Source organism: Embiotoca jacksoni, unplaced genomic scaffold (genome assembly GCF_022577435.1).
Source record: "Embiotoca jacksoni isolate LCO1_2020_lvr unplaced genomic scaffold, fEmbJac1.0.p SCAF_44, whole genome shotgun sequence".
NCBI classification, from domain to species: domain Eukaryota; kingdom Metazoa; phylum Chordata; class Actinopteri; family Embiotocidae; genus Embiotoca; species Embiotoca jacksoni.
The window spans coordinates 1874961-1945914 of NW_027185397.1; the positions used below are offsets into that span (position 1 = coordinate 1874961).

General features: G+C 41.6%; 4 protein-coding genes across 8 annotated transcripts; 2 read left to right on the forward strand and 2 right to left on the reverse strand.

Moving 5' to 3' along the window:
• The first annotated feature begins 314 nt into the window (after nucleotides 1-314).
• On the forward strand, nucleotides 315-30367 carry sh2d3cb (SH2 domain containing 3Cb). Of its 2 annotated transcripts, XM_069169402.1 has the most exons (12): nucleotides 315-390; nucleotides 4977-5694; nucleotides 11150-11189; nucleotides 12437-12565; nucleotides 13860-14254; nucleotides 15681-15784; nucleotides 22551-23017; nucleotides 23910-24025; nucleotides 26208-26379; nucleotides 27211-27322; nucleotides 27428-27634; nucleotides 29251-30367. In XM_069169402.1, exons 1-12 carry the CDS (start codon nucleotides 372-374, stop codon nucleotides 29418-29420), a joined length of 2649 nt encoding a protein of 882 aa, XP_069025503.1. In that variant the 5' UTR covers nucleotides 315-371; the 3' UTR covers nucleotides 29421-30367. The 2 variants fall into 2 exon arrangements, with proteins under 2 accessions (XP_069025503.1, XP_069025505.1); XM_069169404.1 differs by lacking the exons at nucleotides 315-390; nucleotides 4977-5694 and adding an exon at nucleotides 6762-7350.
• LOC138210326 (UDP-glucuronosyltransferase 2A2-like) lies at nucleotides 16578-20914 on the reverse strand. Of its 3 annotated transcripts, none has more exons than XM_069169407.1 (2): nucleotides 20724-20914; nucleotides 16578-18584 (listed from the first exon to the last, which is right to left on the reverse strand). In XM_069169407.1, the coding sequence occupies exon 2, from the start codon at nucleotides 18568-18570 to the stop codon at nucleotides 16990-16992; it is 1581 nt and encodes a 526-aa protein (XP_069025508.1). In that variant the 5' UTR covers nucleotides 18571-18584; nucleotides 20724-20914; the 3' UTR covers nucleotides 16578-16989. The 3 variants fall into 3 exon arrangements, with proteins under 3 accessions (XP_069025508.1, XP_069025507.1, XP_069025506.1); XM_069169406.1 differs by having other exon boundaries at nucleotides 20774-20913; XM_069169405.1 differs by lacking the exon at nucleotides 20724-20914 and adding an exon at nucleotides 20368-20405.
• Nucleotides 30368-31738: 1371 nt separating the features above from the next.
• Nucleotides 31739-39366, forward strand: tor2a (torsin family 2, member A). Of its 2 annotated transcripts, XM_069169362.1 has the most exons (6): nucleotides 31739-31923; nucleotides 32627-32892; nucleotides 35123-35298; nucleotides 35587-35714; nucleotides 37393-37575; nucleotides 38987-39366. In XM_069169362.1, exons 1-6 carry the CDS (start codon nucleotides 31803-31805, stop codon nucleotides 39058-39060), a joined length of 948 nt encoding a protein of 315 aa, XP_069025463.1. In that variant the 5' UTR covers nucleotides 31739-31802; the 3' UTR covers nucleotides 39061-39366. The 2 variants fall into 2 exon arrangements, with proteins under 2 accessions (XP_069025463.1, XP_069025464.1); XM_069169363.1 differs by having other exon boundaries at nucleotides 37393-39366.
• A 25594-nt stretch (nucleotides 39367-64960) lies between these two features.
• On the reverse strand, nucleotides 64961-70461 carry ptrh1 (peptidyl-tRNA hydrolase 1 homolog). Its single transcript, XM_069169344.1, has 5 exons — nucleotides 70085-70461; nucleotides 68127-68346; nucleotides 66551-66650; nucleotides 65586-65631; nucleotides 64961-65440 (listed from the first exon to the last, which is right to left on the reverse strand). The coding sequence occupies exons 1-5, from the start codon at nucleotides 70268-70270 to the stop codon at nucleotides 65168-65170; spliced, it is 825 nt and encodes a 274-aa protein (XP_069025445.1). The 5' UTR covers nucleotides 70271-70461; the 3' UTR covers nucleotides 64961-65167.
• Between the last annotated feature and the right edge of the window lie 493 nt (nucleotides 70462-70954).

A 70954-nucleotide genomic window follows, 5' to 3' on the forward strand; every position in this document is an offset into this window, starting at 1 on the left:
TGTGGAACATTAATTAGGAGACTTTGGAATAAATATAAAAGCTAGGTGTGATATTAATTTTTACTGTTTGTATTCTGGTACTGGAATCTTTTAAAAGCAGAATGTGAATCTGTACCCAACATGCACCCATGCTGACACATTTTTGCCGTGCAGCCAGTGTGAGTGCATTACTCATCACCTGATTGCATCAACTGCTATGAAATTTACCCCCAATGCTTCCGCTGCGTTCAAAAGACAGGAAGCAGATTCACCCTGTTGAGTAAAGAGCATGCGGCTCATTATTGCACTGCAGGAACAAGTGGAAGACTGTTTTTAAGACCGTTTTAAATGTACCATATCAGGAAACAGCCAAATACTTCCCTCTGTCAACCATGAACAAACGGAAACTGAGTAAGTTGTGTTTCACTTTTTGATGTTGTCGTGCAGTATTTGGGACATTTGGAAGGTTTATTTCCAGAAAAATAAAATCAGAAGAGAAGTTGACAGCCTTGTAAAAAAAAACTGATGGTAAATGAAGTCCTTATATGACAGTCCAAAGATCGTGGACTTCTTTACTTCAAAAACACTGTGAATGATTTCCGTCTGTTTGTAGGCCGATCAAGAAAATAAAAGTAAAGACCAAAAAAAACAAAAAAACTAGTTGTGGCTGGTTAAAACATTTCAGGTGTCTCTGAGTTCCTGTCCGTTCCACCAAAGAGAGATTTACACATTTAAACTCATAATTCATGTTTTAGGTCCAAAGAGGTTCAACTCTCAAATATTACACAAAAAAAGAACATCGTTTTTTTCTTTTTACTCACCTAATAATAATCTCATAACCAAGAAGTGGAAATAAAAGTAAATAAAAGTGGAAGTAAAGCGCAAGTCAAAACTGTACTTACATTTACTTTTGAGCACCGTTTTGTGTAACGGTGTTTTTGAATGAGTGTTTTTTGTTGGGAATCTGTAAATATATAATCATGCTATGCTGGAGAGCTGGGTGTTGTCAAGCTTTCTCTATTGCGATTAATGACCACACTATCTAGCTGTTACACTGTGGTTCCTCCACTTGTACTTCCTTAACTGCTGCTGTTCACTAACAGACATAAAGAGTTGGAAACCACTGGTTTAATCTTTTTTTTTTTTTTTTTAAAGCAGTTTTTTTTTGTTAAATACAATTTCAATCTTCAAAGTAACTAGCTGTCAGACAAATTTAGATTTGTATAAGGTACAATATTTCCTTCTGAAATTTTGAGTGAAAGAACAGTAGAGCAGCAGAAGATATGGTACCTCCAAACTGTACTTGAGTACAGTATTTGAGTACGTAATTAAGTTCCCCTGCTGATAAATGAATTCTAATAGAAACGGAGATTATGGTATATGATGAGTCGGGGCCAAAAAAAGATAATGCAAGTTAAAATGTGTAATCCCATAAAAGAATGTAATCTCTTGACACTTTGTCTCATTGTGTCCACTGTCTCTTTGTCCACTGTTCCACGTACAACCAGCTTTTTGGTCCATTGTAAACGAAGCATAGAAAACTCTTTGTGTGGTTTGAAGGGACGTCGGCCCAGCTGAGCGCAAAATTTAACACAGTTGAGCTAAGAAAAGACAGTGGATGTCTGCTGAAGGGACAACGGCTCACTGTGCGTCTCTTCTTTTGCTGTTTGACTTGGTAGCTGTTCACTATTTAAAGCTGAATTTGACCCATCATGCAACTGAAGGCCATTTACCGAGTCTGGTGAGATCTGGAAACAAATCAATGGACCGTTGTTTTTCAAATTGGCTACAAGTCAGCTTGTTTCTGTGACTTTTTAATAGAAACTCGAGGTAAAGTTATTCAACGCTGATGTTTTTACTTTTGCTTTCCTTAAAAAAATCCCATGTGCTGATGTGAATTTCTGGGTGGAGGTTGGTCATACAAACTGAAATAAGATGCATTCTTGGTACTTTGTGGTATTATTTTCTGAATATTAACTGAAGAAGTTAATTATTTGTCGAATCATCTCGTTAACTTTACCAGACGTGATGATGGAGATCTGCTTTGTCTCTGTCCTGGTACCTGTTTGTCAAATGTGGCTTAACTAAAACAGGCCTACATGTACGATATGAAGTTCAAGACACATTAAAGTCCTTACAACAGAACTTTACAACATTATACAGAGAAACCCAACCATTCAACAATTCCCACATAAGCTAGGAGGGAAAAACTCCTCTTTAAGGGAGAAAAACCTCCAACAGAGGGAAGAAAAACTCCCTTTAACAGGAAGAAACCTCTGACAGAACCAGGATCAGAGGTGGGCGGAGCATCTGTTAACAGAACCAGGCTCAGAGGTGGGCGGAGCATCTGTTAACAGAACCAGGCTCAGAGGTGGGCGCAGCATCTGCCTCCACCGGTTGGAGGTGAGAGGAGAGCAGAGAGAGAAAAGGACAGATCTCTAGATCCAAGACATGAACTGTTGGTGAGGCCGATAATCACAGAGCAGAGACATGCAGCTCCATGATGGGACATCTGGAAAAGAAAGAACAGAAACTACACGAGTGAGAGAACTGAATGGGGAGACACAATTAAGTCCAGTCACAATATTGCTACACCTATTTTAGTCATACTTGTACTCGGCAGCCTCTTCATTGTGCCAAGTATGGCAGCCTCTGAGAATTGGCATCGCACTTTGTTTTTAATAAGTAATAACGCCTGTTCCCAGTGCAGAGACCTGCAGGATGGACAGGACGTAGGAGTTGTTGCTCTACTGCTTCAGATGAGTTTTAAACCAGCTTAAAAAAATAAAAAAATAAAAAAATAAAAAAAAATAAAAAAAAATTCAGCATCAAATCAAATCATCAACATTTTAATTTAGAGAACTCAGTTTGTATCATGTATGTTGGATATCTGCTGGCTTCATTGTGAAAATACAAAGATGCAACCTCTTTGCATCTTCCTCTCCACCATATCCATATCTGTCTCCTTCTCAGAATCATCGGTCCATATTTAGCTGAAGAAAGAAATACCAGTCAGTGTTTTCAGAGCCTAAAAAGTCCCCCGGGGGCAGAAACATCATCAAATGCTGCTGAGAGCTCGAGGGGCTTCAGAAGAGAAAGGAGGGCACGACCTTCCTGGGATGACTCAAAGAAAACATTTGTGTATTTTCACAAGCTGAAGTGAAAATGACATGTTTGCAGATGCTGATCCAACTGGAGACTCAAATATCCCACATTATTCTTTATCTTTAAAATACACGGCGACATGTTGTAGAGGCACTGATTTGTAACGTGAAGAAACCGTGACCGTGCTGGGATGCCGGGCCAGAGGAGATCTATAATGCAGATATAATAGTGGATGTTTAATCATTGAAAATGATGAACACATTTTTGATAATTAAGATGCTGTATACAGGCTGCCCATGTTTTTAATGGAATACAAAAGACAGCTAAACACTGAAGGTCAGAAGAGTTTGAGAAATACCATCTGATGTATTCAGTAAGAAACAGACCTGAAGTGTACAGTCACACCAAATAAATATAACAAATATATCAGAAAAAGCTTTTGTGTTTTGTTGCTGCGCTTGTGTTGTCAAATTGATGATGTTTTATTCATTTGCTGGCATTTTGTCTCTTCTGCATCATGTATTTCTTTAGATGAAATGTGTTGAGCTGTTTGACCAACATATTCGAACCCCAAACACAGACAAACTGCAGGTCTGGAGAAAAGTCAATGAAGCTCCAGAAGTCCAAAACAGGAAGAGCTCGGCAGACGGGATCAGGAGAGGGGAGGAAAGCTGGGGACATAAGCCTTACTTTATTCATCTATGTATCTAATATTTATCCAATCCTATTAATAAAGTAATAAAAAAGGATTTTCTTTAAAAAGGCAGTCAGTTGGTGGGAGTGAGGGATTTTTTTTTTTGCATGTAGTCACCATTGAGGATTTTACACTTGAAGGAGCTTCAACACTTGCTTCAGCCTCCAAATTTAATCTGGGGTAGTTTCTGTGTGGTTAGCAGCACGCTAAACAAATATAAGTGAACGCCAGAGAGCAGCCCGCTCGTTAGTTTGTGAACCGTTTGGAAGCCTGCAGGATGACATTTCGTCCATCTTTCGACCATCTCCGTTTTTTTTGGAGCCAGAAGTGACGAGCTGGGGAGGAGAAACCTGACTGCACCTCAGGAGTGTCAATCAAAACTGGCACGCCCCCAAACATACCAGTCTTTGAGGTCTAATTTCAAATAATTATTGAATTGTTTTTCAGAAGGACCAGTGAATGACACCCCTTTTTTTTTTTTTTTTTTTTTTTTTTTTTTTTTTTTTTTTTTTAGCCTGATCAGCTTTCATTGGAACTTTAAGGCATCTCAACATTGACATCACCTTTTAGCCCCAGAGACCACATCAACATTTATATACAGTCTATGGTGCAGATCGGAGGCTGACAGGAATTGTACTAGTTTTAGATTTAGCTGACCTGTCAGGGGCCCGAGATGAAATGCTAGAAGTTCTAAAAACAAAGTTAGTATGGTGTGCTCAGGGTGAATGAAAGCTAATCTGACCAGTTTTTGAGCAGTTCATGTTCTTTCTCCAAGACACATCTGCGCCTGCAGGAAGCTGTGTTATGCTGCCTCTTGTACACTTTACGGTTTTCATGTCTCTTAATGTGAATGGACTTTCAACTCCCACTGCTGCATCTTCACCTCATTTTGATACATCTTAGGCAAATTTGTGTCTGCTTACACCTCTGCATGGACAATATACAGAACTGTGCTCATTTCAAATTCAAGGCAATTTATTCCACCGCTGACTCAGCGACCAGCTAAAATAAATGCCTATAAAAAGCAAAATAATGTTTTCATAATATTTTGCATTTGTGTAAAAGTAAATCTGTTTTGCCCTCGTCTTTTAAATTAAGTCATTATGTTTTCACCTACACATTGAAATGCAAATGGTTTTTTTAACAATGAAATCCAGATGTTTCAGACAAACCTAATTAACCACCTCCTCCTCTGCAGGTTTCAAATGGTTCGGGAGCCTCACCAACCTCTCCACCCGCCGCTCGTCAGAGAAGGCCAACATCAAAGCAGCACCAGAGCATGATGGGAGCCCCTGCGGCGCCAAGTCAGCAGTAGTGGGGGACCAGTCGGCGGACGACATGGAGCCCTGCCTCCGCAGGCCCGGCTACGCCCGCTCCAGTGACATGTACACACATGTGGGCACCGTGCCCCGCAGCGAGGGGCCGAAGAAGAGCTTCAGGGGGCAGAGCAAAAAGAGGAAGAAGAAGGAGGAGGAGGAGGAGGAGGAAGGGATGAGTAGGGGGCAGAGCAAGTGGAAGCTGGGGGAACATGTCCAAGACTCCCCGCTGCTCGTCGCCCTGTCCAGCCTCAGTCTGAGCAGTATGGAGCGGCTTCAGCCAGTTTCATCCCGGCCGCTGCCCGCCACGCCAGCGCCCAGCCGAGCTTCACCTTTGACCTCTGCACCTGAAAGCCACTTCAATGATCCTTCGGAAGTTACAGACCGCGAGGCTTTAAGGAGCAGATGTGATTTAAGAGCTGCTAGCGAGACTTCAGTCACGGCAACTCATGAACCTAAAGCCGGTTCCACCCAGGATGTTTATGTGCCGATGGACCCGATAGTTGAAACAGCTCGCAACCACGTGGACCCCCAAACAGAGAGGCAGCGACAGGAAGCCGCAACCGTAAACAGATCACAGGAAGTGAAGAAAGGGAACAAGTGAGAGAGAACATGTTTTTATTACCTTTTCAGAAGATGTCTACAAATAGTCCAATGTTTGATTTCTCTGCCTGTCGTTGAGATTTCCTGAGGTTTTAAATATGTGTGTGCACTCACATATCCGGTACAAATCAACCTGTTTGAAGAATCTTCTACACTTAAACTCAATTATTGTTCCTCTGTCTTTAGTCAGCTTAGTCATGTCACTGACTGAACTAACTTTGTGTTAGAAAAGACTAACACAAGACTTTTAGTCAGATGAAATAGACAAAAATGATTTACTAGGAGGAGGATATATATGTAGTGAGTGGAAATGAAAAAGCTTCAGTTACTGAAGAGACCCAAATCAAAAAGAAAAAGATGGAATTATAACTCATGTCAGCGTGACAAGAAGGATAAACTGAATTTTGGATTGCATCAACACACTCAGCTGATTTTTGGTGAAATGAATTTCATCTTGACCTTATTTGAAATAAATATAAATAATAAAATGACATAATCTGATTTAAAACATCAATGAATGCAGTCTTGGGGAGAGAAGAATATGATAGTATTTTAAAATGAGTGATATCTCTACATGCTGAGATTTGTCTTGATTTCAAGTAATATCTAATTCGACACAAAAAGTTGTAATATGGTAAAGTTATTTTAAAAGCTGTAATTTTCACAAGTGCCCTAAAGGTCATGACACAAGAAAAATCACAATTCTATTTGAAAAAAAAGAAAAGGTCATAATATACTATATTTTTAGAAGGGTGTCTTAATTTTAGGAAAAAGTACTTTTATCATAACATAAAGTAAAGTAATAAAGTAATATTATGACCATTATAAGCACAATCCAATTCATCATAACAGTAACTTTATATTGGTTTAAAATAAGAATATTTACTGACATATACTAAATTTATCATGTTCATAGGAGTCAAATATTCTAAGTTAACTTCACACATGTACTTCCCTGTTGCTTGGTTTTTGTATTTTCCTTTGTTAGATCATGAAAAAATAACCCTAACCCTAACCCAGGTGCTGACTTTTATCAGGTGACGAAGCTTAGGCTAATTACTCCTGCAGGTTAGACCTTCTCTATGCTCCGTGCACGTCATGGGGCTGTGCACTGTTCACGCGCAGTCTCTAATTTGTTTGATCCACCCTCCTATGCTGCTCAGGTGCACCTATGAATGGTGATATTTTCCCATTGAACTTTTGCTCCATCGATTTAAAGTCAGAGAGACCAAGGAAACTACACAGAGTGGAAGGATTTTTTTATTTTTTTTTAAATCCAAAAAAGACTGGGGGCTTTTAAGAGAACACTCAGAGCTTGATACCAAAATTAAAAAGACGAAGCCTCCACAGGTCAGGGCTGTTTTGATGGCACGAGGAGGTCCTACACAACATTAGGCAGGTGGTTTTAATGGTGGTGGCTGGGTGTGTAACGCAATAAAAAAAAAAAATAATAAAAAAAAAAATATATATATATATAGGCCGTTAAAACATCGTTATTGTAGCGGACATGCGCAGTGGCCGCCCGCCTGGCGTTCAGGCAGTCGGCCGGGTTCAGGCAGCAGCAGTGCGTGTCGGACTGCGGGAGAAGATGTTGGAGGTTGGAGACTTAAACTGTCGGTCAGTCCGCTGTGAGGAAGGAGAAACGGGCAAACGGTGAGAAAACAGCCCTCTGTGGTCACCTCTTAATATAAAGTCCGATTGTGTTGAGGTTTTATCACAGCCAGAGGAAACATGCATGTCAGGGTCATCTGTCATCTGGTAAACTGCTCCACACGATCATTGTCAGCTTTGAAGCATACATTTAAATGAACTTGGATCGATTTTTGCTGCTTCTGTTTGATGCGTTTAAAGCGGACATGAAGCTGAAATGTGAGTTTGTTAACAACATTCACAACAACTTCGCAGTCACTGGGTCCTCGGGCTGCTGTGTGTGTTACTGTGGACCGGGCTGCGTGTTACGTAAGAGGAGGAATTTGATCGTGCTCTGGCTTCAGTCAGAAGAGTGATAAGGCTTTAAGGTGTTTTAAAGTCAGTCTCAACTACTTTAGTGTTTGACTTTGACAATACACAGACTGTCAGACTGTTAAAGTTAACGCATGAGTAAGTAAAGTAAAGTAAATTTGTGGGTGGCAAGAAAGTTTGACTGTTTACCTTCAGTCCTCAGATCCCATCCCAGAATACAAAACGAGGGACAGCCTTATGACATGAAAAGATGCTTCCCAACTGTGACCTTCAATTTCTGTTTTGTATTTTGTGTAATTTTGTTCTGATTAAACCAGTGCAACACGACTGAAACACAACAACCACATAAAAACGAGATGTGTAGTTCCCTCATCCTGTTCGGGGTTGCTGTGGCTGCATCACAGGTACCGGCAGCAACAACCCAGAGGACGGCACGGTGACGTGGTGCTGCAGTGGGTGTGTGATACTGTGCTACTGTAATTGCAATGGGTGTGATGGTCTTACAATTGAGCTCTGAAAAGTTGGGTGTGAGGAGACCTATTATCTGGACAACAGGTGGAGCAGTGTTGAGGTGTTAGTTCAGATTCATAATAATGTGATAAAAGTGGTGCGAGAACAACGACATTATAGTTTGGCGAAGAAAAACCTCCAGCTGAAAACAGAAACGTTGGCATTGCAACACTTGTATTAGAAAAAGTTGTAGTGGCAGTGATATGTGAATTATGTACGCTGTAAGTCACTCGCCCCTTGACCCTCCAACTCCCTCTCCATACGGCAAAACGGTGACAGAAAGTTCAAACTGAAAAACTACTGACATTGAAAAACCCTTGAGAGCGAACTCCTAAAAAGACAGACATGAAGAGTAAATTTGAAAATCGATTCAAAAGCAGATCATAATGCAAAAAAACATCAAAATATAATAAGATTGTAAGCCTATTATGTAATGTCTGTGTTTTATTTTTCAGTGAAAGTGAATATAAGTGTTTCAGTGCCGACGTTTCCTGTTTCAGTTTCAGGTTTTGGTTTCAACTTTAATGCCACTGTTGTAGCCTCATTAAAACCCCACAAAAGTCACACAATAACAACAAGCGACTGATGGAGGCGGTGCTACATCAGCAAGTCCCCGTGTTGTGCGACTCAAAATGGCCGCTTTTGCCATTGGAGTATTTTGGCTTTTAAGAGAGCTTTGATGGATATAAATGAGAGGCTTCAGCCTGTTGGGAAGGGCTGCTGCTCGACAGGCAGGGAAATCAGCAAAAATATCTGAAACCTGAGCCCATTCACAACAATACATTGGTTAACTTCTGTGTAATGTGTTTCTCATTACGTCAAGGTGCACACATGCTGACCTCTGTCTGCTGCGACACTTCAAACCATCCAAACTATCCCTTTAATACATCTATTCTCTGTTTGGGTTGCATTATTGCATCTCTCTCTGTAATGCATAATATAAAAACTCTCACATTAAACTGAAAATATGTACATTATGTGCAGCAATGTTTGACATTATCTGAGAAATAATATTATGTTGAACCCTTCTTTACATGTATTGACGTATTATAACTTGTTTTCTGTTGATCATGAAGTTATTTCAAAAACTAAATCAGATTTGTTTTCCTTAAATGTCTCATTACGTCAAGGTGCTTTTTCTTTTGCTGAAGAAACTTTATATTTCACAATCATTGGAAAACAAAGCTTGTAATGAGAAAAACAAGACATCAGCAAGCATTTCCTCTCCAACTTTACAGAAAGGAATTCAGGGCCTATCGTGAAAAAAATTTAAGATAACCGTTTGTGATCAGTAACAACACAAGCAGCTAATCAGAGTAAAAGATAAACTTCATGAGGTTTGTGAACGTAGCTTTTGAATGCCAGGGACTTTCTCAGGCTGTATGTTTTACTTACTCACATCTGTGTGTGTGTGTGTGTGTGTGTGTGTGTGTGTGTGTGTGTGTGTGTGTGTGTGCGCGCGCGCGCGCGCGCGCGTGTGTGTGTGTGTGTGTGTGTGTGTGTGTGTGTGTGTGTGTGTGTGTGTGTGTGTGTATGTGTGTGTGCTGCTGTTCTCAGAGTTTGTGTTTGGGAACAAAAGGTCACCTCCCTTGACTCATGGAAATATGCAGCAAGTTAAAGGAAGAGTTGGGTGACTGAAACGAAAAGGTTTTAAAGTGCCATCGTGCCAACTTTCAGCGATACAACACAACGCTGCCGTCAGAACGAAACCACGCAACGCTGCAGTTTTGGGTGTTTTCCTAATTTTTCGAACAACAGTTGAAGAGTCTCAGTTTGTCGTCTCGGCGCTGAGCTGAGTTTTGTGACTCCCGGAGCTGTCGGACTGGATGAGGAGCCAGCTGCTGTGTGGATGGACAACAGGGAGGAAGGATGTTTCCTCTGCTTCAGTCCTGAAAAAAAAACACAGTTATCGGTTGTGAGGTTTCACACAGCAGCAGAAATATTTCCCATCCTCCCCGGGGGAAGTTTGTTGTGTTGCAAGTTGTTGCTGGGTGGTGTCAAGCGAATTGCTGCTGCTGTCAGAGGGTTGTGCAAGAAGACAGATGGCATCGAATGTCTTGTGAGGCCCAATAACAAAAACATGGGAAGCAGTGCTGCAGCAGTTAATTCTGTTTGAACGCGGAGATGTTGGATATTTCCAGACGCCAACCAGAACTCAGCAATCAAAGAAAAATCGGTATCTCAGGTTTCAGATGGAACATTGTTTCTGATTTTCTTTACAACAGTGACCTCTGTGGCCACAAGTAGTAATTACAGGACTCCGATTAAATTGTGCTGGGCTCGAGTAGGTCAGGGTGCGTAACACGCGGTCTTAAAGGGCCAAAGCAGCAGAGTCTCTGGTTTGTTTCATGACCTTTGCTACATGTTGGTCTCCTACTCTTTTTTTCCCCTCTTTTCCCTTCGCTAATGCACTATTGAAATAAAATAAAATAAAAAATACCAAATGAAACGGAATTGTTTTTGAATTAGTAGGCCGGCCGCACCGACCATCGCTCACAGCTTCAGTTTTCTTCTCTGTGAGCACAGTCTGGGAACCCGGCTGGTATCACCGTTTGCAGCCACTCTGAAGGGCGGACCAATCAGCAACCAGTGTCGGCCGTTAACTGCGTTTGTCCCGCCCCTCCATCGCTGTGATTGGTGACAGTGACGAGTGCATTGTTATCATTTTTCTACATTTGTCTGAATAGCACCTCGTCAAGCTGCTGACATTCATGAAAACAATAAAAAAAAATATGCTGTACACCAAAAAAACCTTTGGTGGACACGGCAGGTAGTTGTAAAGTGTTGGACGGTTTCAGCGCAAGCTGATTGGTTGAAATTAACCTGAGGTCTACACCAAGTAGGATGGAACGACTGCAAACGAATCTCTATGGAGGGAGGACAGACCCACATTCACACAGTGAAACTGGGTCTGAGAACATCAGAAATTATTAGGCTGTCAGTATTTCTAATATTCAAACATGTTTCCTTTACTTTTCAGCCATCAGGATGGGAAAGACAGCAGCGAAGAATATGTCAAAGTAAGCTTCTTATTTTACATGATTTAAAAGTGTATTTTTGTCGTATTGCTGCTTTTGTCCCTTCCTCTTGTATAACTAGATCTTTTTTTTTTGTTCCCAACTGTGGAACCTTTTTTTTAGTTTCGACGAAAACCGAAACACATTTCTATCTGCTGCTGTGACACACGGCACTCTGGCTCTAATTCAATCAGGGCGTTGACAGAAAAGACTTTGCGTCCCTTTGCAGCGACATGCTTTGAAGCTGCCTCGGTTCCCCCTAGCAACCAAGTGGCTTCAGTTCACCGAGGCTCCGACGGGAAAAGATGGAAGGAAACGCAAGAGAGCGAGAGAGTTTCCAGTTCATTGACTCGTAATTGGATATTTGACAAATACATTTGTCTGAATGGGACACGCTGGAAATTAACAATAATGCTAATGAAATGAAAGCTATTCATTGAAGTCCTCGGGGTCACACACACACACACACACACACACACACACACACACACACACACACACACACACACACACACACACACTCCTCTTTGATTTTGAAGTGGTCCTGGCCCAGTGCCCGGCCCTTGATTCACAGTTCAGTGGGACAAAGCAGGAGGGGTGGGAAGTGTCAGGGAGAAGAAAACATGTCACCTATAGAGCATTAACTGTAAATAAGAGGTGTGTGTGTGTGTGTGTGTGTGTGTGTGTGTGTGTGTGTGTGTGTGTGTGTGTGTGTGTGTGTGTGTCCCAAAAAATTCCCAGCATTCCCATCCTCGTCGTAAACTCTTGACATACAGTAGCTTCTTGTCTTTTTTTTGCTTTTTTTTGCTTTGTTTGTATAAAGCCACGACAGACAAAGCGCACTGATTGATGACCCCCATCCAGCAGTGGTGTTGCCAGGGCGACGAGGCCAAGGCTCCAGCATGAGTGTGGGTTTTTGGGCCCCTGGTGCCGTCAGTGTGGATGCCAGTGGGGGGGTGCCAGAGCTGTCCTATGTCTTCTGTTAACACACACTCACATGAAAACAGAGCTGAGGAGCCGACAGTTCGACTCAATTTACCCATGATGCTTATTTTTTTGTGATTTCGACCACTTTTTTTTTTTAAGAAAAGAGGCGAGTCTGAGCTCGAGTTTTGTGGAGACAGAAGCAGCAGAAAGGCAGCAGTTGGGCAACTCTACGGGGATATGACCCAAAGTCTAAACTCGTTGTTATTGTTCTGTGCTTGTACGTCGGGGTTGTGTTTGATCGTGCTCCCGTGATGCCCTTTAAGTTCTCCAAGGAGAAGTTCTGGTTGGAGCCGCCGTCGGAGAAACTGAGGAAGCAGCTGGAGGAGGAACTGAAGCTGAGCAGCACAAATCTGAAGAGCCATGCCTGGTACCACGGATGCATCCCCTGGGAGGTCTGGCACACGCACACACACACACACACACACACACACACACACACACACACACACACACACACACACACACTCAGAGCTTAATTTAAACACTAGTTTTAGGTGAAAATGCTGGGAGGGGATTTGTGTTCAGGCTCCTGTTCTCTACTTGAAACACACCTCCGGTCTTTACCAGATGTGGATGAACGTCTGTTGAGGAGAGGATCATTTCCTCTTAATTACAAGCCATTCACAGATTCGAGATCAAATTTACACATGAGCTTGGTAACCCTCAGAACCCAATGGACGCAAATTGCATCCAAATTCAGTTCTCTTCTTCTCGGTTGAATAGCGCAGCGACTATTCATCACACACATTACAGAGATGTAAGGCATATCTTATGAAACTACACAACTTGAGTTTTCCTAAAATGTTGGTGCCTCGTCCGTGTGATGAAGCGTTGCAGAGATAATCGCAATTGTAAGTGTGTCGTTGTTACACTCTCCAAGCTTAAAAGTGAAGGTAGTGAAATCCCCCTGAAAACAGCCTCTAGGGTTCGAAGAGTTAAGAAATGGAGGAACCTTTGTCACATGATTTGTCAGCATCCAGCAGGTCTTCTACATCATCTGTTTTTTCAAGTTTTTAAAACCGGCAACTTCACTATGACGCAAATTTGACAAGAGATTTATGAACCTGAGTTTGCTGAAACCACCTGTTTTGTCACCTTGGGACCGGATCCATTGCTCAAACAATAAACTCATGAGCCAGAATCTTGTTCAGTGAATCTCTGAGGTGTTCGAAAAGAAAAAACCTCATCATCTGTTATTTTATTTAGACCGCATTGTCCAAAATCTAATTTCATCTCAAAAAGTTTTACAGTTTGTTCAACGTGACTTCCTCTTTCCTTCGACCTAAAGTTGGAAACAGACAAACTGAAAAGATGAAGTGTGATATTTCTCTGGGTGTCTCCGGATGAAAAAAGGCTCGTAACCAAAAAAAAAATCGCTCGTTTGTTTACCTGCCAACAATTTCTGGGTTGTTTGCAGAGCCCACGCGGAGATTTGAAACTTTCTTTGCTCTGAAAAATTCATGACCTCCTTTGTGTTGAAGTGTTTAGACCAGCACATTTAAAACCTTCCTGAATTTTGTCAGTAGAAACAGCTGAATTCAGATTTGTGTGACTAATGTTTTTGGGTAGATTGTAAGGACATACAAAGTAAAGCCATCGCGTAAAGCACTATGAGTTTTCTGTGATATTATGCAAAACAGTCACGAAATAACTGACTTTTTAAAAAAAACTGAAATGTGTCCTCAGGAGTCGGAGAGCCTGGTGGTGAACCACGGCGGCTTCCTCATCAGGGACTCTCAATCCAGTCCGGGGGACTTCGTCCTGACGAGTCACTGGGAGCAGAAAACGCTCCATTTCCTCATCAGGACGATGACGGTTCAGTCCAGCGAGACACCCCCCCGGGTCCAGTACAGCCTAGAGGGGGAGGTCTTTGACTCCTTACCGGCCCTGGTTCACTTCTACGTGGGCTGCCAGGCGCCTCTGACGCCGTGGAGCGCCGCTCAGATTCACCGGCCGGTCAAACGGACGCTGCCGCTCAGCTACCTGAATACGGCCTTCTGCACCGCCGTCAGTGCACCGGCCTGCCACCAGGGGCTGACAAACAGCGGCCTGGGAGGAGAGGAGAGCGGCGGTCTGAGAAGGTGAGGTCACCACAACGTGGGGAATTTTTTTTAAATACATTTTTCTTTTGGATTGTCCGTTTTTGTGAAAAGCTGCAGGGACTTTTACCCACTGTTGTGACATAAAGACTGCTCTTACCATCAAGCGTTATTTATCCTAGACCACCAGACCAACTGGTTTTATTGAAGAAAATTAATATTTCTAAGGATGGTATTCATCATTATTTTCATTATCGATTCAGCTCTCCAATATTTTCTGATTTGGCATCTTCAAACTGCCTTTTTTGTTCAATACCCGAGAGTCCAAAACCCTGTCATTTAATTAATTAATCAACTACCAAAATTCTTTACTCTCTTAGAAAACTGAGTGCAAAATAAAAGCCGTGATGAAAATAACATGACAGCTTAAAATTGGGTCGGACATGGTTTAGGCTGTAACCGGGTTGCTATTCATTTCGGTCACATCACATAAAAGCAAATTTAACACCCCATCCGGAAGCCAAATACAACTAAACTACTTTCAATAGTTCAGTATTACAGGTAAATTAAACTGTCGGCAAAAAGGCCAACAGGTTTATCGTGTGGCTCCAATTGACAATAAAACCTAAAATCCTAGAAATAACAGTTATGTTTCCATTGTTGCATTCAATCCCTCATAGTCCGACAATGATGATGGCCGTTCTCCTCAGAGGATCGTTTACAGTTGTTGCCTTCTTATGGGCGTCGAGCTCGAGTTAATTTTGAAACCATATGTGCCAAAATTCTACCGCAACTACATTTAGAAATAAATATTTGACTTCAGTGTTATCACAATGCACTGGTTGCTGATTGGTCCACCCTCCATAGTGGCTGTGCAAACATAAACGGGAAGAGGAAACCTAGAATCAAGCTGACAACACTGACATTACTTATACCCTGACGCATCGTTTTTTTTCCTAATTAAGGACACGATGGCTTTTTTTTTTCTTACTGTAGAAAGGAAGCAGATAAAAATACCCAGAATTTTCACTTACATATTTTTAAGTGAAAATAAGCATGAAAACAGGTTGATGGAAATCTCTAATATAACTACAAACAAGCATCCTGCATTCATCTAAACAAACTCACCAGTGATAGAGTTGTGTTGTGGATAGACTAGACTGAAAATCAAAAAGAAAATTAAAATGCACAATAAAGTGATACCTGAAGATTGCAATGTTGAATTTGAAAATTGTAACTCTTCTTTGCTTCTCTGTTGTGGCCATTTTTTTAAAACATTTTTTTTTTGTCTAAAAGGTTTTATTTCTTTCAAGTATAACTTTTCTGTGAGAACAGTGCATTTTGCAAGCAATGATACACAAAGTAAACTTCCTCTTAAAGTCTTATTCTGAGAAAGAAAACAAATTCAAAAACATGCACTGTTTCCTGTCGTCTGTAAATCTGCCATGTGTTACATGTCTCCATGCAGTCCTTCCTCTCTCCACCACAAGGGGGCAGATGTTCACAGGGAGCAGGATGGACAGACGCTGCTGACTGCGGGAGAATCCGCTCTCTGTGTGCCGCTCAGCAACAGTGAGTTAAACACAAAACTACACTTCTTTTCCTCTTGGGTCTGCACTTGAAGATACTCCTTTTGATAATACAAAAAAATACGTATCAAGAAGTGCTTTTAAAAAACAAGTCAAAGAAAGAACAGATACAACTGGAACTGAAATATTAAATTAGGTTAAAAGTAATGTAGTAACTAAAGAGAGTCAAGAGAACACAGCTCTGTGTATTTTAAGAGAGACTTATATGAGAAACAAAAATGGCCTGCAGGTTGTTTCAGACTCGAGGGGCCCCACAGGTCTGGTCTTCCCTGGTCTTGGACAGGAAGTACCGACAGACCCAGAGGATCTCAGGCTGCTCTCAGGCCTCCAGGTGCTCCGCAGGACAGTTTTTATAGCCAGCAGCCAAACTGAAGTGCAAATGTACAATCTTAAAAAATATTCTAAAAATGGACAAGTTAAAAAATGTCACGAGGGGAAGACTTGGGTTCTCGTAAATCTTTTCTTGTGAAAAGTTTGAAGATTGGACAGGTGGGACTGTAATTTAGTCAACAAAGCATGAATAACAGTTTCTCAGTATTCCACAGATAAAGTTTGGCAAAAGTTTACTGTGCAAGACAAACCTGAGCTGGTTGTCAAAGCTTTCTACAACAGGGTTAATTGCTTGTTTTAGGTACCAATCCCTGTTTTTAGTTGTTTATTGTTTACTGCTTGCTTATTAAACCAATTAGTTGGACATCAGAAAGTTGCAGAAAGACAACATCGTCTGTTAATTATCACGAGGTTTAATTAATATACAATTCTAGGAGACATGTAAGTTCTTATAAAATCTATTTTATTTCATTTTAGTGCAGTACTTTAAGACAATAAGAAATGTGCAAAATCAACAGAGCTACAAAATCCTTCAAAAATACAACAATCTGGAAATGAAATAAAAACTTGTTTTGCTTGACTGAAGATTAAACTTTTCGCCGAATTGCATCAGGAATTACTTACAAATTTGGAGATCCTGTCAACTAACAAACAAACCCAACAAACAGAACACATGTATGACCTCTTTGACTGAAGTCGTCAAGAAATATGAGGTTTTTGGGTGTATTTAGCGACACAATCAGGCACATTAGGATGCCAATGCAAGACTGTTTGAATCCTGTTTGTGACCCTAAATACAGAATTGAACAGTTGACAAATGCTGTGAAATCAACAGGTGAATATCTTGCAGCGCATTCATCATTCGTTTTTGACTTTGCTTCTGTAAAATACTTTTCGCCAGAGAAACTTTACTGCAAAAATAAAAACAGTAAATATGAGCAACATAAGTGTCAGCAGAAACGCCACCACATCGATGGAGTGGTACTGGATCATGGACATCTTGTAAGACTCTGTCCTTAGATGTGCTGCTCCCTTGTGCCTCATGACAAACTCAATCCAGAACACGGCATGGTCGAGCGGCTTCACGGGTTTGTCTCTGTGCAGGCTGGACAGCACCTTCATCTTCTCCATGTAGGACGGTTCGTAGAGCACTTCCTTCACCGCTTCCAGGAAGTTGTCTTTGGTCACAGTCGCAATGTCCAGGACTTTGGCCACGCCTCTTGCTTTCATTCGGAAGAAGTTGTCAGGCTGGTCAAACATAAGGGGCAGGCCAACCAGGGGGACGCCGTGGTAAATGGCCTCCTGCAGCCCATTGGTGCCTCCATGGGCCACAAACAAGCGGGTCTTGGCGTGACCTAAGAGGTCATTCTGAGGCAACCAGTCCAACATTAAGGTATTGTTTCCAAGAGTGGACGGCCTTTTGCCTTTATGCTTCCAGATCACCTTCTGAGGAAGTTGGGCAAAAGCAGAGGCGATGTCCTCGGTGATGTCCTCAGGAAGGTTTTCCACCAGGGTCCCCAGCGTCATCACAATGACCCCGTGTTCCCCAGAGCTCTGTACGAAATCCTCCAGTTCTTTGGGCAGCGGCTTGGAAGGTTTGCACTGAAATCCCGCCATGTAGACGATGTTGGGCATCGTGGGTCGGGGGAACTCAAATGTGAAATCGTTTCTCATCAACCAGATGTCTGCTGCCTGAAACAGCTCCATGTAATGTACGTCGCTGCCGAAGTAGCGGTGGACAAATGGTTTGTAGTTTGGTTCTGTGACATACCAGATTTGAAAACGCGTGAAGAGAAAGTACAGGATGTTCTTAACCCGCTCCGTGAAGTTCATCCGATCGGTCAGCTCCGACACCGGTATAGGGACGTAGGAGAGCGGGGTAGGCGCAATTGCATGATGCCCCTCACCCTGAATAGTCCATCTCACATTCAAGACAATTGGAAGACCCAGACGGTGAGCCAGAAGCACCCCTCCACCGACTGCAGGGTCCGTCAGAACCAGATCATATTTGGCATCGCGGAGGCTTTGCATCAGTTTGGCGTCATCAAACATCTGCCCCATCATCTTCAGCACCTGCTTGTGCATTTGGTAGAACTGCTCCACCAGTTCATACTCCAGAGTTATACGAGTCCAAACTGAAGCACCCTGCCGTCGCGTCTGCAGCGTTCTCGATATGTATAACCCAAAGAGTTCTCGATCAAAACCGGCAGGAGAATTTATGGTGATAGCCTTGTAGTGAGGGGACCCCGGCTTGATGTACCAGGCATCCAATGGCCGCAACACTGTGACCTCATGACCCCTGGCGTAAAGCTCCTCAATGATGACGTTCATGTTGACCCAGTGACTTCCATCCACAGGGAACACTAAGACTTTCCCTCCATCTACCGAAGGCGCAGAGCAGAGCAAGACTGCAAGCGTTACCAAGGTCGTTGGGTTCATATCTGAAAGAGATTCTGACAAGAGATGTAAGGATGTTAGATCGGTCCCTCTCAACAAAGTTCAAGAGTTCAATGAATGTGCGTCAACTTGACAAACACAAATGCTGGAGTTGTTTAATGGAAAAATAATGAAGCTGGCCAATGGAAGCTGGACTGCTTTTGCAAAACCTTGAACTTGTGAAGATACTCTAAGGTGCCCGAATCTACAGAACCTGTTGTTCACTATCTGTGACCAACTGAGCCGGCCATTCTGTAGGTGAACTCAATTACTAAATCCTGGTTAGTGATAACGGCTTTCTGTTTGCAGAGATGAAAAAGAACCAAAACTGTACGTTTGAATAATGTAGATATGTAGACTTACATCGAGTTAGATTAGATTAGATAAAACAGGCAGTTGCAGAGCTGTACTACTGTAACACCTGTTGCTCAACATCTGGTTCATGGTTAGGTAAAGATTTAGAATATTTGCTTTAGGTTAATGACCTTTGAGAGACAGCAAGTCACGTCATCACAAAAACTACCAACCAGAGTTGTTGTAGTCTGTCTTCCAGGATGACTTTCACACCCAAGAGGACCGTCACAGTCCAAACAAACATGACAAGAAGTAGGGGTGTATTATTAGTATAGTCAGATGTAAAATTATTGTTACCTCAGATTCATGCCAAAACAACAGTTTAGAGGAAACTGGAGACAGTTCAAAAAAAATATTTTGTTTTATAAGTGTAAAAGTACAAAGGTTTATTATACTCTCAATGGACGGTACACATGCTAGTGGCTGTGTTTACACAACTCTGGGTATCTGCATACATGTACAAGTCCACATGTGTACAGATAGCGTGTACAGGATTTCTTTAGGTTGTATTTTAGACTTCTACAAAGTCCACATAGAACTCCAAGGCAGATGAGGAAATTCACATCCTGTGGATCCTTGCAGGCAACATGGATCTGAAAGTTCCTAAGAAAGAGCTCATGTTGTGTTATTCACCTGAACAGCCTGTTTGAAATGACTTCTCAGTCATTATTTCGTAGTTCTTCCAGATACAATCCCAGTGCACATGGTTATTGAAATGGGTTTCGCATACATGCCTCTTAATCATGTTGGATGGTACCGACTGTAAAAAGAAAAGTTTCAGTAAAATCGTGCAAAACCAACCTAATGTGCAGCACCTCAAATCTCTCCACAAAGGATTTCCTTTTTCTTTTTTTTGTACCCCGCTCCAACAATTGCATAACTGCCAGATTCTCTGCAGCTCAGTAACAGTTTCCTGATTACACAACGACAGTGTGGGAATTCCTGCCACTAAATCCCAGGAGGTTTACCAGAGCTGTTTGCATTAGGTCAACGTTCCCTCTCAAGTTACACTGCTTTGTGTTCATGTGCAGTAATGATGCTGGTGAACCATGAAGAGGCTCTTAAAGCTGCTCTTTGGTATTTATATGGTCAAAACTTAAAGGATCTTTTACACATTGTGTATGATCAAGAATTAGAATTGCTTTGCAAAGTGCTTTTGATATTTTACTAAATAATTACCAATAATAGAAATAATGTTATTTTTATGGCATATTTGGACTTAGAAATGCTTTAAAAGTTTTACAAAAAGATTATAAGTTCTTATAAATTAAATGTATTTCCCATTTAAATAATATATCAACAAGTAACAACAAAGAACGGTAAACGTTATAAAACGAATGAACCCGGAACTTAGCTCCAGTAAACAAAACCTTTTTTGGGCAATTAGAAATAATTTTTTTTTGCATTGAATAATTAATTCCTGTCGAAGGAAAGAAAATGTCTTACCTTGTTCTGACTCTTGCCTCATTCCTAATAAACAGGAAATGTAAGGCATTTTCTTGCCTGATTAAATCTGATCAGAACAAAATGTGATCTTTTTGTTTTGCAATTGCTGAACTGTGAATGAGCAGAGTTTATAGTGAGGTTGCTCAATGCATTCATAAAATTCCGCCTTGTTGTTGCCAGTAGGAAACATCTGGAAATTGATATCTGGCTCTGTGAGACCGGAGCATCCATCTGCAACTACTCAGAGTTTAGCTGCACAAAAACATGGTAGTAACACTCAGGTCATCCCACATGAACACAAAAACAACTGCGCGAAAACATCCGTAAAAAAGATTCTGTTAATATTGATATACTACCGGCCTTGTTGCTCTTTCACTGGTATCGATTCTTCGATCTAATCACCTACCGAGAGCGTCCCAGACAACAGATCTCACGTTTCACCCCGAGCTCGATGTTGGTGCGTCCAGTCTCCCTCCTGGCAGACGCTGAAGTGACTGGCTGCCGTCCGGCTCTGACAGTCAGAGCAGTTCGGAGGGCGTTGGCATTAAGGTAACAGGACTAAAGTTCAGAGTGTGTGTAGTACGCAGCAGCAGCAGCAGCAGCAGGTTGGTTGCACAAGAGGAAGCTAAATCCCAGATATGCTCACGCAGCAAACTCTGAGGCTGAACTTTATATTGCCCTGAGTTAAGATTGATCTGTTGTTGCAGGTTAATGTAGAACAAAGGCAAAAGAAGCTGTAAAGAAATCTCAAGCGCTTCCTTTTGCTTATTTTATTCCGTTTTTTTTAATCCCATTTCCGTTCTGTGAACTCCTTAAAATTGACTTTAAATAACTGTTATTATTAGTTTTACTCAGAGAATGCCTGAATGCAACCTTATTTATTTCATTATTGAATCTCATCTCCATAACTTACAACATGCCTTTATTTTGGTCAGCAGTTCAGGAGAAAGAGAGATTGGGTGTCCAAAGAGCTAACAAATGTGGATATGGATTTAAGTAAAAATCTCACAATAAAATGAAGTAAACTGACAGTTAAAGTCAGAACACACAAGCAAAATGTAAATATGACTATAAAGCAGGTCGATTTATGACAATCAAAAGTAAAATCTAAAATAATACTGCTTTTACAAAGATAAAGTCAAGATTGCTAAATCATTGTAATTTCAGTGTGATTGTAAATCGAAGGTCATCACAGTGTTTAACCAGCCTGTTTGTTCCTCATGTACATGAACTATACGACCTCGTTCCAAGGACCAACGTTATCCTCAGGTTACCCACAAAGGGAACAATCGGACAGGAACAAATGTTTCTATAAGTTATTTATGATGTTTTAGGCAATTTGTTTCTGTAATGTAGCCACCATTTCTGTTTTAGTTTATATTTTCTATGTCTAGATTATAAATGTGTGGTGGATGACCACAGTCGTCGAGTCAGTGGGAAGAACAGACCGTATTTCCAAAAATATAAATGGAACTTATTTAGAATAAAAACAAAGAAAAACAAAGCACACCAGAGGATGCACTCCTCCACCTTTCCACAGAAAGTACTCGACTCCACTTGATCAAATAATGTGCACTTTCATCTTTGCATGCACATCAACATAGAGTGAAGTAAATTACATATTCAGAATGGAGGAAGTACACTATGACAAAGTGTATGAATGAACTGTAAACAAAAAAAGGAGGGAAAAACTATAAAAATTGAATTAGTAGATAGAATAAATGACAATACGAACAAAGTGTACAATACAACCTATCACCCCCCCTTTTCCCCCCAAACCCTTTATTTTTCTGATTATCTGTATATTCCATGAACCAGAACCAACAATGAATTCATACCATCGAGTATTGTGTGTGTATCAAGGCCATGTTATACAGGATCTTATTCTTCTGTGCCATAGAGATCCTTTGTTGTCCAAAAAACTATTGAAACCATGTAGATCATCCATATGCACTAGCTGACATCTTCTTTCATTACCATGAATGGTGTTAATACATAGATTGATGTCAGTGAAACTGTAGTCCCCGAAAATGCACCACTTCCTTCTTTTTTAGGAACGTTTGTTTAAAAGTGACCGAATTGTTTTTAAATCTGAAAAGTGACTAATACCTAATCAGCTAGTCTTGAAAAACGTTAATCGAATCATAAATAGTCTCTTTTGCCCTTCTTCTCTTCACCTCCAGCCCCACAGTCCAGAAGCCCTTGCAGTAGCCGGTCAGCCAGTGTGACTCAATCCCCGTCCCTCTGCAGGTGCTCGGACGCCGCCCGACCCCTGCCCTGTCCCAACAGCGCCCTGCACAGTCAGCCCCTTGACGGACCCCGACCTCCCTGGAACCAGGACTCCCTGACCTCTGACCCCACCGACGCAGACGGAAGCTGCTACACGGAGCTGTATCCCGGCCCTCAGAGCTACGTGGAGAGGCTGCGTGTGGAGGAGGGCTCCGACCCACTGAGGGCCGAGGACGGGAATGTCTACTTCTCTCCGATGGTGCAGACGGTCTCTTGTTTCAAACCCAGCAAGTACCAGTCACCGCTGATGCCCAAGGAGAACAAGCCCCTGGAGGTGGGCATCCTGCGGAGGGTGAAGGAGCTGCTGTCCGAGGTCGAGCCGAGGATGGCAGCCAAACACATCACCAAAGCTGACTGCTTGGTACTCATTTTATATTTCTATATTCACAGGCTGAAAAAACGAGGGTCACTTTTTACAAACTATTTTCACCTGAAACTGCAGCTCAACGGAGGGTTTCGGTTTCTTCAGCCTCTTTACCTTTATGGCTGGCTTTGATTTAGTCTCACTGCTTTTATCATTGATGCAACAGTCCACTGCAGCCTACCTGCTCATCACCAAACTAAATCTGGCTGGTGAAAATGTGGAACAGCTAAAGAGACAGATATTATCTGTCAGAAGTTAGCAGAGGAAAAAGTAGAAGTAGACTTAAAATAAATGTAAGCACTACCTGATAAACATGAATATGTAATTGATTCCTGTGATAATAATCATGCTACACATCACAGAAATCTTTTAGTTTTCTTTTCTTTTTATTTATTGAACTCATAAAAAGGTCCTAAAAGCTGCGTATGTTTCCAGAACAGACCGTCTGTGACTGGAATATAGAAACAAGGACTACATCAGCTGTCAAAATAAGAGCTTTAGATGCTGTTTAATTCATGTTCATTCAACACATAGACCTGCTGGATGAAACAAACAAAGAGACGTCTCTGACAACTGGACGTGTGGAGAAAACTCATTTAACATCCAGTAATATGGAATCACTTCCTTTGATCACAAACATTTAATCACACCATTTTAAGACCATATTTCCCACAAACCCCGTCACTTCCTGTTTCTCCACTTGTTCCGGTTTCGCCAGTGAACAGAGATTTATTTGGTGATGAAAACAGAAGGAGAGACTTTCTGGTTGGAAATGAGGAGTTATTTTTGTTCGTAAATATGCTGTTGCCATTCTGTGTAACAGATACCCAATTTACCATAAAAATACACATTAGGAGTTGTCCAATAATCATAACTCTGTGGTTCCTAGGTGGCCAGAATTCTGGAGGTGACGCCAGAGGTGCAAAGGATGATGGGAGTTAGTTCTGGGATGGAGCTGCTCACATTGCCACATGGCCAACAGTTGAGACTGGACCTGCTGGAGAGGTGAGTACTGTCCAAGCAGTGCAAGTGTTCAGTGGTACGACAGAGTTAGTGTTTCTTTCAAATCCCAAACAATCAGTAGCTGACTACAAAAGCAGCTTGAGAGCAGAATGCTGCCAGGTTTCCTTTTGGACCTTGTTAAGTTACTTACTCGTGGAATTAAGGTCAACTCTGTGGCGTTGTTTCCAACAGCCCGCGTGGATAGAGAAAAAAGTAGAATACACAACTGACAGCGCAAAACGTGGCTAGTTCACGTTTTGCTGTGATATCGGGTTGGTCGGTCCTCATGCAGCTAAATTTGGTATTATATATAAATCTAACAACCATTCCTGGACTGAAGCTTGTTTTCTTCTGTCTCTTGTCACTTTAACAAAGAAAAACCACCTCAAGGTTCACAGGAATCAAATCAAAGAAGCAAATGAACAAACTGTTGCTGCGTGTCACTGAGCTTGTATTTTGGGGATTTAGAGTACAAAGTACAAATCTGACACGTGAAGAGCCTGAATTTAGACCGCAGAGTTGAAGGCTTTCCTTCCGGGCTTAAACCTCTTTCTCCACATTCAACTCTCTAAAGTCTTTTTCACCCTGGAGGTCCCTGAGTGGGACCAGGCTGTATCTGTTACTAGAAGACAACCTGCCAACATTTCAACTAGATTTCCGACCCATACTACTTAATACTACTAAGATGGATGCAAGATTGCTTTACTTCTGTTTAAAAAAACAACAGATTTGGTAGAGCGTGCAGTTGAGAAATTGAACAGGTTCGGTTGCATCATCGTTTACTGACTCATTGCTGTAACTCTGTTATTTGCCTCTCCGAAAAGTCCAAAAATGGCAACAATACAGAGCATAACTGTTTTTGATGGACTTAAAGTAACCTCGTCTCTGGTGCCCTCTTCAGGACAAACTTTTCTTTTTGTTTTGGACCAATTTTGGTGACTACAGTACAATGTATTCGCTAAAGTCATTCACTGTATTCACACCTTTTAATCACTGCTCTGGCGCTCCTTCTGAAAATAGTTCTGTGATAATTAGATATTACGCCTCAAAGCGTGGTGCATTTGAGGATGTGACTGGTTTGACTGATGTGTCTGCTGCAGAGGCGGCCTTAGCTACGTTTCATCTGTTCCAAGTGAAACGGGCCCCCGGGCCACCATGTGGCCACGCGAGACTTGATAACTCAGCCGACTTTTGACCATGACAGCGGCGGTTACCTGCACGGTGGTGCAGTGGTTAGCATTGTCACCTCACAGCAAAAAGGTTCCGGGTTCGAATCCGGTCCTGGGTCTTTCTGTGCGGAGTTTGCATGTTCTCCCTGTGCTTGCGTGGGTTCTCTCTGGGTTCTCCGGCTTCCTTCCATCATCCAAAAACATGCACCTCAGGTCAGGTTACCTGGCGCCGCACTAGTAGCAGCCTGCTGCAGCAGCTCCCCCCTGAGAGCCCCCCTGCTATAGCGAAGAAATTTCCCCTCCGGGATTAATAAAGTACTATAAAAAAAAATAATAATAATTTAAAGATGACACGCTTATCGCGTCACTCGCGCGCGACGTCGCAGCCTGTTGAGTCGAGTTTTATCAAGGTCGGTTTAACTCTGAGCCACGTCAGCTCGGCTACATTACTGGAACCACGTTATAATCGATGACAGTCAAGTTTGCTGAAAAACCTATGCAACCAGCAGGGTCTCGTGAGTTAGAAATGTTAACAGACAGATAAGGCTATATATTCACCGTCCCACCTTGTGGGTTTGAGTCTCAACATATTCTGTATAGGCTATCTAAATTAGTCTTTGTTGAACTAGTCCAACACGCCATGTTTTATCAAAACATGAAGATCATTTCTACAGATGCTCAAGGCCGGTTCTGCTTGACTGGAGTCGGGTTGGGGGCACCTCTCACTCATCCCAACCTCGTCTGAATACGGTCACCTCTGGCTTAAAAAAAAACAAGGTAGTGACAACCGAAATGTCAGACTTAAAGCTTTGAAACGGCAGATCGCAAACCGCTGGGTGACGTCACAGTCGGTGGAACAACGATTACCTCCTCAAGCTATATAGGATATTTGTGTTGCTCTCTCCACTGGCGATTAAATATTAATAAAATTTTAAAGTTGTCAGCCCTCCTCCTTGTCCCGTCCCCCCCGCCCCCCCACACACACCACCACCACCACCACCACCACGTTCCTGCAGGTTTCAAACCATGGCGATCATGTTGGCCGTGGATGTGTTGGGCTGCACCGGGTCGAACGAGGAGCGAGCCACTCTCCTTCATAAAATCATCCAAATCGCCGCTGAGCTCAAGAGCACCACGGGGAACATGTTTGGCTTCGCTGCTGTCATGAAAGCGTTGGAGCTGCCACAGGTAAACATGCACCACGCAGACTGAACTTATAGTGATGTGTTTTTTGAGTATCTTTATTGATGGAGATAGCGGAGGGAGACAGGAAACAGGAGAGGGCCAGCCGGCATCGAGGGTCCCGAGGCTGAAATCAGACCAGGTTACAGTTGATGGATTAAGATACCAAGCGGATAATTTTCATTACTACATTGGTCAGTGGTCTGAAGTAAAACCTGCAGCATAAGCCCTGACTCACCGTGTATAAAAAATGATGAGCACTGTTCTGCAGTGACTTGTCGGACTTACTGGATGTTGAATGTTGGTAATATCCTTCCACTGGCCGACTACTTTAGTTCACAAACTTTCTCTCCTTCCACTGTCCGTGTGTTACTATTTTCAAAATCCTCATCGTAAGGGGAAACAGGAAACAACAACCTCTGTCAAAACTTGCCAGTTTCAGTGTGAAGGTCAGAGGTCAAAGATTTGAATAATACAATAAGGTAATCCTGCCTGATTCTTTTAAATCTTTTGCAGGGATTTAACCATTTTTATGCCACGGCTCGCTTCCAAATGTTCCACCAAAACAAGTCCCCCCCATGTGACATTGTGGATTTGTGTGTCTTTGTGGTTTTAGTTGTGGTTGTTATTTCTCTGTTTGTGGTCTCTTTCTGTCCCTTTGTGCTCTCCTATAGAGTGTTTGTGTTCGTTTTTGTGTCGTTCTTTAATTGACTTTCCATCAATAAATGTTAACAGTCACCTCATAGTGAGGCTCTTGTAGCTATCATCTTCTGACTATGGCCCCTGCATCTGAAAACAAGTACCACCAGATTTTATAAGGGATGTTATTCTTCTTAGGTGTCCCGTCTGGAGCAGACATGGATGGCGTTACGGCAGCGACACACAGAGGGCGCTATTCTCTATGAGAAAACTCTCCGGCCATTTATGAAGAGCCTGAATGAAGGAAGAGGTAGAGGTCCTGCTGGATTGTAGTACATTGAAAAACACTCCAAACACAGTTATTACAGTGGATTAAACCTGTATCACAGACTCTGTCCGTGTGTCTGTCCTCCAGAAAACTGTTCGCTGTCCAACACCACTTTCCCCCACATCCTACCCCTCCTCACTCTACTGGAAAAGAGCATGGCGGTGGATGAAGGGACTGAACCCTGGGATACGGTGGAAGCTGGGGTGGATGTGGTCATGTTCCACCTGGGGGTGGCAAGGACCATCGCTCAGCTGGGGGGCATCTACCGCTCCAACGCTGAAAACAAACTACAAGGTCAGAGACCTCAGAGGGACACCGATTTTTCATCGCTATCTGTTATGTGGGAAATATAACCACATTATAATGTTTAAATTTACTTCTAAGTGTACCACCTCACCCCTAAAATGAAGTCAGCAAAAATGATTGAACACGTATTAGAATGTAAACAAAGATAGAAATGATATGAAGGCATACACTAGTCAGACAACATTTGAAACGTTTGCCACCAACTCTGGTAATATCCAAAGACACTGTTACAAACTGGAGTGGTCTGAATTCAGCACACAGACTGAACCAGTTTTCACCAGGACTTGTCTAATCTTTCTATAAACCATATTTTATGTCACTAGTAAAAGATAAAATAATATCTTTTGCCATGAAACTCAAGTAACATAATCCAGAAGTTGAAGTTTAAATTGTTAAATCTATCATCCTGAGTGTGATATCTGGTGAGACATTATCGCGCTGGTTGGATGAGTGCATACTGTGCAAAGCTCTACAGGCAGAGCCAGTTAACCTCTTGTTTAACCCTTTGCTAACTTGAATGGAGGAATAATAATTCAATCGTATACCTGCTCTAGACTTTCCAAATGTCATCAAACCAAATTTAGTAAGTTGGCCTGTTTAAATCAGAATAAAACAGTTCTTTAGTCTTTTCATTTTCACTAAGATAGCATTACATGCCTCAGTCAGGTGATTTACCACCATAGAACCATTATACATATCAGAGTTCTGTCATTTTACGCCTTTTTGAGTCAGCGACAGAAATTACACTGCCTTTATTTTGCTATTTTGCACATAAACATGAGCAGGAACAGGAGGATAGGAGTTATTAGACATCTCTGCTTACTGGAGCCTCATTTTAATGCTCTGTCTATTCAAAATCTATGTCCTAAATGTTTAAACACAGTTCAGTGGGTTGGTAATTCACAACCTGAACTGTCAGGACCCAATTGGCTCGACTGGGATCATTTAATCATTAAAGCAGGTTTGAGTTGCTTAAAAGTAGCTCAGCGATTTATATTTTAGTTATATTTATCTTATTACTCACATGCCAGGCATCCTCTTGTGGACCATTGCAAAATTCATAAGGATCTGTATTTGAATAGGCCTGCCATAGGCTATTCTTTGACAATTCTTTCTTCAAAATCATCATCTCCAAATTTAGTCACTAACAAAAGTGACTAAAAATGGGGAACCTTTGGCTCTTTGGCTAAGAGACATGGAGCAATTTTAAATCACAGCAAGTCTTCTTGTTCCCATCACCAAGCCAAAATGGGATTTGCAAAACTTAAAAAACTAAAGTTTTAACTTTGATTTCTGTCTTATTAAAACTCTAAATTATCGAGTAAACCTTATGACAATGAGTCAGTGACATTAAAAATGACTGAACTGGGTTTAAAAAATTAAGAATGAAACACAAAACAATGCTGCATCCATTTCAGTTATAGTAGTACTGTGCAGCTTCATTGAGTGTGCAGCTATCAGCAATGTCAAAGTTGTGGCAGGTGGTCTTTTAACAGATGCAGACTGGTCCTGGTTCAAGCACCTCCAGGGTGGTAAGGGTGGCTTTCTGTTTTCTCTCTCTGCCCCTCTGCTGCTTCTACTGATAAGATGATGTGATGTCGCAGGTTTCCAGGAGCAGTCCGACGTCCTGGAGCTCTTCCTGACAGACTTTCAGATGAGGCTGCTGTGGGGGAGCCGGGGAGCCGAGGAGAACCAGGTTCTGCGATACGCCAAGTTCGACGAGGTGTTGACGGCTTTGTCCAACAAGCTGGAGCCACCCGTCAGACGTGTCTAACCCCAGACATATCCTTAATAACTGTTTATCTGGCATGAAGTGATTCCTACATGAACTCTAGTCTTCTGTCGGATGCTGGGCTCTTCCTAGCAATTGCTGGTTCTGATGCTTTGCTCAAAGGCCACTGGAGGCTCATCGAAGGGTAGAGCATGGTGATGTGTCAGACAGGGATGCTCCAGTCACATGTAGACATCTACATCAGACTCAAACAGTATGCCAGTCTGCCCAACTGTAACAGGATACTTGAAGTGTGAAACTGGCTTTTGCTAAATGGTTCTTTTCTCCTACCAGAGTTTTTTCAGTATGTTTGAAGCCAGGCCGACTGAACTGTCACAAACGGGCAGTTTGTGGATGAAACCACTGAAATGAGGGTGATGGAGCCACTGAGGACTTTAATGTCTCCAATATCACAGATTAACATTATCTTGCCAGCATCTTTTCTTTGATATGTTTTGGCTTCTTACTTGAAGACTGCACCTATCCCACTTTAAACAATGTTTAAATATGTGGTACTGTACCTGGTTCTGCTGGGGTTACGGGAGGCCACAGATCGTTCTCATGAATTAGATAAGAGGAGGTCAGTGTATATATGTTTTTGTCTGTGTGAAGGCTGGACCTTCCCTACATCTACAACTGTACACACCCAATACAAGTGTATCTACATTTCATTATTTGTTGTACAATGTTCGTCATCATGGGTTAATCATAAGGATTATGATGTTAATATTTAATGTAATATATGACACGTTGTTATGAGTGCGAGGGTCAATTCACTTTATTTTCTTTTTTGTTTCTTATTATTTTTATAATAATGTCAATTGGAGTGAAATGAGTGATATGAAAGTGGAGTGACCCCAACAGCATCCACAGCATTTCTATTATCTTACACAGTAATAATGTCTTATATTTATAAAAAATTGAAAATATGAATAAACATGGTTACCTCACTGGAAAGCCAGTTTATTGGATAAAACTCGTGTCCGTGACATGCCTGGTGCTCTTTTCTCGACTGTCACTAGAGACAACATTAATATGAAATTAAGAAAATCCTTAAAGATTTCTCATACTTATTTGAAGAAAAGTGGGATTTTCTTGATTATTGAAGGTTTTATTAAATTGAAGGTTGGAAAATGATCAATTTTAGTGCAAAATAGTGTACCTGCACAGGAAGTACAACAACCTTTCCAAACTTTCACAGTAAAGACTCTTGACTTTTTCTTTTTTAAAGAAATCTAAATTCAAAATATTTTTGTAGTTTTTTTTTTTTTTTGCCATCTGACAAATATGTCATGTGTGTCACGACCACAAAAAGGGATGGAACTGTAAAAAGTGTTTTTCAGTTTTGTTTTTTCAAGTTTTTTCATGTTTTCCTGAATAACATTTTCTAGGATGATATTCTTTGACCCAGTGCTATACATAATTACAGTTTAATACAAACTCTCCATTTATTTTCTATTAATGTTTACAAAAATATATATCCAAGTATAATTATATAGAATCAAATGTAGATATGTTTCAAATAAAAAATTGCTAAGTACTGAATAAAAAAAATATATTTCCAGATGCTCTATCATCAGTTTTCATTGTTTACAAAAAAATAGGTCCAAGTGGAACAACAGTCCATAACGATGTATTTTTTGTCTTTAATTAATAAGTGGAGTTAAACATTAAAGCCATTAAAGCCGTGTTTGAGGCCAGGAATAAATCACCAGCTGAAATATAACTAATATTAATTACCATCCCACTAGCTTCAAAATACAGCATCACATCAACTACATCAATGTTCACGTTTGTCAAATTTCCTATTAATACATTTCTACATATCTATCAAAATATTAAGTGTTAAATGGCTGTGAAAAAATAGATGAAAAAACAATTTTCTCATCAATAGTACTGTTTTAAGAGGAGGGAGGGGGTAGAGGAGGAAACAGGGGAGGATCTACAGCCCTCCAAACATAGAAAAGAAAACTTTATTCATCTTCAGGCTGCGATATTTGGGTGTTACAGCAACATACAGAAAAATGTATTAAATGAAATATAATATAGTTGTTGTTTTTTTAATTGACGAATATTAAATATGCCAATAAGAAAGTAGAAGTGCACTTGGGGAGTGAATATTTCCGCCAAGGTCAAATATTCATGATATGCAAATCTGAAACGGCAACAATAGCTACATATAGGCAAACTATTTCCATGACTACGAGATTGACGAGTCCAACGTGCCCCAATCAGATGCTTTCTGGGAAATGTAGTTCTCTTGGTCACAGTGTTACGTGTTTCCTGGATGCCGTCCTGGAAGTAGAAGAACTACAAACGGGTCGCTCCTTCCGTCGGGGAGGTCCAGTCGGTTTTTTTTTTACTCTCTGCCAGCAGGCAGCCAAAATGTTGGCCATCCTGTCTGTGCTGCTTTTCTGCGTCTGTAACCCAGTCTGCTGCCTTTTTCAGAAACTTTACTGCACCATGTCGGAAAGCTGCGACTGCGACTTTAAGCCCAACATCAGAGGTAAGACGCGATGTGGTTGTTGTGGGCGAGCTAACGTTAACTTCCGGGCTACGTATTAGCCGGCTAGCTAGCCGGGCAGCATTACAAAGTCCGGACAGTTTGGCTCACCGAGCCGTCGTTTAGACACACTGTACGGAATATGCACATCAATACAACGGTCTGACCTCACTGATGTTTCAGGCCACAGTGTAATTGAAGCTGTTGTCAATCACACGTTTAGCCGGTGAACCTCCTCCGTGTTGTATAACATTGAAAATAAGAGGTTGGAACCCTAAAATGTTAAAAAACAAGCCTTTTTTTTTTTTTTTTTTTTTAGAAATGGGGACATTTCTGGATATGTAACACTTACATACTATATGCAATTTAATTAGCTACTAATCGGCTTTCAAAACCTTTTGAAATGTTTTCGTTTTTTTGAGGACTTTGTTGTGGTTACTGAAGAGCACAAAAACAGGCCAAAATCAAAGCAGTAAAGCTCCAGATATTCTTAACTCAAAAAGACCTTCAGATGATTTCTTTTGTGATCACTAAACTCAATCTCAAGGCAATTTATCTGCTCAGTTCTTGGTCTGTTTGGATTTTGCCTTACTTGTGTAAGGTCACTGTAACACTTTGATAAACTACCTTTTAACCAGTCAGCTGCTGACATGCCACATTAACATGGAAGGTGTCAAACTGTCTTTTATCTATTTGTGATGAGCAGACTTGGAGTGGGACCTCTACAAGAATGTCTTCGGTCAACATCTGGCTCAGAACATCGTGTCACAGGAGGTGGTGAGGTTCATTCAAAATAAAAGCCCCGATCGGCCGTTGGTGCTGTCCTTCCATGGATCGTCCGGCACCGGAAAGACGCTGGTCAGCTCCATGCTGGGAAAGCACCTGTTTGGCTTCGCCATGAGCAGCCCGTTTGTCCACCAGTTCATCCCGACGCTGCACTTCCCCTCATCCAAACAAGTCAGTCGGTACAGGGTAAGTTACAGATCATGGTGATCTTGATTTGTTCACTTCCTGTCGTTTTATGAGAAGTTAAAGGTTTGTGACAAATTGCCATATTTAGGATAAGAGGCTAAATACCAATAATGTTAGAGCTGAGTTACTGGGTTGACAGAAAAGTCACTACTTTGATAATCAGTTAATTGTTTAGTTAAAGTTTTATACACCTGCAGCTTCTCAAATGGCACGATATATTGCTTATTTGTGCCATGTAAAAATGTAAACTTTAGTTTCAGATTTTTGGCCAGACAAAACAATAATAATAATAATAATAATAATAATAATAAACTTGATTTGTGTAGCACCTTTCATACAGGAAATGCAGCTCAAAGTACTCTACAGCAAGAAAACGACATGCCGTGTTTGACATAAAAACAGATATAAAGAAACATTTCAAAATATAGGAAAGAAATGAAATGCATGAGAACAGATAAAATGCATTAAACTAAACACTAATAGAGTTAAAATATAAAATAAGCAATATCCATCCAACAAGACATCTGAATTTGTTGTCTTGATTATATCTTTTTTTCTTCCTATATAATTAATAATAATTAATTGTGATCAAGTTTAATTTAAATTTCAAGTCAATTCTATTTATATTGTAGCGTAGTTGTATCCCCAGAATAATAGTTGGGCGCCAGACAGGAAAATAATAACATTTCTCCCCTGCCAATTTAAGAATTGTGTGTATAATTTCATAGGGGAGATCGCCCGGATAGTTTTAAAACCCCACAACAAAAGGCTGAAAGGAAACATTACACAAACCATAATTTGCATCATTAAATATTCATTCTATTTAAACAAAACAGTCATCAAATTAAATGGTCATAATTTCTAAATAAGCACAAACATTACACAACAAAATATCCCTTAAATGTCCATGAAGGCAGAACAATCATAAATCAAAATCAGAGTCCAGATCAGACAACAGCAAATGTCTCTTAAAAGAAAGATGAATTTAGAGACTCCCGTCTCTGTTGAAAATCAGTTCGGTTCAGAGTGTTTGTGTCTGGTATAGGTGTGTATATGTATATGTATATGTGGGGGGGGGGGGGGGGGTCTCGTGTCCAGGAAGATGAGGGTGGAAGCTGAAAGGGTGAGGTGAGGAAGGACAGGGAGAATCTTGAAAAACATTTCTTTAAAGAAGTTTTTTAAAAACGCCCAACCAAAGCCAGGGAGGTCCTCAGTCTCAGCCCCACAGGTCCAAGATGGAGACGAACACGTTCAGCTCTCCCACCCGCTCCAGGGATCCACTCAGCTCCACCCGCTCCAGGGATCCACTCAGCTCCACCTGATCTTGGTCTCCAAAAACCGTCAAATCAGTCCAGCCAGTTCAGGGAAAATCCAGTGATCTGTCACCTGGAAAATAATTCCAACTTCCTTTTTTAGAGTTACTATCTCCCGAAACTGAATTCTGTCTTTGCCGAGCTCTTCTTTTCAACCACTCTCACGCCTCCTCAGGTCTCCTTCATGCTTCCTTGGTCTGTTGATTCTCTTCCTCTGCTCATAGGTGTGCTTGATTGATCATTTCCTTGTCTGTTGATTGAGGGCTCTTCCCTACTCTTTTGTTTCTTTTTTCCTTCTCCCCCATTCTGCTACAATATAGTGCCTAAAAACACTTCATTTCAGGGCGCTTTACTTGGGCCCTGTTCATAGCTGGCATTAATATTTCATCCCGGGTGATCTGATCACAAGTGGACTAATACGTCTGTTCACACCTGACGTCATCATGTGTGTCCACGTGATTCTGTACGCACACTTACATCACGTAAATAAACGCGTGAACGAGAACGCAGACGAAGGAGAGGAGTTGAAGCAACGGGAATTTGACACCATGAGATATCTGTTAGAAATGTTCGTCTGTTAGAAATGTACGCGCTATTTAAAATGTGTAAATGTTAGTAACTCACAAACCTGAACCATCATCGTATTTAAATACCGCCGCGGTTTTGAGACGGTCAGACTCCGCGCTGCAGTGGAGAAATTAATTGTGCAAGCTAGTGTAATTATTTATAATATTTTTCTGGGGGTATCAAGAAATCTTTCGAGGTCATTTCAGAAAATCTTTGTAGAGAAAACAATCATTTATAATTTGTGTGACATGCCGACGGAACAACCGTCTACATGTTAAGAATACCAACAGATTCCTCAGTGACTGTAGAGACTGCAGCCAGACTAAATATCCCTCCTTTGGTTTTTGTAGAACGACTTGAAGAACTGGATTCAGGGAAACCTGACTGAGTGCGCCCGCTCTGTCTTCATTTTTGACGAGATGGAGAAGATGCCGCCGGGCCTCATCGACGTCCTGGAGCCCTTCCTGGGTCCCTCCCACGTCGTGTTTCGCACCAACTACCGCAAGGCCATCTACGTCTTCATCAGGTGAGGGTACGCTCACCCAGCTGAGAGGCATGTCGACGGGAAGCAGGAGTTCATTCTCCATCTTTAAATTCTGAAGGACAGACGGGGGGGGCGGGTCAAAATGTCTCTTTAAACTTCTTTGCTATGAAACCAGCAAATATCTGACATTTAATCCAAAGTTTAATGCACAGGTCGAGGTTACATTCCCCTCCCAGCGACGCTTTAAGAAAAAAACCCTCAGTAATCATAAACTGGTGGGTGTTTTCATCTCAGACAGCTCTTGATGTGTTTCTTCTGTCTTTCCTGCAGCACCACAGGAGAGGACGTGATCAACAAAGTGACTCTGGAGAACCGGCAGGCCGGAAGAGAAAGGGAGGACATTAAGTTGGCCGACCTGCAAGACGCCATCGCGCAGGAAGTTTACAACAAGAACACAAGTAAGAGTCCTTTCTAGGCGTTAAATACTCCAGCGTCAAACGCACACAGCACAGGAACTCAACACGTATTCATCCCAAACTGGTCACAACGGGACTTTCTGGACAATGCCTGCAGGGTTAGCTGCCATTTTTATTCATTCAATTAGATTTGATCCATAAAGGACCTTATCGCAACACGAGTCATCACAAGTCACTTCACACTGGAGGGTCCTTACAACAGAAGGACAGTTACAACAGTTTCCCTGACGTTTTGAAAATGTACCAAACCATGAGTTTCGGGCACCGTTGCACCACACAGGAAATTATTAGAAAGATTTCCACTTCCTCAAACAAACGGCTCATCGAGCATGCTCAGTTCTTCAAGTGCTTTTTTTGCCTCCATTTTCTTTTTCTTTTTTTTTCATCTTTTCAGTCACAACTGTCTCTGGGACACTTGTTATTTCAAAGTTTGAGAAAGATTAAAAAAAGAAAAATGAAAAAATAACAAGTCAGCATTTATGTAAATTCAGTTCAACTTTATTTATATAGCGCCAAATCACAACACAGGTTATTTCATGGTACTTAACACATTAAAGTCCTTACAGCAAGACTTTACAATATTATAAAGAGAAACCAACAATTCAACAATTCCCACATAAGCTAGGAGGAAAAAACTCCTCTTTAAGGGAGAAAAACCTCCAACAGAGGGAAGAAAAACTCCCTTTAACAGGAAGAAACCTCCGACAGAACCAGAGGTGGAGAACATCTGTTATCAGAACCAGACTCAGAGGTGGAGAACATCTGTTATCAGAACCAGACTCAGAGGTGGGCGGAGCATCTGCCTCCACCGGTTGGAGGTGAGAGGAGAGCAGAGAGAGAAAAGGACAACATAGAGATAGAAGAGAAGAACTGTTGGTGGAGACGACAAGCGCAGAGCAGAGACATGCAGCTCAATGAGACATGCAGCTCCATGAGACATGCAGCTCCATGAGACATGCAGCTCCATGCAAATGCAGCACGTACCTTGTTTGTGCCACTAACAGCTCAGTCACAGATTCCGGTATTCACATTGAAATGTGTTTGTAAAGCAGCACGGGGAACAAAAGCGTACATACATACAGAAATCCAATAATACAAATTAAATAGCACAAGGCAATAAAAGCTATTAAAATATCCAACTGGCACACATCAACTGAATGCTTCTCTGTTTAGTTTCCACTCTGTGGACAGGAAGCAGATCTGAAATGTAGATATCAGAAATGTATCCTGGTAATATTTAGTTCATATTTTACTCAAAGGAAACCAGTAAAAATATCTGAGAAATGGAGTCACTTGATCAAAAAAGTAAAAGGGTAATATTTCATGTTCATGTTATATTTATTATTATGATTAGCTGTATGGATAACTATCTCACGTGTCAGACTTCCTCATCTGCTGTTTAAATAAAAAAATGGACGCAGAAAACCTTTCATAACTTTATCTTTCACGACCAAGAAAATGAATCTTCCTAAAAGTGAGTTTCCTCTGATGGTCTGGAGACGGCAGCAGTGCTCTGCAGCGGTGCACAAACGTTGGAGATGAAACCGTCTCATCCGTGTGTAAAAACAGCTGATTTGACGACATATTGCTGGCCTGGCTCGGTGACCGTTATATTACTGTTCGTGTAAAGAAGCTGAAGTGAATCTCGTTCTGTCTGCAGGCGGCTTCTTCCGGTCCAAGATCATCCAGCAGAAACTGGTCACCAGCTTCGTTCCCTTCCTGCCGATGAGCCGCTGCCACGTGGAGAGCTGCGTGCGCTCGCAGCTCTGCCAGCTGGGCAGCTGCAGCCGCAGCGACGTGGTTCTGGCAGTAGGGGACGACATGACCTACGCTCCCGTCCAGGGTCAGTACTTCTCCACCACCGGCTGCAAGGCCGTACCTGCCAAAATCAACTTCTTCCTGTGAGCTGGAGGGGGACAGGTTTTATTTAATAACATAAATATCCGAGGAACTCCCTCGGAGGTGAGTCAGTGAACAGAAGCAGTCGGAGTCCGCCGGCGTCAGTTTATAACCACGAGAAGATCAGAGCAGCGTCGAGGACACCTGAACTTGAAAATCAACCTCAAGCCTGCTTGATTCAAAGCAGTTTCGTGCCACCAAGTGTTTGCCTGCCGGCTCCCTAAACGTTATTCAGTGTCTGAACCAGGAGTCACGACACTCTCTACCTCAAAGCCAACTCCAGTGGGAATTTATCAACTTTAAATTTGGTTTTAGATTCCAGAAGCTTCAGCTGGAGGTCATCAGTTGATCTTAGTTTATTTTTTAGGCTCCTTATTTATCTGGTCTTAATGATTTTTGGTTTCTCAACACCACCATCCTTCCACATTCAAACTGCTGCTGACTTCTGGCAGGCGTCCACAGCTGCCTGGAGCAGCTGGAGGTTCCTTCATCTGTTAGCCGGCTAACAGTGGTAGACAGGGGACTCCAAATTTTCCATAAATTATTGTTTTTAATGTTTGAATTTAGGAAAACATTTCTCATTTCATGCAGTGATTAAAAGACTTAGCAGTGTCAGGTTTTTTTGGGATCACATTTAGAGCTGGATGACTATACATATTTGGCTTTTTCTAAAGAGGGTTGGATAGTAAGCACATTTATCGTTCAGCTCTTTCTGAAGTTTAAATGTATTGGAACTGAAAAATGTCCAAACCAAACTCTGGTCATTGCATTTAGAGTGCGAAAACAATAAGTATTTTTTTTTAAAAGAAAGGGGAAACGAGATGAATTTCACCTGAAAACATTGTTGCTTTGGGGCTGGATGGCATATTTTGGGGGCACATCACTACTTCTGCCATTAGGTGGCAGTAAAGATTTCCTTTTGCCAAGAGTGGTCGAGTTGAAGTAGAGTTCACCTGCAGCGCTGCATTTTAATTCACTTCGTCCCATATAAGTGAGTTGGGTAATGGATCCTTTGTTTTATTTTTGTTTCTTTGCTGTAAACTTTATGGTGACGTTAACGGCTACGTGGGTTTAAACACACTTAAAGTGCACTTTATGGAGTACGAAATGGACCTGATGTGTTTACTCTTGTCAGTATGCATCTAAAATATTGCCACGAGTTTGAATTGTTTACAACTAATTATTTACTGTAAAACATGAATTCTTTGTTGTCTTAAATGACGTGTGTTAAATGGAAATCAAAGTTAATTGAGTTTTCGAGTGAAGATGAATTTGTCATTGGAGCGAGGACACACGATGCAGTCAGAAGGCATTCAGACATTCAGCAGCCATCATCTTTTCTTTTTTTTTGTCAGTGTTTAGAGCAAAGGACTCTACAGAAGATCCGTTTTTCGATGTGATGAATCCCTTCAGAGAACTCAGCCTGTGAGCTTCCACCAGACTTCAGGCAAACTTTCTTTTCATTCATTTGCATGTGGACTTCAGCGCCATCAGAAGTACGGCAGTGAGAGTTTTACACCCATTATCAGTGGTTTTTAGACTCTCACCCTGCCATGATACAATCGGAACAGTCCCAATCAGAAGCAGACTTCAAGGGTTGTTTGTGCTGCCTGTGTTATGTGAGTTTCAGGTTCAACTGCTGAAGTGCCTGGACGTTGGTGAATGAAGCCTCTGAGACTAAATACAACTTGGTACGACAGTTTGAGATCAAATTAAAATGTAAATACATGACAAAGCTGTTGTTCTGTGCCTTTCTGTGTAATGTTCTTTTTACTCCCCTATATTTATTGGACCGCTTTCATTTTTCATCACTTTACAGATTCAGGTTATTTATACAAAATGTACTCAACAAAAATGATGAATTGTTTTAAAGTGGAGTATTTTACAGTTTAAAAAAACTGGATACAACTCTCAGGTTTCTAAAGCACACACAGCGAGTGTCCAATTGTTTAGAAACACTGGCAATTTGGTGCTTTGTGTTAAAAATGACAATAGCTCCCACAGTTCTCTTCATATTGAACCCAAATAAATAAGAGCTGAGATGGGACACCTAAATGTTGTAGGCATTATTTGATTTCTAATGGAGCGACTCAATGTTTGAAAGCACAATTTCTTGTTCCTTGTCGACTGACAAGCAGCGCTGAAATTGGCATTCTGTCTGAAGACTACTTTTATTTTGTAGTTCTTTAACTTACTGAAGGTCTTTCGTTTGTAAAACTCAGCGGTATTACTGTCATACCGAGGTAAAATTGGTAAAGTTATGGGGATTTAAAATACAAATGTGGGGGAAATTGGACTTAATTGCTATGTTAAAACAAGCACAAATTAGGCACCTCATTTACATAATACCAAAGTACATCGGAGCTGTTTAAGTTTAAAATTTAAGGTCAACTAAAGAAGTAGAAATGCAAATCTCAAGAACCTGAAATTCAAGATTACATTAGATTCACTTATTTACAGCTCTCCTCTTTTCTGCCAATCAAAACAGATCTTGTCTTGTGATATTTTATTCAGGCATTAAAAGTGCCTGAACACTGGTGTCGTGTTGATACATGGTGTTTCCCTCCAACTGTCCCTGATGGAGAGTGAACGGCGCTACTGTGTGGCAGGTCTCTGAGCAGGAAGCACAGCAGATGTGATCTCTCTGACAGAGATGTTCTTCTGATATCTTCCTTCTGCAGGAAATTAATAGTTTCTCAATCGGAAATGAACAGATGTCAGAGGTCTTCGGGATTCAGTGTTTGTTCATCGCTCTTTATAGTCCACCAGGCATTCTTGGTTGTGAGGACATTTCTCTCAGCAGGAAATTTTACATGACACCAGTTTCAAGTTTCACTTGCACATGAGATGGTCAGCTGTTACCGAAGAGTAATTTGATTAATTTCAATTCATCAGTGGATAAGTAGATTTATTCACAAAAGTTATTCTTGATAAAGAAAAAATGCTGCCACAGATGGACAACCCCATTTGACACGGTCTGTAAAATGTAAATAAAAACAAAATGCAATGTTTCAGAAATCACGTAAACCCATATTTCATTGACAAAACACTAAAGACATCACGTGTTAAAACTGAAAGTTTTTATTGATTTACGAAAAATATGTGCTCATTTTGAATTTTATCCAGCAACATGTTTCAAAGAAGTTGGGAAAGGGGCATGTGTTCCATCACTTTTTCTTTTAACAACACTCTGTAAACTCTGGAACTGAGGAGACCAGTTGCTGAAGTTTTGAAAGTAAAATGTGGTCCCATTCTTGCCTGATAGAGGATTTCAGCTGCTCAACAGTTCAGGGTCTCCTTTGTCATATTTTCCGTTTCATGATACTCCAGATGTTTTCAATGATTGACAGGTCTGGACTGCAGGAGGCCAGTTTATCAGCGGACTCTTCTACTACGGAGCCATGCTGTTGGAATACGTGCAGAATGTGGTTGGACGTTGTTCTGCTGAAATAAACAAGACGTTGTCTGGATGGCAGCATATGTTGCTCCAAAACCTGAATATCTCATTCAGCATTAATGCTTCCTTCCCACATGTGCATGTTACCCATGCAATGTGCACTCACACATCCCCGTACCATCACCCCATACCTGGCTTTTGAACTGTGCCCTAACAACAAGTCCCTCTCCTCTTTAGCCTGGAGAACATGATTTCCCCCAAATAATCTCAGATTGTGATCCATCAGACCTCAGGACAGTTTTCCACTTCACCTCAGTCCATCTTCAATGATCTCGGTCCAGAGAAGGCGGCGGTGTTTCTGGATCATGTTTCTATCTGGTTTCTTCTTTGGAGAGTTTTAACCTGCATTTGTGGACGCAGCGATGAACTGTGTTCACAGACGATGGTTTTCACAAGTGTTCCTGAGCCCATGCAGCGATTTCCACGACAGAATTGTGTCTGTTTTTAATGCAGTGCTGCCTGTCCTTCCTTGTCCCTTGTGAACAGAGATTTCTGCAGGTTCCCCGGATCTTTTAATGATAATATAAACCGTAGATGATGATATCCACAAAATCTTTGCAATTTTTTTTATTGAGGAACATTATTTTTGAATTGTTGCTCTATTTATCCACACAGTCTTTCACAGATTGGTGAACCTTTGTGGTTTTGACTAAAAAGTCTCAAAAAAATATTGGGTACACCTTGTAATAGCTTGATTCATCAATCCAATATGGTTTATGATCAACCACATGGAAAATAAAAATAAATGATCCACTTCAACTGGACCTCCACGCGTTATAGACTCTATTCCAGGATATCCACTGACATGTGGTTCAAGCTTTGGAAAAAGCCAGTAAGATGACTGTGAGTTAGTTCGTAAAGGGAAAAACTTACAGTCATCAAAGTTATTTTTGAATAAAGTTTGACAAAGTAGAAGTGAAATTTGTCACTTAATATGAACAAAACTTGGGAACACGTGAGCTGCTGCCACTTCCTCAGTTACTTTGACTATTTTCTCTGCCAGCTCAGTTTCTTTGAAGAAATCCGAATGCATTTTGTCACCCGCAGGTGCTCAACCCTCCGACGAACAAGCCAATATCTTCCGGATTCAATTTCCTGCCCGGCTGCTGTCATTTTGGAAGCATCTTCTTGTCCTCTTTAAAAAGGCGCCACGTCGCCTCCTATATATGCCACATCTCCCCATGATCCTCCTGTGATGACTTCATCAATCCCCACCCTCCGCCCTCCACCCTCAACCCCACCCACTACCACCACCATGCAGGCGGCGGTGTGAGGAAGAGGAGGGGTTCAAAGGTCAGCTTAAAAGGCCTCTTCACTCCCAGCTGCCGTTGCTGTGTGTCACCATCTCAGCCCTTTCTGGACAATGAGAGACACACATAAAAAATGCCAGGATGACCGCCACACACACATACATCTACCTCGTGTGACCTCTGAGCCTGTTTTCACACGCTCCCTGCAGAACAGCTGGACCAGCCTCTCCTCTCTACCATTGGACCAGGTCGGAGAAAGAGAGAGAAGAAGAAGAAGAAGACAGAGAAAGGGTATGGTTAAAAGTTGGTTATTTCCTTCTTTCATTTTATTCCAACCCTTCTCCCTCACCACCACCTCCCCCCTCTTCTCCACATTTACTTCCTTCCTTCCCTCCTTCCTCTCTCCCTTCCTCTTCCTCCCCTCAGCTCCTCCATCACAAATCTGGTGTAAAAAGCCACTTTCACCTCCCACTTTACCTCCTCACCCCTTTGCCAAACCTCCCGTCTCCCTCCCTTCCATCAGGGGTGGGGTGGGAGGGGGGCAACAATGGGACGCTGCTCCTTCCTCCCCCTCCTCCCCACCCACCTCCACATCTGTGAGTGCCCCTCTGTCTCCTCATTCTTCTCCCTAACCGCTCCATTATTGGACCTCTTTCACTTGTAAATGTGGCCAGCGATACTTCTGATGGGTCTTTTATGCAAGCGGTCGGGGTGAGGAGAAAGGTAGGGGCTGCAGAGGAGGGGGAATGAGTACAATGAGGGGGTGGGTCATGGTTGAGGGTGGCGAGAGGGGTGAGGGGGGTGGTTTCAGGAGTCTTGTGCGGTTTTCTCTCTTGCAAGCCAGAGAGAACGAGGGGACAATTGTGACAAAGAGTTAAATCCTTTTTTGTGTGTGCAGTCATTTGGGACGGTTGTGACGGACCCCAGCTCTCGCCTCACATTCCTGCAGCCGGCTATCCCCCAGCAGGACGGTGAGGAACGCGACGGGCCTGAGGTGGAGGGACGACCGCAGTGAAAGCTCAGTCAGAAGTTGTGTTGTGCACCCCAGAAGGGCGACACGTTATCAAAACGAACCCATGTGTGCAGAGGCGCTTCGCATTGCGTATCATAGCATGCAACAACGAGTCTCTGTTACAGGTACTATCACTGATTATGTGTCCAAGTGCATCAGTAGATGTGTGCAACCACCAGCTATATGTTGATGCTTTTTTTTTCATTATAATTCAACAGCAACGCCGTTTCCTAGAAATGAATGAACCATAAAGTTAGTGAGATGCAATGGCGGTGTGTAAATGAGTGAAGAAAGAAGCTCAGTACATTATTGGTGGTCCCCCAGCAGCCAAGGCCTATGACAGCATAACTAAGAGATGAATCAATGTCACCTGAGCCTAACTAAGAACTTTATCAAAAAGGAAAGTCTAATCTTAAAAGTAAAGAGGGCGTCTGCCTCCTGAATCCAAACTGGGAGCTGGTTCCACAGAAGAGAACCACGAGCAGGCCAGTACTCTGAGAGCAAAGCCCTCTATTAGGATGATATGGTACTAAATGATCTACGATGAGATGAAGGTTGGCCATGAAGAGCTTTGCAAGTCAGCAGAAGAACTTTGAACTCAGATCTGGATTTTATGGCAAGTCAATGAAGAGATACTGATATAGAAGAAATATGATCTCTCTTGCTAAATCCTGTCGCTACTCTTGCATCAGCATTTTGGATCAACTGTAGGCTTTCTAGAGAGTTATTGGGACTTTTCCAAATTTTCGAAGTTGGGCTGAGGAAGGATGTCCCTGATTTTATTAATATTGCATGGAGAGCAGTCCAGCAGACTGTAAGAGTGAGTTGAAGAACATATCCTCATGAAAAATCCTTCCAAGAGTTCCCACAGTGGTGCTCGAGGCCAAAGGCAATGTCATCTAGAGTAAATATGAACTGCAACGAACTGGCAAAGAAGAAGTGAGGGGAGAAACAGGTATACTGTATATGCACAGGAGAGGCAATAGAACGCAGGTGGCCTGAAATGACACAAGAGGTAAAGTAGCAAAATAAAACAGGAAATAGAAAAACACAAGCGAAAACCTGTGACACAAACACAAAAACTTCAGTTTTGGCCAAATTTGGGATTTCGTTAACTGTAGGTCACCCATCCTTTAAGTCCTTTGGATGTGCTTGAAGTTTCACAAACTAATTAGTTTCATCTGGTTTTACAGACAGATATAACTGGCTGTCATCTCCATAGCAATGGAAATGTATACTGTGCTTCCTCATGAAAACGCCAAAGGGAAGCAAGTATAATGCGAAAAGTATCGGACCGAGCATTGAACCTTGTGGTACTGTGGAAGAGACATCGTTGACATGAACAAATTGTAATCTGATAGATATGATTTGATCCAGCCTCTGAAATGTTTTAAACAATTGTATGAAAGTCAGCGCTGAGATTCAATAGGACAAGTAGAAAGAAGAAACTAACAGATTGCTTGTAACTTTCACCATAATGGACTCTAACGCCAGATTGAACATTTTCAAACTGCGGAGATTGTGCAAAATTGATTTATATTTTTTAAATCTAGTATTTAGGTTAGATATAGGTCTACAGTTGCCTAATGTTATTCTTGTTATCCTCTGATGAATATTTTGCAGTCCTGGAGTTAAGTATTATGTGCTATTACACTGCCCTTCTGGGCTAGCTGTAATTCTTCTAAATCAGTGGACAGACATTCACTGTAATGTCATTTTTCCCAGCGACTGTGTAGTTAATTAATGTAAATTCAAATGTTATTTAAAAAATGGTCAGATCAAAGAGGCTTTTGAGGAAACACTATCAAATAAACAGATGAAGTTTGTGACTTGAGACACAATGTTTTTATCTATTTAACCAAAAGCACCATCATTCTTGACGTTAACCAAAGTGCTGCTCTTCCCTAATCTAACCGCAGATGGTAATCTGGCGTCAGGGCTGCCGCCAGCCTCTGGGTCTGCAGCAGCAGTACATGTAGAAGCACGATCTAAGCATGAGCTCTATTACTACTTAGCTAGTTAGCTACTATAAATGAAATGTCTGCGTACAAAAAAAAATGCATTTTAATGTTAATACACACTGACATACCTCTGTAGTGCCTTCTGTCTTTTCTTTTCTCCGTTTTTGTGTCTTACATACCTGAAGACTTGGACCTTTTCATAATGAAATAATTTGAGCCAATAATAACTGAAATAATGACATCTGTCCTTCAGTCAGTTGTTCTTACATCCCAGACTTGGGCTGTCTGTGATATGTGATAATTGCCAGGAGTGAAAAAGTGACCAGGTACATTTACTCAAGTAGAGAAGCAACATTACTTCCTTGTTGCCACATTCGCAGCACCCCTCTTACATGTTGCGTTCTCGGGAAACAGCGATGTCGCCCGCCATGAGCCAGCCCCGACTAAAGTCTCTCAGGCATGAGAAAATGTGTACGTCCACCATCTCCCCCGACCACCTCCACCTCTAATCCATAAATGTGGCTCTTCGTTCATCTGAAAAAAATAATTCTTGTCTGTGACCATTATCAAGTTAGCGATTTCATTACACCTAAATGTACTCAGTAACAATTTAGTCCAACCCCGTTCCCCAAAAAGTTGGAATGCTGTGTAAAATAAAAAATAAAATCATCACGCAATGATGTGCAAATCATGTAAACCCATATTTAATTGAGTTAATTAAATAGACCAAATGAACATATGCAATTTGGAAACTGAGAAATTTTATTTGATCAAAAATATATGCTCATTTTGAATTTGATGCCAGCAACACATTTAAAAAAAAGTTGGAGCAGGGCAACAAAATACTGTAAAAGTTGTGTAACGCTAAATATATGGTCACTTCCTGCTCCAAACCGCTCCAAACTAGTAAAGATGGTGACGGACAGAATCTGAACTGGAGGATTCATAACGTTCACAAACCAACGGTGACATCACTGATGGCTTGTTTCACACAAGCGATTTATGAGCCCAACTTCCAGTTGAATTTGAAAAGTATCACAAGAGTTCATATATTCATGTTCCCTTTCTGGTTGAATTGTAATAACGTTGGCCTCACCCTAACCTTTCCTTTAGTCCCATCCTTCGTCTAAATTTTGAATTTGATCAACAGTTTGGTGGATGACCAAACACCTGCAAAACCAAGGACATTCCCGACATTTGCAAATGTCACCATTCTAATTCAACAAATTACGAACATGGTAAACATTGCATCTGTTAAACATCAGCATGTTAGCATTGTGAAAATATTAGCATTGTAAACCAGCTTCTTAGAAATTATATTTGGTTTGTGGTGTTGCTGAGTGGCCTCCATGGTGTCACGGCCTGACCGGCGCTCTGTGGGATTATCTGTTATTTTAGCTTCTGTCCTGACCTCTGACACACACACACACACACACACACACACATAAACACACACACACACACACACACAAACAATTGAAGGGTGGCCTCAGTGGCAATCAAGTCTCCAGGACAACAGGTGAACAAAAGAGACGAGGTGGGGGGAATGTGAGGCGAGGAGCGATGTTGAGTGGGGTGGGGGTGAGGGGTGACTCCTGGAGAGGGCTGTTGGGAGATGAGATCGTGGCGGTGGTGGGGTGGAGTGGGAGAGGGGGTTGGGGGGGGGGTGAGGTTGACCTTGGCCTCAGCGTGATGGTCATATGGGGTGCGAATGCCACCGGCCGTGGGGGAGGAGGAAGATGAAGGGGAGGCTGCGACTCCTCTCGTTCTCTTCAAACCCTCTCTTCAAGAGTGATTAATGACACACACACGCACACACACACACACACACACACACACACACACACACACACACACACACACACACACACACAGCTGCCGAGCTGACACCTGTGAGGCCGCGGGTCTTCGGCGTGGTCACTTATTCAACACGATTGATGAGTAATTCCTTTCCCTCCACAAATTATGGTAATACAGCTGAAAGAAACGAGGAGCCGCATCTCTGCAGCTGCTCCGCACGACTCTTTGAAGCTACTAAACCAGCAGCATTAAAACTTCAGCATTTCCATTTTAAAAGTAAATGTCGTGTTTTTTTGTTTTGACATCTCAGGTACTATCAGAGTGAATGGGAATCATTTTGGCACAGATTTGACAACTAAATGTTTTTGTTCAAATTCTCAATTCTCATGATTGAATTTCACCTAATTTCTTTCAACTAAGTGAACAATGTCAATTTTTTTCCACTCGTGTAATTGAATTAAATTTGTATGCAGTCGTGCTACTATACCTCTAAAATTCACTTTCTGTTTAGTCTGAAGAACTCAAAAATCTGGGAATTTAAAAATTGCTGCAAATGTTTTTAGAAAGCATTTTCTTTTTACAATTTGTGTATTCTTAAAAAGCTCTTGGTTTTGTTTTATGTCAAATCAATGCAAACCTACAGTCTACGCTACATGCTGTTTCCAAAGCCTTCTCCATGCCACCATGTAGATGGTCCCCTCTTCTATCTATCTTTTTTTAGTTGTTGATCTTTGCCTAAAAACAGTTACATTTTTTAAACATTTCAATCAACAAATATCAGAATAAAACCCAACATACGCAGTATGTACGGGAAATCATAAAATGTTTATCCCTCCTGAGGTCACTGAATCCCCCAAAGTCCCCAAAAATTAACCCTGTCTTCAATTTTATGTCATTTTTACTTAAAAACCACAAAACACATCTACACACTATATCTACGCAGTGTTCAAATATGTTTCTCGTTTCGTACAAAAAGACTTAATAATTGAATGATCACAGGTGCAATAGTCTTGGAGATTTCTCCCACGGTGACTTTAAAAAAAAAAAGTCTCTACTGTACCCGACGCAGTGACCCGGTCTGTTTAACATGTTGCATGTGTTTTCCAACACATGATGCAGCACTTAAGACAATAGCACAAAGTCAAAATACCATCATATCACCACACACCATGTTCAAATTGCCACTTTAAAGGCCAAAGGATGTTCAGAGTTTGAAAATTAGAAAAAAAAGTGCCCGACAGAAAGAAGCCAACATGATTGTAATCAGTAATTCCTGGTGTGGTTTGGAAAGAACAGGACTGTCTGATTGTGAAGTTGTCGTGAGGAGACTTCAGTCGTTTCCTCTGTGAATGTGGATGTTTTTAAAAGCTGGTTGGTGTGAGCTGTTGCACTGAGACCAAATGTCAGTGTGAATTTATGTGGAACCATAAATGAGTTACCCAAATGTTTTTCTCATTTCTGCCTCCAAAACCAATTGCTGCGTATTCGCCGTTGTGGTTCAAGGACTTTTATCACGCGTCGATATTGGTCGTCTCCATTTCACCGTTGAAGTGTCTCTGCTCCAACAGGAACCGTTGACCGTCTTTATGTCGTGAATTTTCTGCTGAAAAATCCAACATGTCCTCCTCTGGCCAAGAAGTAAATGTTGCTTAAAATAAACAAAGAAGACGATTGGCTGGGAGAAGGCGGTGATGTCAGAGCACCCTTGCTCAACTGCAGCTGTGCGTCTGCAGCTGGGACCGAACAGTGGTGCAATGTGTGTGTGTGTGTGTGTGTGTGTGCACTCGTGTACGTTTATCTGTGTGTGTGTGTGTGTGTGTGTGTGTGTGTGTGTGTGTGTGTGTGTGTGTGTGTGTGTGTGTGTGAGAGAGTCGTAAAAGGATTTTTAGGGCCAAACATGGCCGCCGGTCTCCACCGCAAAACGCTGCAGAAAGAAGAGTGATGGGTCAGTAATGATGATGCTGTTTGGGTCACTGCGTGGGAATAAGAGAAGGGGAGGGGCATATCATATGGACATCTGCAGTCCCTCACACACCCCCCAACCAAAAACATTAACCCCTTTCAGCCTTGCACGCCCTCCATGGTGGCGAGGTACTTCGTCCACGACCGACGTTGCAGACACATTCGTGGAGTCACAGAAGGTCATTTCCAGGTTTTCTTGAAACGTCTCTGTGAGATATTGTTTCTGCTGCCGGAGTGTATATGTGTGTGTGTGTGATGGGAAGGAGGGAGGGATGCTGGGAAGGAGGTCGTGATGTGACGTCACCCTTGTGATGCTTCCACACCTCCTCCTCCTTCTCCTCCTCCTCCTCCTTCTCCTTCTCCTCCTCCTCCTCCTCCTCATCCACCGCTACCCACATCCTGTCCCCTCCCTTCATTTCTATCTCCATCCTCCCAGCTTTTTACTGTGTGTGTGTGTGTGTGTGTGTGTGTGTGTGTGTGTGTGTGTGTGTGTGTGTGTGTGTGTGTGTGTGTGTGTGTGTGTGTGTGTGTGTGTCACAGTGATGTAATAGCCCGGGTCATGTGACTGTGGAGGTGGTAGGAGGATGGCGGATGGGGAAGGAGGACGAGAGTGACCCGGGGCAGAGCACAGCGAGACTGCTCAAAACCGTCCAACATGGAGGCCGAAACCGGAAGAGAACGCGTTTTTTCAATCGTTTGAATGCTGCCTCAAGTTTTGGTAACCGCTGGCGACGCGTGGAGGGAAGACGGACATGAACCTGTGCTTTCCTTTAGTGAGATACTGGCTAAAGATGTCTTCTTCAAAACAAGGGACATGCAGCCAAAATCCTCATTTATTTGCATTTTCACCCTAAATGTATGCAAACAGGTTCATTTTGATTATTTTCAAGGCGTTATAAAGTCAAATTTGCCTCATAGAAGGTCTCCATAGAAGCTCCAAAGTGAATGGAAATACTTCAGCAAACAGTCCATACCTCATCAGGAGATGCCAGCGAGGTTAAATGGCTGTAATGATCTCTCTAATCATTACACTGCTCTACTAATTGTTTCCTCAAGATATCTTTGTCATCAATATTGCTGTCAATACTGATCAATTCCTCATTGAGGTGCGCTCAGCTATAAGTGTGCCTGAAGTAATCCTCACTGCCAGAGTGAGTCGAGCATCAGCCACAGCAACACTTCTGCTGAAGAACCTTTATGACTATATGATGTGAAATTCCTCAATTTGATGAGATATAAAGCAAGGTTTTGGTTTCTATATTTGAATTATGCTTGAAGCTGCAGATAAAAGTCTCGTTATTTACTCTGTTATCACCCAGTTTTCAGGTCAGATATGTTTAAAAGCTTCATGTAAAATTTTCTCTGTAAAATTTTAGTTTCTAAAAAGTAAGTTATTTAAAACTTGTATTGTTAAAGATTGTTGACAACTGCACCAAATGCAATAAAACAGCATTTGAGCCAATAATTCATTTTTGTAATATGGAAAATTGTGTTGCTGTTTCAGGATTTTGCATTTAATTGTAATTTTTTATAATAAATTGATAGATAAGTTTTAACCTCTTCAGGCCTCCAAAATTAAAATAAAGAAGCCACTGATGAGAGGTTTCAATTAGCTTCTTTTTTAAGGGGTCAGAAGAAATCATTTTAATAAAATCATATAGGGTGTAACCTTTTTAAGTGCATTTTTACAGATGTATTTATGACAAAGAATTTTAATTAAACATTTGTGAAGGGGAATTTTGTTTGAGAAAATGTCCAAACTCTACAGAATGTCATATTTCAATGGCGGAATCACCAGGACTCTTTTTTTGGGACATTTTGGGGGCTTTTTACGTTCAACTTAAATGTGAACATCAAGATTCAGAAGAACGGTGACGAAATAAACAGCGAATTTAGAATCTTGTTGATGTTTCTGTGGTGCGATAATTCATGAATAGAGTCAAAATGTTACCAGTTTTGATAGCTGCTAAGACAATATTTAACATTTTAACTTTGGTTTCTTTTGGTGATAACAAAATAAAGCAAAATAAGGTATCAAAATATGCATAGTTTGTGTGCAGAAAACTTGTATCTAACGCAGAGTTGATGTTAAAATGTTGTGGTTTGGATGTGCGCGGGCCTTCTCTTAGTTTTAACCCACTGATCCACTGATCATTGTGGGGTGTTCAGTGACACTCGGTCAACAGACACCAGTGTGTTTTTTCTCCCCAACTTGGGTGGTGGTGCGTGGACCGAGCACACACACACACACACCTCCCCGAGTTTTTAATCCTCTGAGCTCCATCCCAGAGCAGCTCGGCTCCTCGGGCAACACGCTGAGAGCGGATTACAGGAGCAAATTAGTCTGAGTAGACCCGACGCATCCGAGCCGAGGTGATGCTGTGGTGTGAAAATCAAACAGACCCTTGTCCCAAAACCAAAGGAGGCCAGAGTAGAACGGAGGGTTTGGTTTACTGTGCTGCTGACACCTTTTCAGAGAGTGTCAGTTTCTCATGTTGGCAGGAGATTTAACCGTTTCTAAAAAAAAAACACAACAAAAAAACAAATGATAAAAAATCTAATATCTTTAGCAAATAGTTTCTCTCCAAACTGAGCCTCAAAAACAATCTTAATGTGACCAAAAAAAAAAATTTTTTTTTTTAAAGAAATATAGATATTACTTGACATTACTCACTTCAAATATCGTTTGTCAATTCATTTAATTTCCCTCAGATTAAACTTAACCTGAATTTTTTTTTTAACTCACAATTTCTTGGTATAAAAATGCTGCTTTCTGTTCCAACAAACATCCAAAACATCTGTTGAAAAAGAAAATGTACCGAATAAAGCATCCATCTTTGGATTTCTGAAAATCAAGAGAGAATCCAATGTAAGTAAACATGAGGCCTGTTGGACCTTAAGAGGAAAATGTAATTTTTTTTTGGCACAATTAAATCTAAATATTAAATTAAATCTGCCTGATGCATTGACTTTTTTTTTTAAAGATGAAAACAAAATCAAGAAATGTGAACAGAAGAAAAAAACATGGAGCATTAATCAAAAAAAAAATTATGATTCTTCCAATGATCATTAATTCTTTATTATTCATTAACAGTAGAATCAGTTCAAACAGACTCCGTCTTTATTGGCTTGTAATGGCGTCCTTTATCAAAAGGATAAAGCGCTTGGAAAAGGTCACGGTTTGTTAAACAAAATTAAAATGATACATTCCTGAAGAATTATGCAAATTATAATCCCCAAAACGCCAACAAAAGACAGCAACAAAAGCTCACCAGTGGAGCGACAATAAACCTTCCCTGCCAGGTTTTCAGCAGGAAAAGTGGGAATAAAGAGAGAAGCTGTGGAGCTGGGCCAGCCTGGGAAATATTAGCTTCACTCCAACAACTTAGAAAAAATGCCCCAGCTTGTAAAATACTTAATTATCACTCTTCATTTCTGGGTTGGCCTCCTCCTCCTGCAGGCCTATGAAACGAAATCTGAGGGGAAAAAGTGAGTGTTTGGCTTTTTTCAGCTTCACTTAATAGGTTAAAGAAGTCAGAATAAGAAGAATTGAAGTTCATTAAAACACATTAAGAGTCAAATTAATAGGCAGGGACAGACCATGGCCCTCTGAAGGCCCTGAAACAGAAAGTCCTCAATACATATGGAACCAAAAGTCAAAGAAACCAGAAAAACATGACCATGTGCGTAAAAAATAATGAACATGCAGAGGAGAAAAAACGATTTTTATCTTGGTAAAAGAGGATCAGGAGTGCAGGAGCTTCCAGCAACAGATGTCCAGGCACAATTCTCGGGTTGGATTTGAAATTTTACAAGAATTGCGTTTGGACAATCAGCAGCTGGAGCTCATAAAATACCCCCCCCCCCCCCAAAAAAAAAAAACCTTCATCGCAGAAAAAAAACAAAACAGCAAAACGAAGACATTCAGAGGAAATGAGGGTTCTTTAAAGGCTTAAAACTAAAAGGTCAGGGGTTTAAATGAATCTTCTCACGATTCACGTGCAGTCTGAGCTCAAAGCGAGGTCAACAGCAGCGTTCCCACTCAAACTGGGACTACACATCACAGGCCACATTAGCCACATTATCCAATTACAGCCGCTAATTAGCCACTTCTCAATTTATCAGAAATAATCCCCAAAAAGACAAAACAGGAGCTGAGGGTGTAAAAAAAAAAAAAAACCCTTCCATTGATCACATATAAGCATGTAATCATCTGCAGATGGAAGATAAACGGAGGAATCCCTGAAACCAAAGCAGCTTGTTGGCCAAAACTCCTCTCCGCCATATCTGCACCTGTTAAGACGCATCTCTCTCCTCCGTCCTTCCTTCTCCTAAAGCCCCCTCCTCCCCACCAAAAAAAAAAAAAAAAAAAAAAAAAAGCTCCAAAAAAAAAGATGCAACTACCATCTAGCGCTCTTTTCAGCTGCGCAGCCTTTCACCTTTCCTCACCAACCTGCAGGAAGAAAGAGGGAAAATGACCGGCAGGTTGCAGGATGCACCTGCTCCTCCGCGTGTAGTTCCAGAAGAGAAAATTGGAAGCGGCAGGCTACTCCAACGACAGGGGAAGGAGGTGGGAGGGGGGGGGGGGGGGATGAAAGCTGGTGATGGAAGCAGAGAGGCGGGCAGCGAGGCTGGATGCTTCCCCCGGATGGTCGCAGGGAGGACGGGGTGCGAGCGGACAGCGCACCGCCACAACCTCCGCCTGCCGCCGCCGGCTCCTCCTGCCGCTCCCGCTCCCGCTCCCACTCCCACTCTCCTCGTTCTCCTCCTGCACCGGCCGATTTGGTGGGCTTTTTCTGGGGCTCCTCCAACAATGAGCCCCCTTGCGTCCGTGTCACCGGGAGAGAGCTCGGGAGTGGGGCCGGTCCGCTCTTGGTACTGAGATTTGAATAAACACATACACACGCACCGCGGGGGTGATGATAAATGCCCATTGTGCCCGGAGGAGGAGAGAAAGAAGTCCTAATGAATCTGCACTGAGAGAGAGAGAGAGAGAGAGAGAGAGAGAGAGAGAGAGAGAGAGAGCAGCTGTCAATGAAGCACCAAAACCTCTTAAAGACACAACGCTCTCATTTTCTCATCTTCTCTGTGTTCTGCTTCTTTTTTTTTTCCTTCATTTTTCTAATTACAATCCGAACACTGTTGACCGGGAGGGTCAACAGTGTTCGGAGTGTTTTATGCGGGAGGCATAAACACTCCTCACACACACCCCGTACACTGAACGCTGGGGATGACGTTTTCCTTTTATTGCTGAGACAGTTGGAGCTCACAGAGACTTCCCTCATGTGAAAAAAGGACAACAACAACAACAATAAACAAAGAGGTGTGTAAAGTATACAGTCACCTCAAGCCAACGAAATCATTTGAGTCAAACATGGAAATGTGTGCATCACTGACAGCCACTGTTTTATTTTGAGGCAAAACAAAATCAATTCAAAGATTTCTTATTTATTTGTTAATCGACTGCTAAAAAGATTTCCCCTTATTCACTTATTTATTTGTTTATATACTGCATATTTTTTTTCTTAGGTGGGAGATATTTTAGGGCTAATATATTTTTTCTTTGTAAACTTGTATAAAATGAAAGAACAGCAGCTGCTCATGAAAACATGACAAAAAGGCCCGCAATAGAAACCAAATATCATCAACTTAAAACAGGATCATTATGGAAAGAAAACGAATGCCGAATATATATGTAGACCTATTAAAAATATAAAACCTTTGTTCAAAGATTATTGTAAAAAAAAAATCACGAATTTTTATTACCTTCATTTTCTAAAACTTGATTAATGATTTACATCACAATTAAATATTCATTATCTGAAGATGATTTTCAGTGAAGCCAGAGAGCAATGGCTGTAAAATATAGATTTGTTAATTATTAGCATGTGAAGTTTATTATAGATTATATTTTCACAGTTAAAATGAAACATGGTGTATTTTATACATATTATTTTATATCCACAGGAAAACCGTATTATTTAAATTAACATTTAAATAATTTTAACTTCACATTTAAATAATACAGCAGTGAAATTGTTTTTTTTTCTTGGCTAGCATTTCCATCTACTTTCGTCTTAATGCTAAGCTAAACTAGCCTGAAAATGATACCATCTTCTCCTCTGACTCTGGGGAAGGTAAAGCTTTTTCTATGATAGGCTATGTAAGATATAAAAAAATTAAAAAAATTATCATAATTAGAAAATCATGAATCTGAAATTTTGCCGAAATGTTTTTCCCCTCTGAGTTCTTCTATCTGTTAAATAAATAAAAGTTTAGCTAAACCCTGGTGAAAAATAATATCTACTTTTGATTTCCCCTAATTTCAATAATATTAATCTAAAAGTTGACCTGGATGAAGCAGACGAGTTTATAAATTGTAAGAGTTTAGATGTGAATTATGAGAACGAAACCGTCAGTTGCAAGCATCTCATGTCAGCTTCATATTAATGGCTCTATATTGTTTATGTGTTTTTGTTTACATAATTTGAAAACATATATTTGGGAAAGTGCATTGAAGATTTGGAAAACGGCCCAAAACCTTTGGCTTTCAGAACAACAAGCTGCCATCATTTGTTTGGACCTTTCAGATCCATCCTGGACCTTTAGGTATTCATTAGATGTTTTCAGATCAGAAACAGAGATTTGTAAATAACCAAATATCTGAATCCACTCTGAGTCTGTAGCTTTATGCCGGAAAGCCTTTAACCCCCGTGTTGTACTTGGGTCAAAATGACCCGCAGCTGTGTTCAACCAAGTTCTATTTTATTTTCATATTTTTTGGGATCATTGGTGACAAGGAGGCTGTGAGGGTTTCTTTAAAGAATGATGACCAATGATCCCAAAAAATGTAAAAATATAGAAATAAAATAGAACTTGGTTGAACACAGCTGCGGGTCATTTTGACCCGAGGACAACACCAGGGTTAAGGTGATGCAGACTTCTGTATCGCTGTAAAAACAAAAAGAAGTTAATTAAGAATTGTGAATTTCTCAAGGTGTTTATCTTTAATGCAATGCATGCTGGAAAGTATATGCAAATAAGTCAACAGTATTTCTGAATAACTTTATTTGATGAGTTAAATAAATGATCAATTGGAAATTTAGTCCGTTGAACTCCTGATTTCAAGTTCAAACCATCCATTATCTATACCCGCTTTATCCTGAACAGGGTCACGGGGGTGGGGTGGGGTGGGGTGGGGGGGTTGGAGCCTATCCCAGCTCACATTGGGCGAAGGCAGGGTACACCCTGGACAGGTCGCCAGTCCATCACAGGGCCACATAGAGACCGACGGAAACAAAGACCATTCACACCTAAGGGCAATTTGTACAACCACCGATAAACCACCTGAGACGCATATCTTTGGACGGTGGGAGGAAGCCGGAGAACCCGGAGAGAACCCACGCAGGCACAAGGAGAACATGCAAACTCTACACAGAAAGGCCCGGAATCGAACCCGGAACCGACAATGCTAACCACTGCACCACTGTGCAAGTTCCAAAGGTGATAATTACACAATTGAAATGTGAAAATAAGAAAAAGTTCACATGGGGATACTATTAAAAGAAGTTGATTTCATATAAGATTCACAGCACACAAACAACACAATGACGATGAGAATTTTCCAGAGAGTAATAATAAAAATGATGCGTTGGCTAAACACACTTCACTTCACTTCACTGTTAATGAATGTTTTCACAAACTGTTGCAATTTTATTCAAATAAAGTAAAAGCGTTTCTATGACGTAGAAGTTCTGCCTCGCTTCCTTGTGTCTGCCAGTTTCTGCCAGGCCTACTTCCATTAGTCACCGGTCAGCTGTGAAGCCCAAACACTGCAGAGATGTTCGTAAAGGGTCGTAGATGTGGTATCGAGGCTCCGCCTCCTGCCCCGCCCAAATATGAACATGAACTCTCTGAACTTCGTTCAACTCAACCGTTGCAGCCTTTAACTTTATGATCTAAATGCTCACCTTTTTCCACAGATTAGTTGCGCTCTTAGCTGTATAACATTTGTAATGGATCTGTACGTCTCTGCTCTGTGATTGTCGTCTCCACCAACAGCTCTTCTCTTCTATCTCTATGCTGTCCTTTTCTCTCTCTGCTCTCCTCTCACCCCAACCGGCGGAGGCAGAGGCTCCGCCCACCTCTGAGCCTTCTTCTAGAGCTTTTTCCTGGTAGACCATACGTGGGAATTGTTGAATTGTTTGTTTCCTCTGTATAATGTTGTAACGTTCTGTTCTAAGACCATTAAACATACTGTGTTTCTACAGTGGCCCTGAAAGGACAAACCAAAACCTGTCTCTGGACTGGGCCTTTTGTGTTTGTCCAGAGTTTCTTGGCCACCGTAAATTCTCTACACGCTGTGTAGGAGAGGGGTGATGTATGGTGTGTTCAGGTGGTTGTAGTCTGTAACAATCACCGCCACTAAGTCCTACACACTGCTCCTTTAAGTTACTTTTCAAAACACAAAGTTAATTTAGTGAACATTGTGCAGCGATCCCCGATCCTTCACAATATTGCAGAACAATTCATTTAGTGGTTGGAAGAACATGATTAATTACACGGTTAAAGAAACTGTCACGCCAACGCGGGGCTACCTCACGTTTTGCTGTAGTGGACTGGCGTGTCTATTTTACGCTTTGCTGTGATACTGTGATTGGTTCTATCACAGTCAGCTTTACCGGCCCGGGCTCCGAACACCTAAGGATTCCTTCAAAGTCCTCGCTGTAAGAGTCGAGCCAGACGTTGATGTTAAAAGCAACTTAACTGTTCGGCGGAGGCAAACAACCACGTGGCAGTAATTTGAGTTTTTACTGTTGCAGTCCTTGTAAACAGCTCTGAAGAAAACCATCAGCTCGAAGCCAAAACAGTTGGACGAGTTAAAGTACGAACAACCCAACAGGCTTTGTCTTTCGTTCCCTATCGTCAGACGGTCAGTGGTTTCCCTCCGCTCTGTGTACTGAGTTAACATTTCCGTAGCTGGGAACATCTTTGCACGTTGGATGCTTATTTGCCTCTTAAAGGGCCCCGCTGCTGCCTTTTCACGCTCCTGTAAGAATAATTTAGCGTGGGAGGCCGGAGATCACTGGAGATTATGGCTATGAAAGGGGAAAAGGACGCGTTATTAATGCTCGCTTATCAGGAAGAGGTGAATGAGAAAGGGATCCTGGACGGGCTCAGATTCAACACAGCCATGGGAAACCGGGACAGATTCAGTCCATTCTTTAAAAGAAAAACCAGAAGCCTCATGAAATAAAGAAGTAGTGCCACTAAAGGACACTCAGACGCACTACACGTCCCTACGGGGGCATTACAGTAATACATGGAGAGATAAAATGCATTGAGGTCACAATTCAGCACTACACTGAGTCCCGACAGAAATATTATCAGGACATTAAAAGGAAGATCGAAGGGGATGAAAATTATTATAAGACAAAAATACATCAAAATATCTGAAGATCACTTCTTTTTAAATTTTTTTTATATAAAACTGTGATAAGACCACAGAGACGGGAAAGTAATATAATGGTTATTCTATCTTTGTCTAGTAAGATAAAACCATAATTCAGAGCTGTAAACTTGAATCTATAACTTCATAAATTATGTCCGACTTAAGTCACAACTTTGGAGATTTTAGATTCGACTTTTGACCTTTTTATACCTTAAGCCTGATGCAAATCTTTTCACTTCAGTCAGTAACAGCTCCACAAACGTGAGGCCAAAACAAACCACCACGGGCTCGGAGGATAAGAGACACTTGGGATATCTCTGATATAAGATGAGCCTCTAAGCTTCCATCACCAGCCCAGTAGCTGTATTCTTACTTCTACTTCATTAAATCTGTAAACTACAGAATCTCAAAAATCTCAACTGCAGTCCATCAAATCTGATTCAACAGAAATGAAGCAGCAGGCTCGTTGTTGAATGTACCATTTTTCTCAACCTCAAATAAATGATTTTATTTTTTCTAATAACAGTTAAAGTCTGGTGCCAGCAGACGGACCTCCAGGGTGGAAAGGGTGAAAGAAGTAGCGCCGCAATTTGAGAAATAAATGCAGTTAAAGAATTAGATGAAAAAATAATCTCATCAAATGCAGTCGCAAACAGGAGGCGATTAGCCTATAGCGTAGCATAAAAACTAGAAACAGTAAAACCGCTAACCTGGCTCCACCCAAAGGGAAACTTTACGCCTGCAGACACCTGTGAAGAGTGAAATTAACTTTGTATCTTGCGCACTTGACGGAAATGTAAAAAAACAAGTCATGAGGAGTTATGTGCTGCTACTATCCTTCCTGTATTGTATTCACGATCTGGTTGCCAGCCAGGCAGCTTCAGTGAAATCATTTTCTCATCAAGGTGGCGTTTCCAAGGTCCAAACTGTAACACCGAGCTGAAAATGAAAGAGTATGTTGTACAAAACGTCGGGAGCAAATCCACCGACTTTAATTTCTAGCCCCAACACACAGAAGGAAACCAAAGAATTTGTCAGCGCATCCCAGCGGACCGACAAACAACAGAAGAACAGCCTCACACCCGAGGTCCATTCAATGGCCTTTATTTGAGCTCCCGTTGGTATCGCACAGTCAGATGGAGTTTACCTACCTGTCATGGAATTATAAATATTAAAAACTCTATTATCTGAGCATTTGAAGGACTTTTCATCCATTTGGCTGAAAACACGAAAATATTTCAAATATTTTGAAAGTTGATGTTCCAAAAAAAACAAAACGTGTAGATTTGCAGTCTCCCACGTTTGAACATTAGTCCTCCTCAGTCTATTTTTACTTCACGTGGCGATAAAGACGTTTCAGCAATCTGTGTTTTTGATTGAGAATTAAAGCGTGTGTCACATGGTGGTTTCTGTTATTTCAGATTATTTTCCACAAAAACGGAAATACATAGAAACAAAACGTTAATGACCAGTAGCAGACTGTGATATATCAGAAGAGTATCACGTGACTTTAACTCTGCCTCCATGGAGACACTCAGTTATTTGAAAGCGCCCCCTGCTGGCCCCAGAACCCGGTTTTGTCTGTTCTGTCCTTCAATGTGGCCCAAAACGCATTTCACTGTCACGCTGTGGCCGCATGCATCTCAGACCGCCTCCTAATGAGTCCATCAGATCGCCATGTCTCCTCAATGCTCAATGTGGGGGGGGGGGGGGGGGGGGTTAACTGCGTTTCTCCCGCCCCCTCCTTCACTGTGATTGGATGGCTGGTGACGGTGCCAGGTGCAGCTTTCATACTCATCACCTCATCAAGCTTCTGGCGTTCATTAAAACAATTGGAAAAAAATATCCTGCAATTGGGGAAAAAGCGCTTTGGTGGACACGATGGGTCGTGTCAGCCGTGGCAGAGAGGCGGACGGTTTCGGTGCATGCTGATTGGTTAAAATCAACCCATGGTGGGATGGAACGACTGCAAACGATTCTCTAAGGAGGGAGGACAGACCCATATAATCATGCAGTGAAATTAGGTCTGGTTAGGAGCAGGCTAACGTCCTCTGAGGTTCTATGAAGAAATGTTGCAAAATTTGCTTTGTTTCTTTAATTTTGGTCTCTTTTGTAGGTGTTTATTGAGTCAGGCAGCTGAGATGTCTAGTAATGAGTGTCATTAACTGAGAGTCAATAACTTGTCTTTGCCATAGTTTGTGCTGCTTCCTCACTGTCCTCCCCCTCCCCATACTTTTCTACAGGTATGTGCCGGTAGAGGCAGACCACCGCCCACTCTGAGTCCAGTTCTGCTGGTTTCTTCCAGTTAAAAGGCAGTTTGTTCCTCCACACGTCACCAATGCTTATTCATGTGGGAGTTATTGAATTCTTTCGTTCTATAATATTGTACGGTCCTAACCTCCCTATGTTTAGTGCTTTGTGATGACTTACGTTATGATTCGGCACTATATAAGTAAGACTGAATTGAATTAGAAGCAGCAGCACAAGAAGACGGGCAGAGGATACATTCATTTGTCCAACGACGTGAACACTTGCAAGTTCCAAAGCCAGAAATCTTTCCCTTCATTACCTTCTCTTCCACATGACGAGGCGTCATCCTTGAAGGAACTCGTGTGTAAATAGCAAATTTCATGGTAATCCATCTTATCGTTGAAGTGCCAACCTCATGGTGGTGCAACAAAAAAGTCGTTGGATGTTCAAAGTCAGCAGGATTCGCTGAATGGGGACCAAGAACGCCTGAACCAACTTTTAAATCACTCTCCGCTACAGATGTGGAGAAATTTCAGTCTGGAAGGTGGTGAACGACTGGACCAACACGGCCGTATCTAAAGCTTCACGGCTAGCAAATACAAATATGGATTAGAGCTTTAAAATATGTAAATGTCCCATTGTTGTGGTTTTCTAAATTAGCCTTCCCACCACCGGTGGAGTCAGAGGGGCTCGTTTTTGTGCTGCTGCAAGAGTTAGTGGGAAGACCCCCCAGTGGGCCACCACTCCTGGCCATACAACACGGGGAGGGGGGGGGGGGGGTCCCCATTCCTGAATAAATTTGGGATCTTCTCTAAAGGCCGGGGTGTCCAGCCTGCTGCTGACCTCTGATCCCTGCAAAAGAAAAAGTTATTGAAGCTGCTGGTGAAGCCTCCTAAAGCTGACCAGCGAGGGGACGGCTGGGAAAGTGGCCTGATGAAGGCGAAGGGCGGCTCAACGGGGTCATGGCACAGAAAGATGGGGGGTTGTCATAGGGTGAGGGGTGTTCAGGGTGTGTGTGTGTGTGTGCGTGTGTGTGTGTGTGTGTGTGCGTGTGTGTGTGGTGGGGGGTGTCGTAGAAGTTTCCTTTGAGCACCCCGCTCCCCTCCTCCTCCTCCTCCTCCTCCTCCTCCTCCTCCTCATGGCCACAAGTGTGTCCCTGCAGCTATTGTGACTGAGCTGCAGCAGGACAGAAGGCCTCAAACAAACCGGCTCTAAACAATGTTTGGCCCCTTTTGTTTCTCGCCTGCCTTTCTTCTTCGGCCCTCCATCGCAATCTACTGACCTCCTTTGTATTGATTTCCCTCATTCAGCGGCTCGTTTGCCTCTTTTCCGCTTGTTTATATGTTCTTTTTCTGTTTTATTTTGTCCCCCCCCCCCCCCACCGAACCCTCCATCCCTCCTCTGTCATTCTAGTGTGAGAATGCAGCGCGCCTCTTGACGGGATGCAACTCATTAAAGGCACCTAATTGATGAAGAGTGTGATTAGCGTGACAACTGGAAGGGGAAATCAATATGTTTTTTAGCCGAAGGAGTCACATCGGGGAAGACAAGATGGAGGGGAGCAGCATGTGAGGAGAAGCATATGTTTGGGGGGGGAGCAACATGTGGAGGCTCGCTTTCACGTTCAACGTACAAAAAGAGGAGGAACTGAGCTTGGAGTGACGGAGTTGTTTGTTTCAGTGTGGTTCGTTTCCTTGATTCAGACGACTTGTTAGAACTTGTCATCATTTCTTATTGTGTAATAAATAAGACCTTCACGTTGCTCATGAATAAAAACGGCAGGGCGGCCTCTCGCCTCCGATACATGATACAATGATTGATTCAATGACTGCAAGAACTACGTATGCACTGCACTGTGCTGAACTGCAGTTTCTCTGAACATTAACCCTGTGAACACCAGGCAGTTTTCAGGATGATGACACTACCTTCAATTTTAAGTTCATATCTTGGTTAACCATTCATCCTATATCTTGGTTTAATTCAGAACAGTCTAGGCCATGCAAATCTTTCATCATTGGATTTGAAGATATTTTTTATATTAGCCTTCATATCAAGTAAAAAACATTTCGCCCTACGAAATTATTTTATATTTTTACATCTAACCCTAAAATATTGGCAGTATAGACATCTTTTTATAATTGTGCAGAATATTTGGGAATCCAGAGTGTGGGGTCCATCAGGTTCTAAGAGTTAAAGAAGATTCCATCTTATTATACAAAAGGTTTTATTTATGCAGTGCATTTTACTCCATTAGACACATAAAACAGCAAAATCCACCCACGGTATCTTTGTTCATGTTGGTGCCCGTCTAATACAATCCACCACATCAGGACCCAACAAAAGGCAGAAGCTGCTTCGACAGTATTTGATTGAACCCTTGGAACAACTAGAAGGCCTGAGTTGGAAGACCTCCGAGTCCTGGCAGGTTTATAATGAAGAGATTTATCATTTAGGGCTCTGTAGATACGAGGACTGATATTTTGTAATCATTTTGTAATGGTACGTGAGTTTACCGATGCCCGTGGTGATGTTTCAATCTTTGTGAGAAACAAATCTGTTTTTGACCAGGGGGGGAGAGGATATTTGTGGACAGAGAGGACTGCATGAGGGTTTAATGTTAAAATGTTAAGTTCACAATTATTAAGTCCGTCTCTAAACAACAGTTTGGTACACATTTGCTGGCTATACTTTTTTCCCAACGTTCATACTAGCACTCAATTGCTAACGGCCTTTCAAAGAAAGATACGGGGAACAAAATTCAGTTATTCTTTTTTGCAAAGAATGTGTTCTGAAGTTTAGCTGAAGGTAATGTGGGTCTTCAGCTGACAGATTTAGAGTCAAGAGGGTATCTTCCAAAGAAAATGTCCTCTTTTGGTTTTCCCATCTTAAAGAGCAGAATAAGAATTGTACAATCAAGACTGTAACTTTTGAGGAAATCCACTTGATTTGACTAATTCAATACATTTTCCGACGCAAAGATAAATCTGAATTTTGTCCCCCGTCAGCTATAAAGGAGTTTAGACGGGATCTTTTACACCCAGCAAAACTTACAATGTGCAAACTGTGAAAGTACCCTTTAAAGTAAAGAATTGGGTTTTATGTCATCAGTTTCAGTTTCAACAGTTGAGGTTTCCAATGCAAGTAGTCCTACTATTGCAGACAAAAGTCCTCAATGATCAGCCTTCTGCCCATTTCTGAAACATCTCTTTAAACTTACACAACATCTCTAGACAAACAGGTCTTTAGAAATTCTTCGTTGCTTGCTTTGCCATTTTTCATTTAAGTAACTTTAAAAGCGTAGAAACGTGTTGGTTTCTCTCCCTCTGTATGCTCGAGTCCAGTACCTGTTGTGTATGAATGTTTACGATCCTTTAGAGTGTCTCACATAGTCACAAAAAAAAGGACTGTCAAGTTTATTTTTATGCTGCAAAATGTCCTACTTACTAGATTTGAATCCCAAACAGATGTATGTTCCAGAGGTCAGCTGTTGCTTCATGCTTCAGCTTCTCCAGCCTTGTTCAGTAAAGGTCCGACACAGATTTGAAGGCGGCATTTACTCTATGTTTGAATATTATATTTCAACTTTGTTTAAGATTGTATTTGAATGCAGGTTAAAATGTTCGAATATTAAAGGTAACAGACCTGCGATGGGCGATTTCACACTATACTACTGAAATAGTTCTTGCAAATTATTATCTGTTAGTAGATGTAACAGGGTCATATTTAATGAGATTTACACAACCTTGTTCATATATTGGTAACTGTTGTAGGTTTATGAGCCATTATGTAAAAGTTGTGATGCAAATTATAAAAGCAAAAACTTCAGCACATCCATGGTCCACTATTTTCCAACCTGTAGTTCTGCTATGTCCTTAAATCAAAGTAATCAAACATCAGCTGATATATCATAATTGGAAGTTTATTAAACGCTCAATTAACAATACTTGTATTTTGGCTTCAAAGCAGCACATTTTTAATCTGAATAAATGATAAGAAATCTTTAATCTGAATAAGAATCAGACAGTCACAGTTTTCCCTCCATTCATGCACATATTGTCGCATCTTTCAATATCAGATATCAATAATTTCTCTATCACAGGCCGAGCTCTCCACATCACCGACTATTTGAAATCCGTTCACAGCTTTTTATGGTATTGTTAGAATCAACAGTCAAACATGAACAATCAACTCTTTGAGGAAATTGTTTAATCAGTTTAAATACAAACCCGGTGACAATGACGTGTTCATGTTCTCCTCTGGCTCCTGCTGCTTTACTTTCTGTCTTTTCAGGCAACTCTAAAGGTGAGCTATCCCTTTGAAGAGTGAGTAAAGTTAAAGAGGCTCCTGTTTTCTCCTCCAGATTGTCGTGTGTGTGATAACAGAGTTCAGGGTTTCAGCTTCGCCTCTGAGCAGCAGCAGAGTCTTCAGCTGGAGAGGCAGAGCGTTCCATCTCCTTCCTCTTCTGTGCTGCTTGTCTGCCCCCTGCTGGTCCGGAGAGCGGCGGGGAGTCCTGCTGGGAGAGCTGGGAAAGCAGGAGGTCCACGCTCTGGAGCACGACCGAGTCCAGAACCTTCTGCTCCTCAGAGGTGAACCGGCTCAGAACGTGACGCTCCACAGACGTTTTCCCGGCCGGCCGGCCGATCCCGACTCGAAGTCTGGGCATGACCTGTAGCAGAGACGAGAGGAGAGCCGCTCTACTTTGAACACAGATAAATCACGATAACACTAAATAACACGACAGCAATGTTTCTAATGGAAATAACACAAAATAGAAATTTAGCAGGTATTATAAAAATAAAGAACTTACTTACGTCAGTCTGAAGACAGTCCACACAGGAGCGGACTCCGTTATGACCTCTGTGAAGAAGAGTCATGGTTAATGACTAAAGGTTGAATATTTTCTTTGTTGGGCTTCAGACTCTCCAAAACACATATTTCAGTGATTATCGGTTATTCTATTGTCAAAAAAATATATATCAAAAGCCATTTTGTATTAACTTGGTATCAACTGTTTAAAGCTCCAGTCCTGTTGGTAAGTACAAGAAAAAAAGAAAAACGCTGAATGTCAAATCTGTTGAGCATCAGTTTAATTAAAGTCCTCCAGTCAAGCCTTGAAGTTATGTGACATTATTCATAAATTCAGAACTTTTCAAAGGAAAAATTGTCAGCGAAGGAATTATGTTGTTATAACAATTTTAGTTGTGTTGCTAAAATATCAAACTCACTTGGATTTGGAACATTTACTGTATTGGTCACATTATTAAGTCTTGTCCTGTTTTAGGTTTTCATCTTTGAAGGAAAGCCGAGCTGTGCGTTTACACTCTTTAGTTTCATGAAGTTTCACATATAAACGATTTCAACTTTTGCGTTTTAGGTTAGGTTAGGTTAGGTAGTTACTTTATTAATCCCCGAGGGGAATTTTTTTTCCGCTACAGCAGCATACAGAAGTAATAAGATAATAATAGAATAATAGAAAAGCAATAAAATAGCAGTAAAATAGCAGTAAAAAATATGAAATATTAAATATAAAATATGAAATATAAAATGCACAGTATATACAGTTTTAAGACTGTTTCCATGACATCAGTACCAATCTGATGTTATTGTAGTAGTTACTGGTTGTAATGTTAAAATGCATCTTGATATCTTCCAAAGACCTTCAGTACTTCACAGATTCTCGAAACATATTTTTGTTGATATGGATTTGATATAAACGCACATGTTCAAAGCACAGAGCTGATCTCGGATCAGAAGATCAGAATAAAGGAACGCCCACCTGGCGCTTCCTCCGTGTTTTATGTGAATTTTCCCGAGAGGTTTGTCCAGTTCGTCGTGGACCAGCAGGATGTCTTCAGGCTTGATGCCGTATTTACCAGCTGTAGAGGAAGAAATGAGAAAATCTGGATCATTAAACACTCAACAACCATCATCATATTAATATCTACAGAAAAAAATAAAGGTTTAGTTCTAGTTCTAGTTTACTTATAACATGAAATCTAATCTTTCGTTTGTTATGGGAATATCATAGGAAAAAAAAAAAAAGTTAAAAAAGACAAAAGCAAAAATATAATACCATATAAGCATATAATACAAAATAATAGTTAAATAAGGGCACACATAATTCGGGAAATAATAACAGGTTACTATAGGTTACTACATAATTGTGCTAAAACACAGGGAAAAACATAAATCAATAACATTGTTCAAAAGAACACAACTCTTCGACAGATCGCTCCACAGTCGAGGTCTCCGACGTTAAAGGTCCTCTGGTTTTTAACCTCGTCCCAGTTACGAATCACAAACTGTAAATAAAAGTGTTCGTAGCTTCCAGGTCTGAAAAACGAGTCCAGCGCAGAACTGCAATACCAGCGAGCGCCACTAGAGGTCGGCTCCAAAAAGCCTCCGGCTCCATAGACTCCCATTCAACTTCTCTCATCAAATCCAAAGTGAATAAAATGTGTCCATCAGTTATCTCGGTGTTGTTAGCTAAAGTCACTCCTTCTTATTAGTTTTCTGGAGGTCCATCTGAAAATAATCCCTCATTCATTAGAAAAGAAGATTCAAGAAGACCTGTTTTTGGGGGCGTGTCTGTTTGATTGACAGGACAGAATTAGTGTTACAGCTATCGGTGGGCGGGACGTAGTATCATCAGGTTTCCAATCAGATCGGTCAGATCCACCGCTGGCTCCTCCCCCAGCTCGTCCAAATATGGTCACTTCCTGCTCCAAACCGCTCCGAACTAGCAAAGATGATGACGGACAGAATCTGAACTGGAGGATTCATAATGTTCTCAAACCAACGGTGACATCACTGATGGTTGATGACATCACTGATGGTTGATGATCTCACTGATGGTTGATGACATCACTGATGGATGATGCTTGTTTAAACCTGACCAAGAATCCCTGACACCTCAGGAAGTTGTTTGGAACATGGTCACATCACGATAACGTGAGTTATTGGATTTTTCGCACACCTCACAAGCTGCTGTCAACAATTATTGACGTATTCTGAAATGAATGGACACTTTTTAGAGATTCAACGGACGTCATCACATCTAATGAAAATGAAACAAGTATCTTCACTAGCAGTCCCAATTGAGGAGGCCACTTTATAAAACATTTGAATCTACCAGTTACCCTGAGAAAGCCTGGATTAAGCGTAAAAGAAAGACGCTGTTACAATATGCTGGGGAACAGGGAACAAGTCATTTTTGACCACTTTCAATTTTGCTTGTCTTTATGGAACATGTATTCTTAGTAAAGTTGAGATCTCAACGCAGAAATAAACATTAAACTGAAAATAGTCTAAAAAACAAATCAGTCCATTGACTCGCACACGAATGAGCTCACCTGCTTTGGCCACTGAGACGCCGTTGACGTTCATCATCAGCCTGGGACGGAGCAGCACCACATGCGTGCGCTGGACCTCGGACAAGATGACCTCACCGGACACGTACTTGTCGCCGCGCCAACGGTCCGCCACGCCGAGCCGGGCAGCGAGCGCGGCGAGCACCGCCATGCCGACGCTGTGTCTGGTCTCCTCCATCCCGGGGTTCCCCAGCCCGACCACCTGACACAGACACACACCGTCACAGGGTTACACAGCAGCAGGGGAGATGCCTCATTATTGGATGTATCTCTAACTACATTTTGGGTTTGACATGGACAAAAATATGACTTGCAGTGAAGAGAGAATCTTCTGATACGTATAAAGGAATCACTTTGAGTTTGGACAATCCCCTAATTAAGTGAAAGGCTGGGACTAAATGTGGATTAATCCACCGCAGAAAATAGTCCCCAAGGAATTCACACCTCTCCTGTTCAAATGTTTGTTAGAAACTACAGCGATCAGCTGTTTTAGAAAAAACAATACATACACATATATGTACATACATATACACTTTTTTGGACATAGCACCAAACATATGACATATCTCATGTCATATGTGTATGTTATACGGGTGATATCTTGTGACATGAGTTGCAAAAAAATTTAAGAAGCTTATGAAACGTGAATTTGCTAAAATGCACATTAAAAAGCCACCATGCCTCTGGGAGAACTTGTTTTCGACAAAACTGGAGCTTTTTCCTAGTAAGTCACATCAGCTCTGTGATCACAGACGAAAAGATAAAACTCTCCAAGAAAACAACACCACGACTACTGCGAAGTATGGAGGTGGCTCGGTTCTGTTTCAGGGCTGCTTTGCTGCGTCTGACACAGGGAGCATCGAATCTTTGCAGCGTACGATTGAAATCTCAAGACTGTCAGAGAGATCTGGAGCGAAAACGTGCTGCCGATTTCCAGAAAAGCTCAGCCAAAGCACCCGAGAACAAAATACTGGACTATTCTGAAGTCTTCTATGAGTCCTGATCTGAATCCTTTCAAACATCTCTGGAAAGAGCTGAAACAGTCTGGAGAAGGCAGCCTTCGAACAAACATTAGACAGCTGGAGCAGTTTGATTTGAAAGAGTGAACCGAACTACCTGCTGACAGGTAAAGAAGAGCGACAGAAAACACCTGTTTAAAGGCACCGCCTCCAAAGGTTGTGAGACAAGGAGTACCATCAATTTTGTCACTGCCATTTTCACTTGTCTCATTATTCAAAATATTCTGTTGAATCAAAAATCAAAAGTAAAGTCTGAGTTGTACTAAATACAGAAGAAGTTCTGAGAAAAGTGTGTGTCCTCTTTTTTTCCGTATGATTTGTGTGACTTGCATCCAGACGCGGTGGAAGCGGTGGCAGCTCTGAATACTTCACACTACAACTGTCCCACTCTGCTGACACACCGCAAACACCGTGCTGCCTTTACAAAACGCAGCTTTCCATTACACTCACAGAACACACGGAGGGCGCACAGACATGTTGTCACAGGGGAGGTCAACTGGCAAAGAACATCAAACATAAGACAAATATGATATGGTTTTAAAAGAAAACGGTTCCACATTAAATAAAACAAAATATACAGATACCTATTAAAATGTCAGTTCAGAGCGATAACAAGCCAGACATCATTCATGAAATATTCATTTCATCTGCTGAAGAACTACATAGGTAGTCAGACACAAGCATAGATTACTTTTGTATGAATTGAATGACAACTATGCCGAATTGAAAAGTGTCTATCCTGAACTTATAAAGTGTTATTAAGATGTAATGACCGGGATGGGTACTTGGACTAAACCTCCAGGACACATTCTCGGGTTTTTGAAAGGTGTTCTGTGAACGTCAGTAACACGTGACACGAACCCACCAGTCAGTGTAGATGACCGACTGTAGATGAAAGTTGTTGTTTTTGTTTCCACCCACCAGCTTCCGGCGGATGTCGGTGTGGACTTCCGCTCCGACGCCCATCGCCGCTGGAAACAGCTCGCTCAGCAAAACTCGGTTCATCACTCTCGTTAAAAGTCGTCGCATTGTGACAAAGTTCAACAGCTTCTTGAAAAAGTGCGACACACAACGAAATAATGGACTTAAAACGGCACCTTTGTCCATCCGGCTCTTACAGCAGCTGCCTGCTCTTCACATGACGTCAGATTTGTATCTTGTTGGCTGATTCAAAACAGCAAAACACCAACAGGCACACTTAATAACAACCACAAACTACACCGGCGCCGGTGTGACCGACATTTATCACCGGTAACATCTGAATTGTTCTCCCAGTTCGTAGGCTACTATGAGGTAACATCGGCTGGTCTTCCTGTAAAGCCCCTCACACGTCGGTCAAAGAGTGTTACCAAGACAACCTGGTGAGCAGGCGTCTCCTCCTCTGGCGGGCTGCAGCGCCATCTAGCTTGGTGACAGAGAACTGCAGCACATTTCACTCACCGACAGTAGGTAGGTAGGTACTGTATTTACTTTATTAATCCCCGAGGGGACATTTTTTTAATATGTATGTTCAACGCTCAACGAGGGCAGCACATATTTTGTGTATTTTGGCCGCTATGGATTTTCTAAATGAATGCACAGCAGCAGCAACAACAACAACAACAACAACAAGAGAGCAAAAACTGATTGCAAAGTAAAGTGTTTATGGCAATACAGTTAACTTGGACACTTTTGTCCACCTGTGTGTGTGTGTGTGTGTGTGTGTGTGGGGGGGGGGGGGGGTCCTTTCTGATGATTTATATGAAAATGCAAAAATGTGCATTTACAGTTAAAACTGGTATCAGCTAATCA

Coding starts and splice junctions, on each gene's coding strand:
- sh2d3cb (XM_069169402.1), top strand. Junction 14,255..15,680: donor GAGAGCGGCGGTCTGAGAAG/GTGAGGTCACCA, acceptor GTCTCCATGCAG/TCCTTCCTCTCTCCACCACA. Junction 27,635..29,250: donor CGCTGAAAACAAACTACAAG/GTCAGAGACCTC, acceptor GTGATGTCGCAG/GTTTCCAGGAGCAGTCCGAC.
- LOC138210326 (XM_069169405.1), bottom strand. CDS start 20,389: ATGAGGCAAGAGTCAGAACAAG. Junction 18,585..20,367: donor GAGGCAAGAGTCAGAACAAG/GTAAGACATTTT, acceptor ATCTCTTGTCAG/AATCTCTTTCAGATATGAAC.
- tor2a (XM_069169362.1), top strand. CDS start 31,803: ATGTTGGCCATCCTGTCTGTGCTGCTTTTCTGCGTCTGTAACCCAGTC. Junction 31,924..32,626: donor CTTTAAGCCCAACATCAGAG/GTAAGACGCGAT, acceptor TGTGATGAGCAG/ACTTGGAGTGGGACCTCTAC. Junction 37,576..38,986: donor GACCTACGCTCCCGTCCAGG/GTCAGTACTTCT, acceptor TTTTTTTGTCAG/TGTTTAGAGCAAAGGACTCT.
- ptrh1 (XM_069169344.1), bottom strand. CDS start 70,270: ATGGACAAAGGTGCCGTTTTAAGTCCATTATTTCGTTGTGTGTCGCAC. Junction 66,651..68,126: donor CGTCTCAGTGGCCAAAGCAG/GTGAGCTCATTC, acceptor CTTCCTCTACAG/CTGGTAAATACGGCATCAAG. Junction 65,441..65,585: donor TGGACTGTCTTCAGACTGAC/GTAAGTAAGTTC, acceptor TCTCTGCTACAG/GTCATGCCCAGACTTCGAGT.